Source organism: Hemicordylus capensis, chromosome 2 (genome assembly GCF_027244095.1).
Source record: "Hemicordylus capensis ecotype Gifberg chromosome 2, rHemCap1.1.pri, whole genome shotgun sequence".
NCBI classification, from domain to species: Eukaryota; Metazoa; Chordata; class Lepidosauria; order Squamata; family Cordylidae; genus Hemicordylus; species Hemicordylus capensis.
The window spans coordinates 374,413,300-374,485,388 of NC_069658.1; the positions used below are offsets into that span (position 1 = coordinate 374,413,300).

The 72,089-nt window shown below is 44.1% G+C and overlaps 1 long non-coding RNA gene across 1 annotated transcript; it reads left to right on the forward strand.

Annotated features, from left to right (window-relative positions):
* Window positions 1–8,663: 8,663 nt before the first annotated feature.
* On the forward strand, window positions 8,664–44,986 carry LOC128347657 (uncharacterized). Its single transcript, XR_008317645.1, has 3 exons — window positions 8,664–9,861; window positions 42,917–42,984; window positions 43,367–44,986. It is a non-coding gene; the product is annotated as an uncharacterized LOC128347657 (long non-coding RNA).
* The last annotated feature ends 27,103 nt before the right edge of the window (window positions 44,987–72,089 follow it).

A 72,089-nucleotide genomic window follows, 5' to 3' on the forward strand; every position in this document is an offset into this window, starting at 1 on the left:
TATACTTCCTGTGTTGTGGCACTGCAGCCCCTGCGCTGACAACAAGGTGCTGTTACGGTCCAGGCCTGATTTATATACCAAATATGCTCATTAGCTAGCATACAAAATTAGGCCTGTCCCATAGTGTCACCAAGTGAACAAGTTCTTTTATATAGTGACCATGTAGGATCTGGGCACAAGGAAGAAAGGAGATCAAACCAATCCTAAAAGGATTCAATGGGCTTTACTGAGTATAAAAGAATAACAACATCACTCTAGCAGAGCAGAAAGCAGAACACTCTATCAATATTACTAACAGTATTTAAACAGAACATCCTAGCCAGCACCAATGTTCAACCCGTGTTCCTAACTAATGTATGTCTGTGTATTAAATCTTCCTAGAGCCTAATATAATTCAGATATAGACAGAAAAAGCGGGGGTAGGGAAGGCTGAGGACTGGCATGGTTTGGGGAGATCAGGAATTAGTAGAGGGACGAAGGGAAGGGGGACGAAGGGGAAGGGATGAAGGGATTCGAGGCTTGTAGGGGCAGCATGTTACCAGGATCAGAGGCTTTGAGAGTGGTGGATCTTTCAAATGAAGGAGCGAGGCTTCGGGCTGGAGACAGGAGCTTTTGGATCAAGCATGCAGTTTGCTCAGAGCACGGCTGAGAGTCAGATCACCATGGCTGGGGAAGTCTTGACTTCTCATTGCACAGTAGAAGTCACAGACAGCTCCTGTCCATGGACAGAGTTCCTGCTTGTTGCCCCACGGCTTAGCAGCAAACTCTGGGATTGCTTGTGAGCAGATCTTGCTTGTAGGCACAAGATTGCTAACTCTCTGTCCAGTAGCCTCATTCTTTATAGTTGTATTTTCCTTTGATCTATTCAAATCTCATCTTTTCCTGGGTCCTCAAAAAGGGGTGACAATGCTGTTACCTTCTGGACAATGTCTTTTAATTATTCAGGATATTGGCCAGTCCAGAGAGATCTGAATCCCATCTTCTGTAAACTGTGCACTTAGAAGGGGGGGCATTGCCCAAAGCAAATCTGCATCTCTGAGCTACAAATGGCATCTTCCCTGATTTGCCAGTCTGACCCAAAAAGGTGTTAAAGTGTTAGTAAGGTAAGAATTAAAGTCTATAGGTGTTTTCTTTGTATGCATCTACCTATGTTGAATTTCTATAGAGAGCAATTGAGTCAATCATCGACAAGGATTAACATGGACTTCTTGCAACAGGAGAGGGGAGATCAGCCTCTGGCCTCTTCCACAGACATTATCTGATAGTGAGTCACATTTTAGCATTTGGATTGTTCGGCCCTGGCTTTTGTGCTTCCTTGAGTACCCATTTCACAATACAATGCTGGATTGCCTTTTCCCTCACAGACCAGTTGAGATCTGGGGTGTCAATTCACCCTGAGCCCAGGCATTAATTGAACTCTTAATAAAAATGAAATCAGACACAGGCCTGAATTCCATATACTTCTGGGTTGGTACCTCTGAGTAATATGTTGTGGTGCCCATAACAGTGCCATTCACATTTCCGATGCCTTACTTCGGATTTTATCTTTGTGATTTAGTACTACAATGTTGCAAGTCCATTGCAGAAAAATAGTTGTATTTTCCTGTTGTAGGAGTTTAAGATTCTTCGGATTGCTTTCAATACGATCCTGCCAAGCCAAAGCATTTTACTGCTGTTCTAGAGTGTAATCTGGAAAGCGCCCTGTAGAGGCTTGCAAAAGACAATGGAGACCAATCTATAGACTGAAGCACATGAAGTGATCAGAGAGTAATGCTAATACAGAACACGATCCACCAAGAACCTTTCTTACACACATACACACACAATGTACTGTGCCTACTCATTGCCATGAGGTCTATCCAGGTTGTGTTCCTGATAGACAGCTGGAGATGATTGGATGCAATCTTTCTCAGCCATCTGAATGATACTGTGTAAAATAGGATGCCAGGGACAGTGGATGTAAGAAATTGCTTTTCCTGAAATTTTTAAGGAGTTTGGAAGAATCAAGTACAGACAATACTGTGTTATCAGTTTATATCATCTAGCAGTTATGGCTCCTAAGACTGCATTAAAAAGGGATGCAACATCCAGTCCTAGTCAACTGTGTGGCAAACTTGTTCTGACCTCAGATTAATTCCTGTTATCCCCAAACTGGCAGCAAGTGAGAGAATGAAAATGTTCTATCCTGATTTATATTTGTCCTGCACTGATTTGTATTCAGGAATGAATATGAAATGCCTCTTGGTATTTGTTCCCATGAATATTCAAAGACTTTTTTCCCTATGAGTAAGCCATTTATAATTGGTGCACAAATAAGATGCACAGGAGGTTTCATTTAAAAAAGAAGTTACAGGGAGTGAAACTAGAAGGGTATGAATAAGACAGATTACTTAGATGAGGGCAAAAATTCATGACCATTTTTAAACTCTGGTGTGGCCCTGATTTATTGTACATTGACTACGACTACAACTATGACTACAACTATTTATATACTGCTCTTCAACAAAATTCTCAAAGCAGTTTACATAGAAAAATACATACACAGTTCATTGACTTTAACTGGCCATCGAAGCGTACCGCATTGGGTGCCTTGGGACTTTGCTAAAGGTGTCATTACGCTTAAGGCCAGGCCCTCTCAGAGGTCCAGAGAGGTCCCAGCCCCTTTGAGCTTTTGAGGTCCCTAAACATAATAAAAATGAAACACACTATGACACATGAAATCAAAATAAGGCTAGTGGTGTGCACAAATTGATTTTTTTTTTATTTGTTTTGTACCCGAATCGAATCACCCCTGATTTGTTTTGGGTCCAAAACTGGCCAGCTAGCACAGGGGCAATTTGTTTGTCCACAAATCTCCTGAAACAGGTAGTTGCATGTACAAATGGTTTTGTACCGAAATTGATTTGGACATCCCTAAATAAGACACCAAAAATCAAGACGTGTCTAAATCTGAGACTCCCTTTGAGCTTGAGACCTGGGAGAAATAGCCCTCCTGGCCCCTCAACAGCCTGACCTTGCTTAAGGCAGCTAATAAAAACCTTGAAAACCAGTGCCACATAACTCCCATCATCCCTACACATTTTTTTAATGAAACAATGTCTTGGGTGCTTTGAAAAGAAGGTGGAGGGACAAATATATAAGCATGCTGCAATGGAGCATTGAAAGAAGTTGATCATTGCGTACTGTGGTTGCATGTGGTTCTGAATAGCCTATTTTAACGGAAGACGTACTAAAGACATACTATTCATATGTTATGTTCAAACCATGTACAATCTGTGTACAGCGTATGCATGCACAAGTCTGTATGCACATACAGTTATTCAGATATAATTTTCAGCACATGTACAGTAGAACACAACCTATCTGTAGCCTGCATCTGAGGCCTTTAAAATGAACACACATACAGACATCCATACACACAAAACCATGTACAACAGGATTTCTGAACAGAGCTATAGCTGAAGTGTAAACAAGTGCTGATAAGAGTAATTGAACTAACCTTTGTGGCAGGGGGAGGAAAAGGGGGACCATCCTTGGAGTCTGATAGCATTGTTGGTCCAAGCTTACCAGACCTGGAAGGATAACAATATTGGTCTCCTTGCTACACAGTTAGGCGGTCTGCCACTGAAGAGCTGAAATCAGAGTATCATTCAGTCTGATGCTCAAAGCCAGAGTAGCATTGTTCATACAATGGAAAGATGGGAATGTAAGTTCCCGGCTCTTGACTTGTGAGACAGGACTCAGAACGTTAATTGGCTCCTTGCACATCAGCAGTGTATTCAATAAACTTAAAGTTCATAGTTTACCCACATATCTGTGATGTCCACAAATCGATTTGTTTTTATTTGATTTGTGCCCAAATTGAATCACCCTTGATTTGCTTTGTGTCTGAATCTGTCCCCCTAAATAACCCGTTTTGATTTTGATTTGTTTTGATTGAATTTGGATTGATTCAGATCACTTAGAAAGTTCCCAGGGGAACCAAATTTGGGTGGTGAGTGCCCCATGGGTGCTTCCTACCACCCAGTTTTTAAGGCAGTGGGGTACTTGGTTGATGTTTAATGATTTTCATTAGTTTTTATTGATTTTGTATTTTTCCACCATAGGAAATAATGGGGATTCGGAGTCACCCCATCCTAACCCTAACATGGATCCCCAGCTTTAATTGTTTTTTTAAGCTGAGCTCTAGCCCTTGTAGAAGTGGAGTTATGGAGCAAAATGTGTGGTCACTATTTTTCAAGTGTTTGGATTCTTTAGTGTCTAATAACCTTTCCTCTTAATGAATCCCTATGAGGATTCATTATACACCTTCATTTCTTCTGTTCATTCTGACTGTCATTGGACAGTGCCAGCTGTCAACTGCCATGTGCCAACTACACCCGCACCAATCTGCAAGGCACTGGGGTACTCAGTTTATTTTTTTAGGAATATTAAAGTGCTTAGATTCTCTGGTGTCTAATAACTTTTCCTCATAATGAATCCGTATGAGGATTCATTATATGCCTTCATTTCTTCTGTTCATTTGGACTGTCATAGGACAATGCCAACTGTCAAATGCCATGTGTCAACTACAACCCCCCCCCACACACACACACAGGGGTACTCAGATTATTTTTTAGGAATTTTTGAAGTGTTTACATTCATTGGTGTCTTCATTACACACCTTCATTCCTTCTGTTCATTTTGAGAATTAGTGGCATCCCATGTTCCAACTACCCCACAAGCCACTGGGTACTCAGTTTATATTTTTGGAATTTTTGAGGTGTTTAGACTCTTTGGTGTGTAATTAATCCTCATAGGGATTCATTATGAGGAAAGATTATTAGACACCAAAGAGTCTAAACACTTGAGAAAATTCCTAGAACATAAAGTGAATAATACCCCACTGCCTTGCGGGCAGGAGGGGGGTGTAGTTGGCACATGGCATTGACAGTTGGCACTGTCCAAAAACAGTCAAAATGAACAGAAGAAATGAAGGTGTGTAATGAATCCTCATACATTCATTCATTGAGGAAAGGTTATAGAGCAAATAATCCAAACACTTAAAAGATAGTGGTCACACATTTTTCTCCATAACTCTACTTCTACAAGGGCTAGAGCTTAGCTTTGGGGTGGGGGGAAAGAAAGCTGGGAATCTGGGGAAAATGATAGGAAGAATCCAAATCTCGAAGTAATTTGAATTAAATCTGTTGCAATTCGATTTGGACCTGAATCTAGCCAATGGACCACATGGGCTATTTGTTCCGCCTCCAAATTGCCCGAATCAGCTTGATTTGGGTACAAATCGATGTGTACATCTGAATCGATTTGCCCATCCCTATTAGTCAGTACCATTTTTCATGTGCAAAGTACGTTTAATATTTATTCCTCAGCCTTAATTAGTGTAGATGGAAAAAAAGAAACATGCAAAAAATCAAGCTCTTTGTAGAAGGATAGGGCTTCTAATCTTCTATACTCAATTAATTTTAGTTATTCTAATTTTAAAATATTCCAGAAGTATATCCCAAATTGCATTGCATTTGTCCAAATTATTACATCTGTAAAATTCAATTCTATCTCTTGGCACCAAATGTACCATATCATTACAGCAAGTTTGTTTTTAATTTTCCACTTAAATGCAGCTGTTAGTGTGTGCTTTTATTGAAGTTTATTGTAGGAAAGAATCTGAGGGAAAACTTTCTGAAATCCACCTTTATATGAAAAATAGTTTGTTATATGAATGTATCACATCATATCATCAGACTTGATACTGAATAATTAAAACTTAAATTGAATAAGAAGTAAGAAATCAATCACAACAAAATCCCAATGGAAGTGCAAAACAACACCTCATATTAACGTGTTTGTAATTGATCTCAGATTGCATCTTGTATAGCAAAACCAATGATTGGTCTCCATTGGTTTCCTCCTAAGCTACAGAGTTGAATAAAACTATCCACAAATACATTGGGAAGGTCATGTAATATTTTGCAGGTGCTATCTGGTCATATATTTCAGGCCAATCTGTATTTTTTTACAAAAATAAATGTTATCATGATCTAGCTTGGACTTTGTATAACACATCTAGGATATACCTATACTACTAATGCCCTACTTAAGATCATTTTAGCTTTTCTTTTAGAAAAGAAAAAAATGATTAAAAATAGGGAAAGGCCTAAAACATACAATCAAGTAAATCAAGTAACACCTGCAACACACTAGGGATGTGCTTGAACCATGGTTCAAACACATTTCGGGAGCAGCACAGGAGAAGAAAGCCCTTACCTGCTCTCCGCTGCCCCATGCAGCTTCCTGCCAATAAGCCCCATGTAGCATCAGCACACAATGGCATACATACCTGCACAGGTGACATGTGCATACTGATGCTGTGAGGGGCTTGGGATGTGCACCACTCCAGCATGAAACTGCATGGGGCAGAGGAAAGCAGGTAAGGAACTGCTCACCTCTTTCCTAATGTTCCCCCCCAACCATTCCCAAAATGTGCACATCCCTACAACACACTGCATGATCTGGTGGTATAAGGCCATATGTTCATAAATTATTCTCATTCTTGAAAGTGAATGTGCCCGGATGAGTTGCATTTCTGAAAGCTACTGAGCTTAACTGCATTGCTGAAATCTCTTTGTAACTATAGATACTGTCACACATTTATTCTTGGAAGATCAGTCCAGTCATTTAAATAAAAATGAGTTCTGTACCAAACTACCACTTACACAGAACAGCTTTCTTTGTGTGATGACCTTAGTCACATGTTCCCACTCCCACTCCATAGTTATTACCTTCCCACAAAAATACCACACTGAGATTGAGGCGAGTCTCACGATCAGTGAGACCTGCCTCTAGGGGGTTTGCGGGGAGAGCGGGCTTAGCCGCAGACGAGCAGAGAAGCAGCCCTGGGTGGCTGGATTGGCTGCCCACACGACTGCCAGCTCCGTCACAGAGCCGGTGGGGATTGCGGGGATCAGGGGCCGCATGGCAGGGCATCCTGGAGAGACCTCCAGGGCTAGGAGGATTGTTTCAGTGGCACAGAGCCACGCCACAGCAACAGATGATCAAATAGACGGGGTTAGCAGAGCGCTCACTCCACTAACCTCATCTAAGGGAAGGGAGAATTAAGAGGGTTTGCTGCCAGGAGCCACGCAGCTCCCGTGGCAGCACACGATCCACCAAAAGCTGGCTAGGCTCCCTTAGCCACTTTTGGTGGATCGTGAGAATCTCCTCATTATCTGAGGCCCGGAATATGTGAAAGGATCATGGACACTGAACCCTCTCCAGGAGGGACTGTGATAGCTCAAGTGGTGCCCAGCACCTGGTGCGAGATGTCCGAGTTGAAGAACCATTGGGGAACAGTGACTATAGTGTGATCCAGTTCAGCTTATATGCACGTGGAGCATTGCCAAGAAAAACCAACACAGATGCATTGGACTTCAGAAGAGGAAACTTCTCAAAAATGAGGAGAATGGTAAAGAGGAAGCTGAAAGGGAAAGTCAGGAGCGTCAAATCACTCCAGAACTAAGCATGGAAATTATTTAAAACCACAATAATAGAAGCTCAATTGGAATGTATAGCAAGGAGGAGGAAAGGTACCATCAAGTTCAGGAGGACACCAGAATGGCTAACCAGTAGAGTCAGGGAAGTTCTAAAAGGGAAGACGTCTTCCTTCAGAAAAGTCCTGTACAAATGAAGAGAAAAGAAAGTAACATAAACTCTGGCAAAAGAAAAGCAAGGCGACAATAAGGGATGCAAAAAGAGAATTTGAGCATATAGCTAGCAGTGTCATGGGGAATAACAAGAACCTTTAAATACCAGAAGCAGAAAACCTGCCAGGGAGGCAGTTGGACCCTTAGATGATGATGGCATGAAAGGGATTGTTAAGGAGGATAGGGAGATTGCAGAGAAGCTGAATAAATTCTTTGCATCTATCTTCACAGCAGAGGATACTAACCATATACCCGCTCTGGAACTGAGCTTCTCAGGCTTGGAGGCTGAAGAACTGGGGCAATTTGAGGTAATGAGAGAGGATGTGCTATACTGTCTTGAAAAACTAAAACTTAACAAATCGCCAGGGCCAGATGGCATCCACCCAAGAGTACTGAAGAAACTCAAATGTGAAATTGCTGATTGCTTAGCAAAAAATATGGAACTTTCCCCACCAATCAAGCTCTGTACCAGAGGCCTGGAAAGTAGTTAATGTAACTCCTGTTTTCAAAAAGCGATCCAGGTGGGTCTGGGAAACCACAGGCCAGTTAGCTTAACTTCTGTGCAGGATAAATTGATGGAAAGCACTTAAGGACAACATTATTAAACATACAGAAGAACACACCTTGCTGAAGGAGAACCAGCATGGCTTCTGCAAGGGCAAGTTTGCCTCACTAACATTTTGCAATTCTCTGAGAGTGTCAACACGCATGTGGATCTGGTTGACGTAGTATACTTGGACTTCCAAAAAGCTTTTGACAAAGTTCCCCACCAAAGGATCTTGAGTAAATGTAGCAGTCATGGGATAAAGAGACGGGTTCAACAGTAGATTAGTAACTGGTTGAAGGACAGGAAGAAGAGTGTAGGTGTTAATGGAAAGTTTTCACAATAGAGGGAAGTAAGAAGTGAGGTCCCCCAGGGATCGGCACTGCGACCAGTGCTCTTTAACTTGTTCATAAATTCCCCTCCCCTTCGCCTTGTGCGGGGGGGGAGGGAGTTTGTCTCAGCCACCCTGGACATGAGGCCCTAGAAGTGGCCTGATTGGCCAATTTGCAAAAAGGGGCGTGGTTTCGGCTGCAGCACGGTCGATCCACGCCTCTACTCTTCAGTTCTTTTCAGGATCTGCATGAGGAAGGAGCTCTTTACTTGGGCTCCTTCCACTTAGGCCTGGGGAGGGTTCGCCCAGGAGCGGGTGTGGCAGTTCTCCAGCGGGTTCCTTCAGGTCCCGCTGTGCAGGGCATTAGGTAGACAAGTCTCCAGGCTTTGCAAAATACCAGCGGGGCTCTGTGGCCTGTGGGCCCGATCGCAGCCTTCTCCAGTGTCCTGTTCCGGCATCTGCATCACGACAGGGCTTTGGCCCTTTGGTTTGTTGCAGGCCCGGGAGGGCCGTGGGGTGGGGCATTTTGCAAGTTTTTCTACAGCTTTCTTAGCTCTCCTGATCTTTGGAAGGGGTTTCTGGCTGCTTTTGGGGGCCTTGTTGTGAGGGGTTGTTGCTGGGCTTTCGAGTTGGCTTCTGGGGTTTTTTCCTTGAGCTTTGGTATTCCCTGGGGGTGGCTAAGGTTTTTTCCCTTCGTGCAAACCTCTCCCACATCCATAGGGTTGCTCTGTAGAGCAAGAATTGGGGGTTGGCTTCTCCTTCTAATATTGGTTGAGGGCTTGTGGGTGTTTTCACGATGCCCAGGAAAGCTAAGGAGAAAAAGAGTGGGAAGCCTGTTAGGCAGCCCAAAGGCCCCCCCCCTTCTTCCTTGGATGAGGATGATGAAGAAATGGCCCTTATTAGGGGCTTGATTGGTAGGATGGAGGCCTTGGAGAAGTCTCGCAGCGCTCCTTCTGATAAGGGTGCTGGTCCTTCTGGCGGGGTGGTGGTGTCCCTCCTCCCAAGGTGCCTCGCAGGACCAGGAGGGCTGCCCGGAATCAGCTTTTAAAATCACTCTCTAGTAGGTTGGAGGCGTTGGAAAAGGGAGGGGGCAGCCGGCCCGGCTCCTCCCTCAGGTCCGCAAGATCCATCCATGCCTGATGACCTGGTTCCTGGAAGGCCTGCTCCCGTGGCTCCATTGCCGTCGCCTGAGGACCCGGCTCCTGTGCTGCCTGCTCCGTCGCTTCCACTGCCTGCTGCGCCGGTTGAACCTCCGCCTGTGGACCCTCGAGTACCGGTGGCTCCGGGTGAGCCAGCAGCACCTACACCTCCCAGCGGCACCGGCCAGTGGCCCTATGTACCCTGGCTGATGCCAGCGAGCGGGAGTTGGGGAGTACACTCATATTGGCCTCCTTATACACATCCTTGGGGTTTAGGTCCCCCTGTTAGTATACCGGGGGTTACTGCTGGCCTGCAAGGGGCGGGTGAGCGGGTATGGACGGGCGCTGTGCCCCCGGGTACTCCGGTTGCCCCACCTGCAGGTGTGATCCCTAGCCCGGTTCCAGCGATTTCTGGTACCACCGGTCACTATCCCATGGGGATTCTCCCCGCCGGTTATCATGCCCCATACGGTGGCATGGGGCTGCTGCTTGGTGACCACTTACTGCCTGCTACCAAGGAAAAGATTTTGAAGGGAGAGTATATTGACATTTTTAGTCTCCTTTTTCGCGAGCCAGGAGTAAAACATAAAGAAGGGGAATCCTTTAAGGACCACGAGGCCACTAAGCGTAAGCCAGTTGAGAAGATGTGGAATAACTGGTTGTCAGGATTTACCATTTATATGGGCGTCATAGTTCAGGCGCAGCCTGCCTGTGGCCCGGCGCTTTTAAAATAAATGGATATGATCCATAGGGCAGTGTCCGATTTTGCCGGCTCCTCTTGGATCCGGTATGATGAGAGTTTTGCATGAGGGCTGCCTTGGACCCTTCCCTACCGTGGGACACCCCTTTACAGGAATTGTGGTTAGTTATTATGTCCCCGCCCCGCCCCGTAGAAGGGGATCGGTCAGACAGTGGCCACCTGTTATCTAGGGCAGCGGTCCCATCGACATCGGGCGGGGCTGGCCAGCAGTGGGTTCAACCCCACCTGGTCTGCTGGGAGTACAATACCCACGGTAAGTGTACCCGGTCCCCCTGCCACTTCAAACGCGCATGCGGCGTGTGTGGGGCCAAGCATCCTAGCTCTGCCTGCCCTAGGGCCAAGTTCAGTAGCTCAGGGTCCAAGTTCCGGCCTGGCAGCAACAACAAGAAGGGTGCCCCTCCTCCACCCCCTGTGGGGAAAGGGCCCCAGCCCCATCAAGCTTGATGTACTGGAGCTTTTGCTCCGGGACTATCCGGATCGGGTTGTGGCTGCCTATTTGAACCGGGGTTTCCAGGAAGGTTTTAGGATACCGTCTTCGGCCCGTTGTGGGCTTAGTAGCTCTCATAACTTGAGGTCTGTCATAGGTAAGGAACAGGTGGTTCTCAAGAAAATCAATAAGCAGGGGGCAGCTGGTAGGGTTTTGGGCCCGTTCGAGAGCACTCCCTTCCCGGGTTTGAGGGTCTCGCCCCTGGGGGTGGTCCCTAAGAAGGTACCTGGCGAATTTGGGTTAATTCACCATCTATCTCACCCTCGGGGGTCATCAGTGAATGATGGCATCCCGGATAGTTTGTGCTCAGTACGATACGCATCTTTTGATGATTCTGTCTGGGTGGTTAGGGGCCTGGGACCAGGGGCCCTTATGGCCAAGTGTGATATCAAGTCCGCCTTCCGCTTGCTGCCCGTTCACCCCAGTGATTTTGAGCTGCTGGGCTTCGCCTTTGCCGGGTGATTCTATTTTGACCGTGCCCTGCCCATGGGCTGCTCCATTTCTTGCACAGCTTTTGAGGCTTTCAGTACATTTCTGGAATGGGCAGTGCAGTGGAGGGCGGGGCTTATATCCACCTCGCATTACCTGGTTGATTTTCTTTTTGTAGGGCGGGGCTATTCTGAGGAATGCCAGCATTTGCTTCGCTCCTTTATGGAGCTGGCGGACGAGCTGGGGTTCCCTTTGGCAAGGGACAAAATGGAAGGCCCCATCACGAGGCTCTCCTTTTTGCGGATTGAACTTGACTCAGTTGCTGGTTGCTCAAGGTTACCCCAGGAAAAATTGTTGGCCCTTCTGGACCTAGTTAGGGCAGCTGGCTGAGCCCAAAAAATTACCCTGAGGGATTTACAAGTGTTAGTGGGCCATCTTAATTTTGCATGTAGGGTGGTGGCCCCAAGTCGGGCATTTTTGCGGCGGCTGTGTGATATGATGGCTGGCCTTTGGGCCCCCCATCATGGGGTCAGGATTACTGAGGGCGCTAGAGCTGACCTCTCCCTTTGGGAATCCTTTCTGTTGGGTTTCAATGGGGTAGCCTTTTGGAGGAATGAACTGTTAGTGGAGGCTGACCTACAAGTCCATTCCAATGCAGCAGGTGGAGTGGGTTTTGGGGTCTATTTTAGGGGTCGCTGGTGTGCGGCCCCCTGGCCCGTCGAGTGGGTGAGACAAGGGTTAGGTAGGGATCTTACGTTTCTGGAGCTTTTTCCTATCATAGTTGCAGTGCACATTTGGGCCGACGAGTCTTCTAACTCGTTGGTCTGGTTCTGGTGTGACAACCAGGCAGTAGTGCAGGTCATCAACTCACAAACCTCTCGCTCCCGGAGGGTTATGGGGCTGGTAGGGGCCCTGGTGTTGCAGTGCCTCCGGGCTAACATCTTGTTCCGGTCCCGGCATGTTCCGGGCGTGCGCAACGACATAGCTGATGCTCTGTCTCATTTTCAGTTGCACAGGTTCAGACAGTTAGCTCCCGAGGCGGCACTGCAACCGGATCTCATGCCTGCCTTTCTGTGGCAGCTTGGCAGTTGGAGGCACAACAGGCCATAGCGGCGTCTCTGGCGCCCAGCACCAGAGCCAGTTATGCAGCTAAGCTTCAAGCCTTTTCCTTGTTTTGAGGATCTGAAGCTTTGGAGGAGGTTTGGCCTGTTCCAGTGTGCCAGCTGCAACAGTTCCTCGTTATGTTACGTAGGGCGGGGCGGGCTGTGTCCACGCTTGGCGGCTACTTAGCTGCTCTGGCCTTTACAGCACAGGTAAAAGCGGTTAGTGATTTTTCAGCGGATCCTCGGGTACGGCGCATGCTCGAGGGCTGGTCCAGGGAGAACCCGGGCAGCCTCGACTCTAGACGTCCTTTCACCATAGATTTGGTTGCCGCAGTGCTGCAGCAACTTGAGGCCTGCTGTGCTAACCAGTGGGAGGTAACTCTTTTTCGGGCGGCTCTTTTAGTCACCTTTTTCAGCGCCTTTCGTCCAGGTGAGTTGCTACCATGGAACAGGGGCTCCCCGAGGGACCGTTGTTTGCAATTTTCTGATTTGTCACTCAGTGACGGGGTGGCACAGCTTTTTCTACGCCGTTCTAAGACGGATCAACACGGTAAAGGGCAGTTGGTGCGCTTGGCAGCTGCCTCTGACCCTGGCATTTGCCCGGTGATCGCCTTGCAGCACTACGCGGCCCTCGGGCCTGCCTCAGCGGGGTGCCTGTTTGTCCACGCGGATCAGGCACCTCTTACCCAATACCAGTTCCTGGCAGTGGTAAGAAGGGCATTGGTTGCAGCTGGGGTGCCGCCTGAAGGGCTCACATTACACTCCTTCAGGATTGGGGCAGCTACTACAGCTTCCCGGTTGGGCCTACAAGAGGCCGTGGTATGGCGGATCGGCCGGCGGAAGTCCGTGGCGGTCAGGCGTTATGTGCACTGACAGCGGACTATATTATCTGGATTGATCGAATTTTCTTTTTGGCAGGTGCTGGTGGGGCAGCGGCTCCTGTACGGGTCCTGATCTGTGGCCATTCGTTGGTCTTTTGGGCCTTCAAGCGTACCAGCACCTCCCACTGGGGTTCACAGCTGGGGTTTGGACGAAGAGCCCTGGTGTATTGGTTGGGCATGTGGGGCATGCTGTGGAGTCAGCTGCTCCCGGCCATTAAGGATCACTTAGCTAGATTCCCTGTGCCCACCGTTCTTGTCCTTCACTTGGGTGAGAATGACAGGCAGGCGGACTGGCCTGTCCATGGTGCAGCAAGCCACCTCCGATTTGACCGTACTGCGCAGGTGGATGCCCGGGGTTCGTATCCTCTGGATCAATTGGCTTCAGCGCAGGGTTTGGCGTGCTGCATTTAATGGGTTTAAGTTAGAAAAAGCCCGGCACAAGGTTTCGGCCGCCATAGGTAAGTTAGTTTTGGCGGCTGGTGGGGACATCATTAGGCAACCTGATTTAGCAGCTCGCTTCCACGAGCTATATCGCCCGGATGGTGTTCACCTTTCCGAGGCTGGGTGAGATTTGTATTTATGCAATATTCGGAATCGGCTTGCTGCACTGTTGGATGGCATGGGGCAGGGAGGCCAAGCAAGGGCTGACCTCCCTGGGTGGCAGTAACAGTGCGGGCTAAGGGGTAAGTGGTTGGTTAGAGTATGGTGAGCACCCTTGGATATTGTAAGGTGGAATGGTCAATCGCTCCTTTGTAGCCTGTGCGGCACGGGGAGAAATGGATTGCCAGGAAACCTGCTTAAGGATTTCATCAACCTTTGGGCTGTGCGGTCCGGGGTGGGTGAAGACCTTGAGCTGTCCAGATCCCCTCTTCTCTGGAGGGCGGTTGGCTTTGAAGGATACAGGTGGGGTATACCCGCCTGTTTCCTGAGCCAGGGTGTGTCGCCCATGTCAGGTGATGAATAGGATGGTAGCATCCTAGCTCACGCCTAGGGGCCCGCACTGTTCTATGTTGGTGATTAATCACCTGGTTTACAGTCCGCCTATGCCTATTTGTTTATTAATAAACGTGGCCCGTTTCATCCATTTAACGTCTCTGTGTCTTCTTGGGCCGGGGTCTGGGGACAATGATCTAGAAGTTGGGGTAAGTAGCAAACCGGCCAAATTTGCAGATGACTCTAAACTGTTTAGGGTAGTGAAATCCAAAACAGATCATGAGGAGCTCCAAATGGATCTCTCCAAACTGGGGGAGTGGGTGACGAACTGGTAAATGCAGTTGAAGGTAAGCAACTGTAAAATGATGCATACTGGGGCAAAAAAAAACCCAGCTTTGCATACACACTGATGGGGTCTGAGCTGTCAGTGACTGACCAGGAGAGAGATCTTCGGGCTGTGGTGGACAGCTTGAATGTGTTGACTCAGTGTGTGGCAGTTGTGAAAAAGGCCAATTTGATGCTAGGGATCATTAGGAAGGAGATTGAAAATAAAAACCCCAATATTATAATGACATTATACAAATCTTGTTAGAGGCTGTTGATTTTTACCCACAATAAAATTATCTCAGATTACTGTAAGGAAATGGCATTACTGCAGGAAACAGCAGAGCACTAAGGAATGAGCACACACTCCAGTTACAGAGTAGGTAGCAGAGGATGGTTTGGATATTGAAGCTATTTAGAGAAAAAACATGGACATCCTTGTATGACTAAACACTAAATATTTATTGGTTAAATACACTTAGATAGGAAAGACCTATATCTAATCTAAAGGACTACATAATGGATAGGTAAGGAGAGAGAGAGATATGTTTCCATCTGCTCTCTAGGAGGAAAAGAAGTATTGTGACTCAGCACAGGAAGTGCTGCAGAGTCAGTTCAGGGGTCATAGAGTAGGGACAGATAGGGAGACCCTTACTCACTGTCTCTACTCCCAATGCCCCTAGTGGTCATTAGGACAGTTGGTGCTAAAGGTTGATGCACTGGAAGTTCATCTCCAACACCCTTTCTCATCAACTGTCGCACCTGGTCAAATGTGGTACGGCCAGCCACGTTTGGAGTACTACATACAAGGGATGTGAGCAAAACTTGTTTTCCCAGTCTGGTTTGAATCTGAACCAGATTCGAATTGGACCAGGCATTTTCAGTTGTCCCCCCCCCGTTGAACGGGGGCCCGGTTCATTTTGAATTTGTACCAGTTTGGGCCTGGTTTGGGCGTGCCGAGTGGCATTAAAATCCTTTTTTTAAAAGGTGGACTTACTGCTGCCAAGGGGGTCTCTGGCAGCTCCCCATTTTCCCACCGACTCCCCTTGAGTTTCTGCAGGTTGGTTCGGTCCATTTGTAGGCTGTTTTGGCCCTCTGCACATGCACAGTGGCCATTTTGGGGCCTCTGACTATGCACATGGGCAATTTGCATCGCCACACAATTGCCAGTTAGAATTAAGCCGATTCACACATTCATTCCTACTGCATAAAGTTTGAGTTACCATATCTTAAAGAGGACATTGCAGAACTGGGAAAAGTGCAGAAGAGGCACACGTGCTCTTTGTAAAATAATAGAGGTGAGGTTCAGTTAATTTAACTGGCAGGACTGACTATGGAAAATGTGGTATGTGCAGGCCAGTGGGAAGTATCTTATTCAGAATTTCTTCTAAAATTAAAATAAAAAGGTTCCCACCTTTCCCTGAGCATGTTCTGGTGTAAAAAGTAGTGTATTCAGCTAATGTTCAGTTGCTGTTTGCGTCCTCAAGAACCCATGAGTTAAAAATACTTTGTGTGTCATGGTGTGTTTGTGTTTGTGTGTGTCATGGTGTGTGCTTGAGTTTGTGTGGGGGGATGATGCCTATCTTGCAGTGGTGGGCGGGGGGTGGGGCAAAGACTTTTAGGTCCAGGCTCCAACATCACCTACCCTGTTTCCCCGAAAGTAAGACCTACCCCGAAAGTAAGACCTAGCAGTAATTTCTGATGTACCGCTAATTGCCCTAGTGCATTTTGGGGGGCTAAAATTAATATAAGACACTGTCTTATTTTTGGGGAAACACGGTAGGTGCACCTCTAAGAAGTGGGCAACCAAGATGATTAATGATCAGGGGCTTGGAGAGCCTTCCTTATGAGCACCTACAGCATCTGGGGCTTTTTAGTTTGGAAAGACATGACTACGGGGGGACATGTATGATGTAGAGAAAGTGGACAGAGAGACATTTTTCACCCTTTCTCACAGCACTAGAACCAGGGGTCATCCCATGAAACTGATGACCAGGAAAATTAGGACTGACAAAAGGAAGTACTTTTTCACACACACATAATTAATCTATGGAATTCTCTGCCACGGGATGTGGTGATGAGTTGACCACTAGCTTGGATGGCTTTAAATGAGGTTTAGACAAATTCATGGAGGACAGGTCTATTAGTGGCTACTAGTTTGGTGGCTATAGGCCAACACCAGCCACAGGAGCACGATGTCGCTAAATACCAGTTGCAGGAAGCAACAGCAAGAGAGAGGGCATGACCTTAACTCTTGCCTGTGGGTTTCTCAGAGCCATTTGGTGGGCCACTGTGTGAAAAACGATGCTTGACTAGATAGGCCTAAGGCCTGATCCAGTTTGGACTGTTCTTATGTATGTTCTTCTGCAGCATTTTAGGATGTGATTGCACTAGGGTCCCTCTGTGACCCCTCTTACAAATTTTTTGACCCTGGTTTGCCTATCAATGCCTCTCTACTGATGCATATTCCCTGTCTTCAATGCCCATTCTGCTCAAAACTGAAGGCTAGTCTTTTGCACTGATAGTTTAAAAAATCATTTTTAATGCCGATACCAACATATGCACCTATAATATGGATAATGTGCAGAAAAAGTAACAAGATTTTCATATTTTCAAGATTTTCAAAGTTCTTAGCTGAGTAACAAAATGTAACAAGATTTTCATATTTACATCTGAAAGTTCTTAGAGTCAACTGAGTATCCTGAGTAGCTGTTCATTACAGCCATTAAATATATTTTATCTTGCAATGCATATTTTAACCACCTTAGTACTAAAAGATGGACCAAACTCTTGGGAAGCATATTTCTAAAATATAGAGCTATATTGTGGCATATGGTTTCTTGCAGCACATGTACTTTACTTATCATCAAGGAAAATGGCTGATCCAGCACCCATTATTTTACTCTGCCCAAATGAATCATTCCTTCTCAAGTGGCAACTGAAAACATTTACTTGTCTTTGGCTTGACATATAACTTGTTGCCATCCCGTACATTAAGAGATGTAAGCAAAGTCAACTTCTACCAGACAAAAGGTGACAAATGATCAGGCATGCTTATCTTTCCTCTTTCTGATGTGCTTTCTAAATGAAAGAGGGATTTTGGTTGACTGCCATAGATTTTTCTTCACTGTGTTATTGGAGAGTGGTGGCTTCCAGAAACCAGTTTCGTCAGTTAAACTGAAGAGCTGTCAGCTGTTGTCACAAGCTAGCCATATGTCAGACAACAAAGTGAGCTTTGCAGTACCACACAGCTGTGCCTATCTATATTTCCTCACATTATTCTTCCCATGACATTTTAGGAATGAAGAACGCATGAAAATTGCAATTTGGATCAATATACTTGTCCTTTTAGTTTGATCTCAGTTCTGCTTTCTTTACTACTTCTTTTCATTTTGCAGAAATTAAATTCTGTGGAGGAGTTATATTCCACTTCCAAATGTTAGGAAGACTGGGTATACTGTATCTCAGGCAAAATTCATCTCACAATCCCCAGTTCTGCTACATTCCTGGGATCTACACTAAGCTGAAGCTAGAGTATTGCTCCAGTCCTAGGATTTCAGTTTTACAGGATGTTGGACTGTCAGATAACATGTCTTTCCTTGGTTCTAATGGCCTGTTACAAGGGTCCCTAACCAGTGGTACTCCAGATGTTGCTGAACAGCAACTCCTATCATACCCAGCCACAAAACATTGTAGCTGGGGATGCTGGGAGTTGTAGTTCAGCAACACCTGGAGTACCAAGGAGTACCAACACCTGGACTATTAGAACATATGAGTATGCAACTAAATGGCCCAGGATATACACACTTTCTGGAAAAAGTTAAAATTATGCAGGATGAATGGTTACCTGGCCCCAGTTTGTAATGAGAAAAGAAATGGAAATTAAGGGCCAGTTCATACTGTACATGCAGCAGCGTCTACATCATCATGGCCTACTAGGCTCATGGCTTGGCAAGAATCAACATGCTGGCCAGTTAGATACATGAAAAAGTGTAATTAAAAATTGTGGATGCATGTTGACACCGTGATTGAAATTTCACCACTAATAACTCTGGGCTTGTGAAGCCTGCCTTGCAACAAAAGTTGAAAGTGATCTAGTATGGGCTGCTAACTTTGAGGTCACGTTGGAAAAGGCTTCCCTGAAATGTGTCCTTAAAGTACTGCAATGAGCTTTGTTTGGTGCTGCCCTTGTACGTAGTCCAGAAACTACAGTTGATCCAGAATGCGGCAGCCAGGCTGGTCTCTGGGTCATCTAGGAGAGACCATATTACTCCCGTATTGAAGGAGTTACTCTGGCTGCCAATATGTTTCCGGGAAAAATACAAGGTGTTGGTCATAACCTATAAAGCCCTAAACAGCTTGGGCCCTGGGTTTTTAAAACAATGTCTTCTTCGTTATGAACCCCACCACCCATTGAGATCATCAGGAGAGGTCTGTCTGCATTTGCCACCAGCTCATCTGGTGGCTACTTAGGGACGGGCCTTCTCTGTTGCTGCCCCGAGGCTTTGGAATGCGCTCCCTAGTGAAATAAGAGCCTCCCCATCTCTGACAGCTTTTTAAAAGTCTATAAAGATGCATTTCTTCACCCAGACTTTTAACTGATATTGTTTTGATTGTTTTAATGTTTTTAGAATATTGTTTTAAAATTTTAAATTGTGTTTTAGATTTCTTGCTTTTAAATTTTTGGTTCTTGTTTTTAATTAATGTTTTATTTTTAATCTTGTTGTAAACTGCCCAGAGACGTAAGTTTTGAATAAATAAATAAATAGATAAAAGATCAACATGCACTGAACTTGTGTTATTTAAAAGCTGTTGCTATAATATAATATTATCCTGTTATATTGTTAGAGACAAACTAGACATGATCACGTCATTGGTTTGGGCATGCTTGACTCTCCCCCTCCCAAGTAAGCAGCACAGATGGAGGGCAATCCAGATCAGGACCATAGTGGGGGCAAGGAAGGAGGCTTTACCCTAACCCCTGCTGTGATCCCGATGCAGCTCCCCTCCAGTGAGCACTATGTGCCCCACAAAGCAGCTTCATTGGGCTTCTTCCCCTGCCCCAAGACAAAGAGCATGTAGAGAGGGGGTGGGGGCAAGAGAAATCCAGACAGGAACTGCAGGAGGGGATAAGGTTAAAGTATCTCTACTCTTACCACTGTTCCCACAACTGGGATCAGTTGTGATCAACATAAATCTAATTTGGGGCCTACTGAAGGCTAAATTTGGATTTGATTTCTGAGATAAAAATATAAGCCACTGACTTATTGTCTTCAAAATTTGCCTGTCAGAGAGACTTTTCCATGGTCAGTTTGGGGTGTGGTGCTTCTACTGCATTCCTTAGAAGTATGTTATGCTTCCCTTGAAGCCCTGGAAGTCTGTTCTGGTTACTTTAATCCTTAGTAATTTGTAAGTTGCCCTTGTCATTGTGGTCATAACAGAAAATGGGGTGGGTGGGTGAGGACACTGAATAAAAAGCAAACAATCTGTCTCCACATGCCTTAAACTTTTATATGCCCAAATGCATTTCTGATTATTTATTTTTCAAAAGTTTTTGATCCTTGAAACAAATGGCAGACATCTAACGAAGGCTGAATTCATTGTGGTCTTTGCCTCCTTTAAGAAGAAGAGGGAATATTTTCTGCCTGCACAAAATCTATCCCCAGCATTGGTCCCACAGACTCAGGTATGCATTTTTGCATTTACCTATATCACCCTCATCACTTTAAATATAGCATTTAAAGTATATGAAATACTTCACAATAATAATAATAATCAAGATCAAAACAAAATTAATACTTTCAGCACATTTCCCCCTCTCTAGCATCCTAAATCCTTTCCCTGATCAATGTGCTGTATAATTGTTTCATTTAGCACCACTTTTTGGTTTGCTTCTTTGCATCCTGACTAATTATTTTGCAGTTGTTTTTGTTGAACCATGTTTGCCATATGTTGGAGCAAAGCATTGACTCAAATCCTTTGAATTCTGGCTTCCTCTTTATTTGTTGCTCTTCAGCACATTTAAGATTTGCTACAAAGTAGGAGCATTATTTCCTTTCTTTCTAGTACAAAGCTGTCACCAAAAATACTGGGATAAATACCCACATGTGAATTACAAACTGCACCTGTGCTCTGTAGTCCATCGTTCCCATCAAAGAGGTTTTGGAGTCACAGTGCCTTTACAAAGGCCACAGTGTGGCTGACTCCCTGAAAACATCACCAGATGCTGTTATAAAAGCCAAGGAAAAACCTTGTATCCAAATAAATATTAATGAATGAATATTAATACCAAAAAATATTAAAAATACTAGTAACTATTAAAAGATAGAAAGATCCCAGAGGAGAGCATTTTTCTATAAAACAAATGGAGATCATTCCATCTGTTTCTTGCTTGCTTGTATTTCTTCTGTGCTAATTCAGATTATTTGAAACAGATTACTGTGTTAATGTATTCTACATCCCTGTTCACATTGTGTTCAATGCACATTGTTATGCATGTTGTTTTATTTAGGTTACTACTGCTAACTGAGCAAAAAGGCACCTCTTAAAGTGGTGGATCTCTTATAATAAGCAGGGAGAGAGCAACTGTCCCTATCCAACCACAGCACAGCATCCTTCCAGTGGCTGTTCCTGCTGTCTACCTTATGTTTCTTTGTGAGCCCTTTGGGGACAGAGAAACATATCTGTCTATCTATCTGTCTGTCTGTCTATCTATCTATCCAAACCATTTTGAGAATATTTATTGAAAAGCAGTGCTGTATACAGGTGGCCCTTGTTTCCGTGGGTTTATTTTATGCAGTTTCACTTATTCACAGTTGACAAGCAAATTTCAGCTGTTCATGGTTTTTGCGGGCATGGTTTTTAGCTTTTGCTTAACATGTGCCTTATATATTATTATTATTTCTTGTTTACACAGTCAGACAGGTGTTATTGACTGGTTTGTTTTATCCAGACATCGAGTCCTTCCCAAGGACCTAGGATGACTGGATTTTATTGTCAATGTTGCTGTTGTTATAGATATTGTTGCAGAATATCGGCTGTTCCCAGTAAAGCTGCTTTTTGTAATTGGCTGAGGGTGATTTCTGTGGCCCCTATGGTGTTGAGGTGCTCTTCAAGGTCTTTTGGAACTGCATCCAGGGCGCCAATTATTTTGGTCTTTTTCTGCCACAGCCTTTCAATTTCAATTTGTAGATCTTTGTATTTGGTGATTTTTTCTATTTCTTTTTCTTCTATTCTGCTATCCCCTGGTATTGCTATGTCGATTATTTTAACTTGTTTTTCTTTCTTCTCGACTGCAGTTATATCTGGTGTATTGTGTGGCAGATGTTTGTCTGTTTGTAGTTGGAAGTCCCATAATATTTTTGCATCTTCATTTTCTACCACTTCTTCAATTTTATGGTCTCACCAATCTTTGGCTACAGGTAGCATGTATTTTTTGCAGATGTTCCAGTGTATCATCCCTGCTACCTTGTCATGCCTTTGTTTGTAGTCAAGAAAACAAGAAAAGATGGGGACACGGGCACAAGAACAAACAAATAAAATGAACCCGTGTAGAATGAACAAGGTACAAAAATGCAGAGGCACAGTGGAAAATGAAGAAATACTACATATATAATCTCAAACTGAAGGCATCCAGAAATAAGCAGCAAAAAAACTGATGTAAAGCTGCTGGTGTATAGACATTAGGAACTTCTGATGAAGATGTATGTGAAACAGACTATCATCTAGGGAGTCTGTCAAATTTTTCAAGTTTCAAGTCTTCATTCAAGCTTCAAGATTCCAGGGCAAAGTTTCCAGATTTTCCAAGGTCTGCGCAGAGGGGATTACCTCTCCATGTTGGAGGATGGACTTTCAGCAAACTGGCACCAGCAGCTTTACATCAGTTTGTTAACATTACCAGTGTTTGTACTATTGTTCTTTTGGGAGTGCTTTTTTGCCATTGGGGAGTTTGTATTAGTCTATATTGTTGTTGTTGTTTTTTGCTGCTGATTTCTGGAAGCCTTCAGTTTGAGATTATATGTAGTATTTCTTCATTTTCCACTGTGCCTCTACATTTTTGTAGCTTGTTCATTCTACACGGGTTCATTTTATTTGTTTGTAGTCAGTCTGTGCGATCTTTTTACAACAGCTGATTAGGTGGTCCACGGTTTCATCTGCTTCTTTACAAAGGCAGCACTTGCTGTTTGTGGTTGATTTTTCTACTTTTGCTCTTATTGCATTTGTTCTTAGTACCTGTCCTTATGCAGCCAGTATTCAACCCTCTGTTTCTTTCTTCAAGTTGCCATTCTTAAGCCATTGCCAGGTCTTGGTGATGTCTAATTTTCCACTTATATTGTGCAAATATTGACCATGCAGTGGCTTATTTTTCCATTTTTCTGCTTGGCTCTTGACTTGTTCTTTCTTGTTGGCCTGCTTTGTTTCATTGGTGTTGAATAGTTACTCGTTATTGACCACTTTAAGTGCATCTTCTTCACTGTCCTTGATATATTCTTCAAGGCCTCTTTTCTTCTCCTCTACTGTTTGATGGACTTGCAGCATTCCTCTTCCACCTGAGCTGCGAGGGGGGTATAGCTTATCTACATTATTGCGGGGGTGCAGATTATGATGATGATGATGATGGTGATGATTTAATTATTATTAACTATTACTATTATTATTAACTATAATAACTAACGATCTCTCTAACTGTGATCTCTCTAACTGTGAGAACACAATAATCTACTACTACTTCTACAGGAGGCCCTCATTTTATGTGGGGGTTAGGTTCCTGGCTACTAGCATGGCAAAACCATGGGCAGGGGGAATCCTTGAGCCTATGGGGAACTGGGGTTTATGTTTCTCAGAAATTTTCCATGTCCTCAAAATCATCCAGGGGGCAGGGCAGAAATAAGTGAAGAATAAGTTGTTGCTCCAGTTCCCCTGGCTCTCCAGCTCCTGCAGCAATGACCCCCCAAACCAACTTAGTCCTTGTTCCAGCTCTGAAAAGTCTTATCCCTGGTTGGCAGCAAATAATCACAAATCATGGGAGTCATGTCACTCAACCACAGCACCACTGGAATTAGCAGCAACCCAGGTGAGAAAAGAAAAGAAAAAAACATTTTTTAAAAGGAAGACAGAGGAGTTACATCACTCTGTCTGTGACAAGTCTCTGGCCTTGTTGGCAGAAAAATAAATAAAGCTCAGAAAAGAAAGAAAGAAAAAGTGGGGGATGGGGAGACAAAACACCTTTGTTAGTAGTCAGTCTGTGCGATCTTTTTACAACAGCTGATTAGGTGGTCCACGGTTTCATCTGCTTCTTTACAAAGGCGGCACTTGTTTTCTTGACTACAAACAAAGGCATGACAAGGTAGCAGGGATGATACACTGGAACATCTGCAAAAAATACAAGCTACCTGTAGCCAAAGATTGGCGAGACCATAAAATTGAAGAAGTGGTAGAAAATGAAGATGCAAAAATATTATGGGACTTCCGACTACAAACAGACAAACATCTGCCACACAATACACCAGATATAACTGTAGCCGAGAAGAAAGAAAAACAAATCAAAATAATCGACATAGTAATACCAGGGGATAGCAGAATAGAAGAAAAAGAAATAGAAAAAATCACCAAATACAAAGATCTACATATTGAAACTGAAAGGCTGTGGCAGAAGAAGACCAAAATAATCCCAGTGGTAATTGGCACCCTAGATGCAATTCCAAAAGACCTTGAAGAGCACCTCAACACCATAGGGGCCACAGGAATCACCATCAGCCAAATACAAAAAGCAACTTTACTGGGAACTATATTCTGCAACGATATCTATTACAACAGCAACAACATTGATAATAAAATTCAGCCATCCCAGGTCCTTGGGAAGGACTCGATGTCTGGATAAAACAAACCAGTCAATAATATCTGTCTGACTGTGTAAACAAGAAATAATAATAATAAACAGTTAACCACAATCAGCGAACCCCATGTGCTCCTGCAGAGCATGTCATGAGAATTTGGAATTTCTGGGCAATCCTGGATAGATTACTGTGGCTATCCAGCATTTAACCAGTATTGCTGATCAGGATTGGCTCCATGGGAGCGTGCAGAGTTTGCTGATTGAAATTAATTCTTTAATTACCATTGTTCTCATAGTGAGAACGCAGCCTTGATTTTATTTGGTGTTACTGTGTTTTAAATTGTGGTGTGCCATCCTGAGCAAAGGAAAAGGGTCTTGTACATTCTCTTAATACACAAACAAGCAAATAAATAAAATGTGCTCCTTACCCATGGTCAGGATGTGCTCCTGCCCTACGCAGAAGTAAAGTCTGATTTCAAAAGGGCAGGGACTCTGAGTTCTCTTTGGCCCATGGAAGACATTAAAACATTTTGTTAAAGGCTCCATTAAACAAGTTGTCTTGTATTCAACTTGAGCTGTATTTGACACCTGTTTTATTTCAGGATTTTGGGTACATAACAGTTGATGCTTGATTAAATCTGATAGCTAAGGAACATATTTGGACATTGCTTGATGTTGATACACAATAGTATATCACAATAATGTACCATATGATGTACCATTTATGTAAATTATCATTGTGATGTACATCAATGGTACTTCACAATGAATTTCAAAACTTCCACCTTCAGGATATACTTTTCACTTTGACTTGTCCTCTAAGGCAGGGATTCTCAATGTTGGGTCCCCAGATGTTATTGGACTTCAACTCTCATAATCTCCAACCAAAGGCCAACCTCCCATAATATCCAACCAAGGGCTAGGGATTATGGGACTTGAAGTCCAATAACATCTGGAGACCCAATGTTGAGAATCCCTGCTCTAAGGAACTCCTGCTCACCTGCTGTGGAACCCCTGTGCATTGCAGAGGATTCTGGGACATATTTTTAGATGCACCCTCAGTTCATGCAGGGCACTTTTGGGTTACCATTGCCTTCTGTGAATGGAAAGAGTGCCATGAGCACACCCAACAGTCCTTTCTGCAGTGCATGTCATATGCATTTTTAAATTTGACAACATTGGTTGCACCATCCATGGTACATCAGTGGTACATCAGTGTGACAATTATTAAACAGTAGACAGTTTGTGAGATTTCTAAAGTATCATCTTACTTTATACTAATCGTAGTAACCCACAGTTAAGTCATGGAAACTAACCAACATGTGGCCAGCAGGCACTAACTAGCTTCATGACAGCTTGGGGTTGGGGGGATATGTTGACCACAGTATTTTCCATTAAGGCTAGTTTTGGATGATTCCCCTGCCAGTATACAAGGGTGTAGATTTTTAGAGAGGCTTTTATCTTATCCTCTGGTAGGTTTCTTTGTGTTTAGCTTTTTATCAATAAATTTTAATTTCAATCTTTTAAAACATATTTTAATTGTGGTTTTAGCCTGGTCTTTGAACCTTTGAACCTTATTAATTTTTTAATTCTATTGAATCTATGTTGTAAGCTGATAATGATAATGATAATGATAATGATAATAATAATAATAATAGATCTATTGCCTAATCTCCCTTTGACAGCTATGGATTTCTAGTACAGAACCATGCCAATGTTCCTTTGAAAAGTCTCTTCTTGGCAATGATATATTCAAAATATTCCAACACACTCATTTTGATGACAAGTTCATTTTCTGTACCATGCTCCCCTCATTTCTAACATTTACAGAAAATACTGTCAGTATTGTACATATTGGCATAACACTTGATTCTTAATTATAGTCCCTGTTACTTCACTGCCTCTAAAATATATATTAGGATAGAAAAGAGGAATTTTGCTTTATTGTCAGGCATCTGGTACTTGCAACAGTTAGTTCAGTCCAGGCTAAAAGAATTACTCTGAGGAGTCACTGAATAAGATAACCACCAACTTTGTATTCTAAGCACCTCAGCCCATTTATTAGAATTTGAAATCCAACAAAGGAGCTGTATTCAGAAAAGTCTATCTCAGTGAGCACTGGATTCATCAATGGGATAATGTGAGGAGAGGTTTTTCCTCCTTTAAATTTTAATGAAGGGCATTTCTATTTGTTATTTGAACAGCTAATGAATATTAACCAGTGGCCTATTGCGAGTGACTGACTTCATTTTTATAGAACACCAGCATGAAGGCAGTTAACAGGATTTAAATTAAGTTTAACAAGTGGTGGCTCTTTTTGGTACATATTCACATTTGCTTATGACAGGCAGGCATTTTTAGAATTCCGTGATCTTTGGGCATTGACATTGTGAAAGAAAGTTGAAAGTTAATCTCTACATTTCCACCACCATGAGCTCAAAAAAAAAAAAAAAAGGCAGCTCATTAAAAGGATTTTCATTTTATAAGGGAAGCATCAACAAATGAGAATTAGGTTCTACCTCACTTCTAGGGATGTGCAATTTGATTTGTGTGTGAATTAGTTCATGACAAATTGGAGGGTGAGTCATGGATTCACCTGAGAATCGAATTGTCCCTTAAATAAAGGGGCTGATAAGAGGCCAAACTGAATTGGAGCCGATTTGTTGGGGATCGATTCGTATGATTTGTGTCACAGGCACGATTTTGTCTCCATGTTTTTCAAATGCTGATTGTTTTTATGGCACTGGCTTCTGATTGCTTGTTGTCATTCAGATAAATATATTGTCCAAATATTTTAGCATGGGCAACTGTGCCTCCAGTGGCTGGTGGAAAGGAACAGGAAGTGGGGAGGTCAAAGGAGGGAGTTACAAAATGTATATAAGGGGATGCTTGGAGGCAGAGAGAGCCATTGCTTTTTGTGCCTCAGGAGAGGATCATCAAAGAGAGACTGCAGCAGCACTGAGAGCAGAGTGGTGGTGGTGGTGGTGGTGGTCTGGGCCTGCTAGCCTGTCTGCCCCATGCTTCCAGTGAGTGGAGAGAGAGAGACAGAGGCTTATCTTCTGACACTGTTTTTTAAAAATCCTTTTAATTTGCAGTACCAGCTGATTTATTTTCCCCTATCTGTTTTTTATTATTATTTGTACCACCAACAGCAGTGGCTTTAACTGGGTGCTGCTTGGAATATTATTTTATTATTCATGTTTGTAACCAAACCAAACCCCAGTGGCTCTAATAACTAGAGTGCTGTGTGTTCTATTTCCCCCTGATAATTATTTTAAAATAGTACCAGCAGCCCGATGGCTCAACTGGATGCTGTTTGGAATTTATTTCCTTGTGTGGTTGATTAGCTCTCTCATTGCCAGCCCCCCTTTAATAACTGTGGTGCTGTGATTCCCCACCCCCCAATTTATTTAAATTGTACCAGCAGCATCCAGGCTTTAACTGGGTGCGGACTGTAGGGGAAGAATGGCAATTCAGTCCCCAAATAGCAAAGCAAATCCAGTTTGGTAAGAAAGCAGCAAAGCAAAAGGTCTTGAGACAGTTCTTTAGTGCCGAAGAACTACAAGGATTTATTTAAAGAAAAGGTTACAAACAAATGTGAAAAAGCCTTCAGCTTAATTTCAGCTGTAGCTCATGGCTGAAGAGAGAGGCCAAAACAAAGACATCATCAGAGAGACAAAATGGAGACTAACATTGGGAGAACAAAGAGGGAGAACAAAGAGTCCAGCACTTTTATCCATGACCATAAAACCCTCGAGTGGTCACAATGAGATACTGCAGCTGAGAGCTGACACTGCCAGGGTCCTAGCTCCAACACTCCTTCTCATTGGCTCATGCTGCTGCCTATAAGTCCCAACTTCTCTCTCAAGATTTTGAAACGATTCCTGGGCAATGGCTTAGCACATCTGCTACCATTTGTTCACTTGGATACATCAATTTTACAAGTCCCCTTTCTTGTGCATCCTGCATATAATGATATTTTGTTTCAATGTTTTTTGTTCTAAATTTAGTTTTCTCCATTTGTGAGATCTATATGCAGCTTTGATTATCCTTGAACATCTCAATGGGTTTGGGTTCATCTGTGTTGAAATCTGACATTAGCTTGTGCAGCCACACCACCTCTTGATATGCTTGAGAGACAGATAAATATTCTGTCATGGTAGATGAGAGAGCAACCATTGATTGCTTGCAGCTATGCCAACTGACTGCTCCACCACCATAAAAGAATACATAACCACTGATTGACTTCTGATCTGTCTGATCCTCAGCCCAGTCTGCATCCTTATAACCTACTAATTTGAGTACACTACTAGCAGGCAACTTTAATTTTAGATGGATTGTCACTTTTAGGTATCTACCTGGTCTCTTTACCGCAGCCGAGTCATCTTTGCTGGGTGTGCTTACTTTCCTACTCAAGATTCCCACAGATGCATCTATATCCGGTCTTGTTAATATAGCTACATATAAAAGCTTTCCCATCGCTGTACTGTACTCACTGTTGTCTGGTAGAAGTTCACTCTCCTTCTTCTGTTTTAGGTAACCTGTTTCCATAGGTGTACTCATTTCTTTGGCCTCTGTAATTCCCAAATACTCTAGAAAATCATTTATTTTCTGTTTTTGGTTAAGCAAATAGCTTCCATCTTCTTCTCTCTCTATGTGTATCCCAGGATAGTGTGAAACAGGCCCAAGTTCTTTTAGTCTTATCTAACTATTCAGATGCTTTATTATTTCAAGATTGTCCTCTTTATTCTCATAACAAATTATCAGGTTATATAGGTCCATCTGTTGTCTTTGAGCCTTGAGTACAGGCAAGGGTCAGCCTCTCCTTGGGTAAATCCCTTATTGGTTTAACTTGACATTCCAGGCTTTTGTAGCCTGCTTTAGTACATAAATGCTTTTCTGCAGTTTACATACAACTTTTTCTTTACGAGGTTCCACAAATTCTGGAGGCTGCTCCATATAAATATATTCTTTGATGTTTCCATGAAATGTAGTTTTCACATCTGTGTGATCCACTTGCATTTTCTTTGCTGCAGCAATGCTTAGAAGTGTCCTTACTGAGGTGTGTTTAATGTCTCATCAAAATTTTCCCCATATATTTGCAAGAATCCCTTTGCCACCAGTCTTGCTTTGTAATGCTGGACATCTCCTTCTGCATTTTGCTTCATTTAAAAAATCCACTTGCACCCCATAGTCTTCCCATAGTCTTCAGGTAGCTCTGTGAGTGTCCATGTGTTATTTTTGTCAATGATTCCATTTCTTCTTTCACAGCTTCTTTCCAATTTTGTGCTTCAGTTGCAGGCAAGTTATCCATTTATTTCCATGTGCTTGTTTCTTGAAACCTTTCTGCCTTTGCAATGTAGGAAAGTTTCTTAGGTGAAACTCCTTTATTTTGTCATGTTGAACACTGCACCCTTTCTTCGCCATCAGCATTCTCTTTTGCTGAATTGCTACCAGGTGTAACACTTACAATGGCTCCTTTCTGTTGGTCATATTGCCTTGATTCTTTCTCCAAGGTTGACTTTTCATTTTCACTGAAGTGTGCTATGTTGCATATTTTAATTGTTTCTGTGGCGACCTAAAATCCAATATCCTTTACATCCTATGGAATAGCCAACAAGTATTCCTTCCTCAGATCTACAGTTGAGAGCGGTCATTTTGGCTTTTGGTATATACAGGTGAAACTCAGAAAATTAGAATATCGTGCAAAAGTCCATTAATTTCAGTAATGCAAATTAAAAGGTGAAACTGATATATGAGACAGACGCATTACATGCAAAGTGAGATAAGTCAAGCCTTAATTTGTTATAATTGTGATGATCATGGCATACAGCTCATGAAAACCCCAAATCCACAATCTCAGAAAATTAGAATATTACATGGAACCAAGAAGACAAGGATTGAAGAATAGAACAGTATCGGACCTCTGAAAAGCATAAGCATGCATATGTATTCAGTACTTGGTTTGGGCCCCTTTTGCAGCAATTACTGCCTCAATGCGGCGTGGCATGGATGCTATCAGCCTGTGGCACTGATGAGGTATTATGGAAGACCAGGATGCTTCATTAGCGGCCTTCAGCAATTCTGCATTGTTTGGTCTCATGTCTCTCATCCTTCTCTTGGCAATGCCCCATAGATTCTCTATGGGGTCAGGTCAGGCGAGTTTGCTGGCCAATCAAGCACAGTACACTGTATACTTTTCAGAGGTCCGATATTGTTCTATTCTTCAATCCTTGTCTTCTTGGTTCCATGTAATATTCTAATTTTCTGAGATTGTGGATTTGGGGTTTTCATGAGCTGTACGCCATGATCATCACAATTATAACAAATTAAGGCTTGACTTATCTCGCTTTGCATGTAATGCGTCTGTCTCATATATCAGTTTCACCTTTTAATTTGCATTACTGAAATTAATGGACTTTTGCACGATATTCTAATTTTCCGAGTTTCACCTGTAGGTGTATGCTTTAGATAACACTCTCATATGACTCAAAGCGGGCTTGTTGCCAAGCCATAACTCATGTGGCATTGTTCCTGTGGTCTTTATTGGCAATCTTTTGTCAGTGCAGATGATCTGTGGCTTTCTCCCAAATTTGTTGCTCGCTCTTGCAACATATTCTTTTAGTATTTCTAGTACTTCTCCCTTTTCACTAAACAGGTATGTATATATGTATCTAGAATAGTCACCAATGAAAGTGAGAACATATTTATTCCCTCCTGATGTATTAACTTGCATAGGTCTACAAACATCACTATGAGTCAGATCCAAAGGATGCTGTGTTTCTCTTTCTTTGCATGGAAGAAAAGCAAACCATGTTGCCTGCATGCATACTTTGATTCAGTGCTGCAGGGGGCTGTTTTTAGATCATTTACCAAATCCAACTTTTCAGCCTGACATATCATTTTGGCATCTCTATGGCCTAACCTTCTGTGCCACAAATAAAGACATCCTTTGTGTGTGCATTCCTTCACAGTTTTGGCCTTTTCAGTCACACATTCTACTTCAAACAATCCATTCTCTTGTAAAACTGCTTTCATAAGCAGTTCCTGTTTATGAGTAATGAAACCATGCCTTCCTTTAAATTTCACTTTGTAGCCCCTTTCTGTAGCATATTTTACAGACATCAGATTTGTTTCTAGAGTAGGCACATACAAAGCTTCTTCAGTTGTTAATCCAATGGTTTTTCCTTTCTCCAGTTTGCAGAGCAACTGTACAGATCCTTTCCCTTCTGCATATATCAGTTTTCCATCTGCCAAATATATAGGGATTTTACAACTTGTATCTAGGTTTATAAATCTCTCCCTTTCTATAAACAGGTTGCTTGTAGCCCTTGAGTCAATGCAAATGCCACTTGCATTTCTCAGACTTCACTTCCAAAACTATCTGTTTTTCCAAAGGTATATCCTTTGCTTATTAGCTTTAGTCCCTGATTGCTTGTAAGTTCTTTACTCTGTGTTTTGCATTTGAGTTATTTAAGAACTCATTGGTGAACTTCATCTGTTCTTGGTGACTTGTTAATTTTTAATGTGTCGATTAGTTTTAAAACTTCATCCTTTGCCACCTCTGTTTAATTTAACTTGTGAATACTTTTAATTTGAATTGCTGTTATAGTTCTAGATAAGCTTCAGGGTCCCTGATGGGATCTCCTAATAACTATAACTATTTCTTTTGGTTTCCTTTCAACTAAGATCTGGTCTACACATTAACAATATGAGTTGCTGATCAGTGGAACAAAAAACTAAACTACTTTAGACTGCAGTGATCTGAATGGAATTCACCTGGAGCATAGCCACAATTGAACAGTGTGAAAAGACAAATGCCTCTGGGCCACTGAGGGAGTGGGGTCCACTAGCTGTGTGAAAGCTTGCTATTTGTTCTCCCCCTCATGCCTCTTCAAAGAAAAAGATGTGGGGGAGGGGCTATCATTTTATCCCAGGACGCATACTGACCTTGCTATGCCCCAGAGAGATCCATATTTTAAAGTACTACCATAAACCAAAACACCTAATGCTGCCTCCCACACCCCTGATGGGACCAGCCCCCTTTAAAAGGCAGGGGGGGGAAGCTTTGAAAAGTGAGAGAGGGGGCAAGGAGAAGGAATGCTTTGGCAAGCTTTGCAAAGAAAGTGAGGAGAAGTACTTACAAAACTTGCAAGGATTTGGTGGTAGCAGTTATGGTAGCATCTGCTGACACACCAGTAACACTGGCTGAGGCCTCACATAACCTCATAAAATGACCACCCCTGGCATTGTCTCTAAAATACTAGCCTGCATCTTCCATGGGCCAGCCAGTCCCACCCACCATGTGATTAAGAGCGTGCATGAGCATACCACCCATTCCCCCTCCTGGCATGCCTTTCACTTTCTATCCCCCACCATAAAAGCTCCCCCTTTGCATGTGATCCAACACTACATTAGTATTTAGATCATGTGTGGGGGCCAGACTGGAGAAACCATCCTCCCATGCAATTACAAGAAGGAAAATGGCATGTTGGAAGTGGGAGCAGGGTATGCTCATGTATGGACCTACTTGTGTGGTGGGCAGGGCCATCTCAGATGTTTTGTCTGAACTGGCCCAACAAGAAACTCCCATCCTCTTGGTGCTTTTTTTTTTTAATAAATGGCCACAAGAGCTAGCTGTGTCCGTCCTCTACTAGGTCACCATCCTATCCCATAGCTCATGCAGGCATCTCAAGGTCATTCTATGGGGATAGCCAATCTGAATGAATTTCTATTTCGTATGTCTACAACTGGTGCCTTTCATGGTAATAACACGCAGCCACTAACTCTTTGACTAAGAGTTCAGCTGCTTTACTGGTGAAGACAAGAAATAACTGATAGTTACTTAAAATGACTGCCAATCACCTGTCATTTAGGAAAACCTATGTTTGTCTTCTTTTTAATGTACATAATCTATTATAGCAAATCCATGAACACAGTTGTCAGTTAATTAATCTTATACATTATTACATCCATCGAGAATATCATAATAGGGTGTATATTAAAAATAGATGCATCAAAGTGTCTTTCTTTAAAGATGTTGCTTTCTGTGAATAGTTGGTTACATATGATAGAGATCATTTAATGTTCTTTGTATTAAAATGCATAGGCTTCTAAAACTGCAGGGCAGCCTCAAGTAATTAAATTCAAATAATCCTCATCTGTGCAACTGGGTAATATTTTTATCTAATATACTTAATTTTTTTTTGCTATTGATCTATGCCACAATGCAGACCAGCACAATTACAATAAGAACAAAAACATGATGCACAAAGCTACTTTTATTTTTTTCGGACTGAGAAAAATATGTATCACAAAAGCAGGTACAAAAACAACCATCCCACTATGGTTTTTTTTCCGCCCAACCAAAGTTTGCATTGTCCTATGCATGCTATATAAGTCTATCAATGTCATTACAAAAATATATTCAATATATTTGCAATTCTTGTAAAAGGAAATAGTTCAAAAGCCATATATTCAGCATTCCTCAGTTCAGGGAGAGGATCTTTTCTATTGTAGAACCCCAGTTAGGAAATACTCTCACCAAACACTTTTGCCCAGCACCTGTGCTGCTATGTGTTAGTGCCAGGTTCAATCTGTCCTGTTCTCCAAGCTTTTGAAGGGAGAAAAAATGGAATTCTATTGGCTGTCTCTTTTGCTGTTGTGTTGTCTATTCACATTGGCTAACATGATATGAAGTCTAAAGCCCTCTGTACAGGACTTCAGGAAAGCCATAAGATATATTTGATCCAAACACATTTAAGCCCATCAAAGGCAAAAGTGGGATTTCTGCATTTACCCCGCTTCAGGCTCCATTCAACTGTGCATCATGTTACTCAGTGTTCTTTGCTCAATTTTAATTCTGTCTTTATATTTAACCTCTTTTATTTTTTTAAAAAGGTATGTAAGCTATCATAGAGACTAATTAATGGAAAGATCGGATAGATTTTTTAAAAGAATAAAGTAAATATCCATATAGAACATTTCACAAGAAACGTATTGGCTGGCATCCAGACTAGGGCTGTGCACAAAACTGGTTTGCTCAGTTTGGTTTGAGTCTGAACCGGACTCGAACCGCACTGGGCATGTTCATCTTTGTGCATCTCCAAACACCCCCAAACTCTCCCCGATTCGGATTGAGTTCAAGCTGGTTTAGGGATTCCAATTGTTATATATATATATACATACACTTACCACCTCTGGGGATGCTACATGCACGGCAGCCTCCAAAATGGCCACTGCAACTGCACAGAGACTCAAAATGGGCCAAAAACTGCCCCAAAATTGGTGTTTACAAGACCAGGGGAGGCTGGCAGGGGGAGGAGGGCCACCTCCAGGGATCCCCCAGAGCTGCAGCAGCACTCCCAGAGGCACTGAGTTCATTAAAAATATATTTGAACAGTCAGAACCCCAGAACTGATGGGGTAGAGAGGTTCAGCTTGATCTTGAGCCAAACTGGGGCAGATGCAATTTGATTTCGAGCCCTCAAACCTGGCTTGTTCGATGTCAAGCTGGTTCAACATCAAACTGGCTCACACCTCCCTAATCAAGACAGTACTGGCTGGTGTAGATGCTGCCAGGCGGTGGTGGTGAGAGGCACCTTTAAGCATAAATCTGTTGGCGCTTACCTGCACTCTGGCCTTACCTGCAAGCTGCTCTGAACAGCAGCATGCTGCCCAACACTCCCTGCATAGCTGATATCCTGCTAGCAACCAGGTGACTGAGCCGATTCTCTGCCACAGGGAGTGCTGGCAGTGCACTACTGCTTGGAGCAGCTTGCAGGTGCAGCCAGAACGGAGGTAAGCACCTATGCATTTATGCTTAAAGGTGCCTCTCACTGCCTGCCTGGCAGTCTCCGCACCAGCCACTACTCCATCCAGACTAATGCTGTGCTTCAACAAGCATGTTGCACTCGTACAAGACTCTTGCACTAGCCATATGCACTATGTCAGGAGCTTGTGCTCCATACTATTGTTGTACTAGTGCAACATGAAAGCTTGCAGAAGACACAGAAGGAGATGCCCACGTCCTGTTCCTCAATGTTGCACAAGTGCCACTTTGAACTTTTTGCATGTATGCAACTTTGTTCACTGTGTGAGTGCAGTGTTAGTCTGGAGAATTCATTATTACCAAAATCAAAATTTCCCTTTGTTCAGTTCAACTATGCATGTCTAGCCTCCTAAAGAAGTGCAGTGAGGTGACCACCTCAGGACTGTTTGGAGGTAGCAGATTGGCAGGAGAGCCTCATTCATGCTCCACAACCATCAGCCACATCTGTCTGCTGCCTCCACCTGCTGGCCTCCACCCTCTGGCTTTCTCCCATACTTGGCCTAATGGTGTGTCAGTGGCATGCCAGCCACCACTAACAAGTGCTTCAAGTCCTCTTCCAACTTAGAAGCCTAACCAAGCTGATGGACTTGATCTCGGACTTGGTGTTGGAGTCCCCCAGGCTTGTGGTGCTGGGGGACTTCAGTGTTCACTTTTAGACCAATTTGTCCGGGGTGGCTCAGGAGTTCATATAGGCTGACACACATTGCTGGTCACATGCTTGATTTGGTCTTTCACTCTGATCAGGGTGGTGTTCTGTGGGTGGGGAAACCTGTGATTTCCCCATATTCATGGACGGACCACCATCTTGTTAAGGTCGGACTCACAATCACTTCCCGCTTTCACAGGGGCAAGGGACCTATTAGGATGATCCACCCGGGAAGGTTATTGGATCCCATAGGATTTCAAGAAGCCTTGGAGGGATTTAGTGTTGGCTCTGCTGGCGATCCTGTTGATGCCCTGGTGGAGAATTGGAACAGCAAACTCACTGGGGCAGTAGACATGATTGTTCCTAAGCGTCCTCTCCGACCTGCTTCAAATTTGGCCCCTTGGTATACAGAAGAACTAGGCGAGGTAGACAACTGGAGCACAAGTGGAGAAAGACTCAGCTTGAATTCGACAGATTGCAACATAAAGCTTATTTGAAGACCTATGCTCAGACCATACGTGCGGCAAAGAAGCGATTCCTTTCTGCCCATATTGCATCTGCAAGTTCACATCTGGCGGAGTTGTTCAGGATTGTGAGAGGGCTAGTGAGTGCCCCTCCTCCCTTAAATCAGAATCTGGAACCATCGATTACCCACTGTGATGTTTAATAAATTCTTTGTGGGGGAAAATATCTCATATTCGGGCCGACTTAGACTCCGTCTCCACAATTACCTCAGTGTCAGATGTGGAGGTGTCAAGAGACTCCTCTTGTGTGATTAGGTTGGATCAGTTTGAGTTTGTGACCCCTGAGGATGTGGACAAGCTGATTGGAATGGTGTGGCCTACCACCTGTTCTCTTGACCCTTGCCCGACATGGCTTATATTATCTGGCAGGGGAGTTGTTGTAGAAGGCCTGGCAGAGATTATAAATGCATCTATGAGGGAAGGAAGGATGCCTCCTAGTCTTAAGGAGGCAATTATTAGACCACTTCTGAAGAAGCCTACCCTGGATCGCTCGGACTTGAACAACTACAGGCCTGTCTCCAACCTTCCGTGGCTGGGCAAGGTAATTGAGAGGGTGTTGGCCTCCCAGCTCCAGACAGTCTTGGAGGAAACAGATTATCTTGACCCATTTCAAACTGGCTTTCGGGCTGGCTATGGGGTGGAGACTGCCTTGGTCGGCCTGATGGATGATCTCCAATTGGCAACTGACAGAGGAAGTGTGACTCTGTTGGTCCTTCTGGACCTCTTGGCGGCTTTCGATACAATCGACCATAGTATCGTTCTGGAGCGTCTGAGGGGGTTGGGGGCACTGATTTGCAGTGGATCCACTCCTACCTCTCGGGCAGGTTCCAGATGGTGTCCCTTGGAGACTGCTGTTCTTCAAAATCTGAACTTTTTTATGGTGTTCCCCAGGGCTCCAAATTGTCTCCAATGTTTAACATCTACATGAAACTGCTGGGTGAGATCATCAGGAGATTTGGTGCAGGGTGCTATCAGTATGCTGATGACACCCAAATCTATTTCTCCATGTCAGCATCATTGGGAGAGGGCATAATCTCCCTAAATGCCTGCCTGGAGTTGGTGATGGGCTGGATGAGGGATAACAAACTGAGACTGAATCTGGCTAAGACGGAGGTACTCATTGTGCGGGGTTGGAACTCAAGAGATTATTTTGATCTGCCTTTTCTGGATGGGGTCACACTCTTCTGGAAGGAACAGGTACGCAGTCTAGGGGTGCTTCTGGATCCAAGCCTCTCCCTGGTGTCCCAGGTTGAGGCGGTGGCCAGAAGTGCCTTCTATCAGCTTTGGCTGATACGCCAGCTGCGTCCGTTTCTTGAGGTAAACAACCTCAAAACAGTGGTGCATCTGCTGGTAACCTCCAGACTGGATTACTGTAATGCGCTCTATGTGGAGCTGCCCTTGTACATAGTCCAGAAGCTAGGTCCAGAATGTGGTATGGAATGTAGGTCCAGAATGTGGCAGCCAGGCTGGTCTCTGGGTCATCTTGGAGAGACCATATAACTGCTGCATTGAAGGAGCTACACTGGCTGCCGATATGTTTCCGGGCAAAATACAAGGTGTTGGTTATAACCTATAAAGTCCTAAACAGTTTGGGCCCTGGGTATTTAAGGGAATGCCTTCTTCGTCATGAACCCCACTGCCCACTGAGATCTGCTGGAGAGGTCCGTCTGCAGCTGCCACTGGCTTTTCTGGTGGCCACTCAGGGATGGGCCTTCTCCGCTGCTGCCCGAGGCTTTGGAATGCACTCCCTTGTGAAATAAGAGCCTCCCCATCTCTGACAGCTTTAAAAAAGTCTTTAAAAACACATCTCTTCACCCAGGCTTTTAATTAATGTTGTTTTAATGGTGTTTTAAAATATTATTTTAAAAATTTTAAAATGTTGTAATGTGTCCCCCCCCCCCCGATTTTTGTCTTAATGAATGTTTTACTTTGTTTTTATTCTGTTGTAAGCCGCCCAGAAACGTGTGTTTTGGGTGGTATAAAAATGTTTTAATAATAATAATAATAATAATAATAATAATAATAATAATAATAATATAACTTGTTGCTGTTGTTTTAAAGCAGGGAGAATGAAGAGAGTAGAAGAGGAAATGTGTGAATGAGAGTGGAGTGATGGCCTAGAGTGTCGCTCAGGAGAGCTAGACCACTATTCTACTGTCCACACACTTCATTCTCTTCTGCCATTTTAAAAAGCCAGAGCAGGGGGAGGAGGATATGGAAAAGCAGCAGCGGAGGTAGGTAGTGCACCACTGGGAAAGGGAAGAGGACACACACTCAAGGTGCATGCTGCTGAGGAAAGAGGAGAGGAGCAGAATTTTGTGTGACAAGGTGCTGCCTCACCATGGCTGACTCATGGAGATTTGGGCCAGCCTTGCCAATATGTTAGCAAAAGTCTTTCTTCCACAATCAGGTTGAGTTTCATCTTTTTAATGGAATATACTATTCTTTTTATTATGTCAATTGAGGTAAATTTAGTTAGAAATTATGCAGTATTGACTTGTGCATTGTGTCCTTCATTTGAGGCTCTGCTTTGAGTGTCCTGCCTATCTGAGGTTTGGCAGGTATCCCTTAGAAGCAGGGCCTTTTAAATGGTTTCATTTCTTTGGAACACACTCATTGTGGCAGCCAAATAGGCACCCACACTAGGGATGTGCAAACCAGCTTGATGTCAAGCCAGTTTGACATTGAGCCGGTTCGGTTCGATGGCTCAGGGTCGATCTACCCCCCGGGGTTCGTGGACGTTTTTAGTAAAAAACCCAAGACCTTTACTCCCCTCTGGGGAGTTGCTGGAGGCGGTGTGGGGTGGTGGTCCGTGGAGGACCCCCTCCCCCCACCAGCCTTTGATATGCCCCCCTCAGGCCAGTTCGGCCAGCTCTTTGCCCCTTTGGGCACTCTTCCACCAGTTTTCAGCTTTCGCCCGGTGGCCATTTTGGAGGCACTGAGCACTGAGCCTCTGCATGGCTGGCCAAAGGGAGACATATCGAAGGCCAGCAGGGGGAGGGGGAGTAAAGGTTTATTTTTGAATTAAAAAGGTCTGTGAACCCCCCCAGACCGGACCGAGCCAGGGGGGGGGTTTCGAGGGGGTAATGGACTGAACTGGCCCGATCAGGGTCGACTCTGGTCCGGACTTGAACTGAACCGGGCCAGCTGGTTCCATGCACATCCTAACCCACACTAGCCATTAGAGAAAAACATGGCTTTTCAGGAAAGCATTTGGTGCTGCATAAACCGGATATTAATTTTATTTTGAATTTTGCCATTGTGTATTGATGACTAGAATGCTGCTTTATATGTGATATACTGTAATTATTGGTATCGTGCTGTGCTTTATGTTTTATGGTTAGGTTTAAGGTTATAATGAGCTGCTTTGGGCAGAAAACAGAAAAACAGCGTATCAGAGAGAAAGGTTCTCACTCAGTCTTCCTCTTTCTTTGCACAGCTTTTGGGCGGGGATATAGCTTTCATAACTAAATACATAAAATGTTGTATCTACAAAAATCTCCATTCATTCTTCTCTGCTTCAGGTTTATGCATGAGCTAGTGATAATTGTGAACCAGTTCATTGACTAAGCAGGCAACGGCCTTTAGTGGTGGCGTGTGCACGTCATCCATTCCTCCGTCATGAAAACATACTGTAGGTGGGCTCTGAAGAGTATCTGAGCTTGTGGCTCTGAACGGACATGGGGTGAGCCAGCTGAGAAAACCACCTCACAGGGAGTAGGGCCCAACTCCCTTTCAAAGCTGACCCCTGCAAGCTTTCAAAGTGCTGTGGAGATCAGAGACAAGGGAAGGTTGCCAGCAGCTTCTTCTCCTTGCCTTGTGCTTCTTTGCTTTGCAATGTGTGTGAGGAGAGGTGCTCCTTGCCAAGTTCCCAAAGTTCAGATGAGTACCAAAAAGCTGCTCTGCTGGCAGCACTAGGGAGTGGGGCATCTTGCTGCCCTTGTAGCAATATGTCCCCTGAAGTGACTCCAGGGGGGGAACTAGGGAAGAGGGGGCCTACCTCTCTCTCTGGAGGCCTCTCAGAGTGAGAGAGATAATGAAGAAACAAGGGAGGATTGAAGCTGGGGAGCCCTCAGGAGCTGGGTGGCCCGGGTTCCTTGAACCCATTCGCTCAATTATAGCTACACCCCTGGGTGACACCAATACATCACCTGAGGTGACCGCCTCAACTCGCTTCAGAAAGGACTGCCCCTGCTGCAAGCAATATCATAATGCAGCATTGACTGGTGTGCTTTGGTGTGCAGAAAGCACAGACAGGAATGCTGAAGTAGGAAAAGCTTTGTTTGGAGATATCTTTCAGCTTAATCCATACCCCTGTGAAGATGAAGCATTTTGATAGAAACTAGACCAAGGCCAATCCTTTACACAGTAGTAATGCAATTTATGAGAGAGATTTGGACTGGGGAGCCTGTGTGCAGCAAAAGTCCATTTAAAGTGAAAGAGTGTACAGAAGTGACACTCTTCATACTTTTAAAAGATAGGGCGATAACAAAACTTTAAATGGAACTGGTACGTAAGCATTGTTTTCGCACTCAGACATAGAGGAAAATGCATTTCTACAGCACATCCTTCCTTTGTAGACATCAATTGTGCTTAGCTGAGAAATGATCTTATCACCTAGAGTGCTTTTTAGCATAGCTATGCCTGCTCAATAATTGGCATGCTGTTAAAAAAAATGAGCTCTTCTGTTAAAATTTCCCTTACTGACACCATCTCTCCCCATATACTTTAATTAAACCAGAGAGAGAACTTGTCATTCCAGACACATCCTGCCCAGGATTGTTTATAACCTTAGTGTCAGGATCCAATATTTCAGCAATAACAAAGGAATCTGCTGCTAATCATCTGAAGGTTATGGGACGAACACACCCAGAGAAGCCTTCTTGAAAAATAGGAAGTATGTGAGGAACATACCATTCTCTGTGAAGCTGATTTTTAGCCAGTTCACCCATTTGTAGAAGATGCATCATGCAGATTCTGCTTAATTGACACTGAAGAACAATGTGAAGGTAAACAAATAAACAAACCCGTAGTCCAAAAGCAGGTAATGCTTTTATCAGTGATGTAGTTGTAATTCAGAAGTGCAGGCACTCTCCATGACAGCCTCCATAGCCACACCCGTCCTAACAGCCATGTTGCATGGCCACGCACATCCCAGTGGCCACACTCCTCACTTAGATAGATGCAGTAATTCATGTGGTTCTGTTACAATAAGAAGGATCATGTAGACTCCAGGGTATGCACTAGAATGAATGATAGGGGATGTCCACTGAAATGCACTGGTTCCTTCCAAATGGCCATAGGAATGTATGGAATTTCTGAATAGCCATTGGCCATTTGGAAATTCAATGCATTTGAAGGAACCAGGGCATTTAATTGGACATTCCCTTTCATTTGTTTTAGGATGTCCTGACACTAGTCCAGTATGGGACTTGTATGCTGATGGTGCCAGGTGTAATCCCTGGCAGCATCTCCAGGAAGGGCTGGGAAGGACACCTGCCTGAAATTTACGAGAGCCACTGCCAGTCAGAGTAGACGTTGTGGCCATCTATCGCAAGATCTTTCCCATTTCCATGTACCCGGTAAGGCAATCTCAAAATTTTGAGTGTCTGTCCTTGAGTGTGGGGCTCTGAGATAGGCTGAGGATTCTGCTGGTGTACCAACCACCCTGCTGCACTTCAGTCCCTCTATTAGAGGTGGCTTTGGATTCCCCCAAGCTTAATGTCTTGGGGGATTTCAGTGTCCACACTGAGGTTCCACTAGTAGGAGCAGCTCAGAATTTCATGGCCTCCAAGGCAACCATGGGCCTATCACAGTTGGTATCTGGCCCTTCTCACATGGCAGGACATATTCTGGATCTGGTTTTTGCTGACCGGGGAATAAATGATCTGGAGATGGGGAAATTTGAGATAACTCCCTTGCCATGGACACATCACCATCTGGTGGGGTTTAGTTTGACTGCTCTATCTGTCCTCTGAAGGGGTGGTGAACCAATAAAAAGGTCTACCCCCGGAGGCTTATGGCTCCACTCAGTTTCCAGACAGCCCTCGAGGAGTTTCCATTCGAAAGCCCAGACTTAGTCAAAGCCCTGGTGAATCTCGAGAATGGAGAGACAGCCCAGGCTGTTGACACAGTTGTGCCTAAATGCCCTCTCCAGCTTGGTGGAGCCTGTTCTGCTCCTCCTTGGGCAATTTGGGCGATGGCTGGGACAATGCTGGAGGAAGAGTCATGATGATTCTGATCAAACATGGGCTATAGCCCATTTTAGGGACTACTCTGTGGCGGTGGGGGCAGAGAAGAAATGTGTTTTCTCTGCTTCCATTGCATCTGCTCAGTGCAGACCAGTGGAGCTGTTTTGTGTAGCAAAGAGATTGCTCCACACATTCCACCAGGTAATTGGGGAGGAATCATCTACAGCCCATTGTGATCAGTTTTCATATTACTTTGCAGGTAAAGTTGCTCGCATCCATGCTGATTTGGACTCCAGAGTTTTGGCAGTTTCAGCAGACGTGCCTCAGGTACCATCTGGTTCTATTGTGTTGGATTCTTTTCAGTTAATACAGCTTGAAGATGTGGACAAGATCCTTGGCAGTGTGTGAGCAACATTGTGAGCTCTTGACCCTTGTCCTTCATGACTAATAAAAGCTGCCAGGGAGGGTACAGGCAGATGGTTGGAGGTAATCATTAATGCTTCATTAAGGGAGGGCAGGATGCCATCATGCCTCAAGGAGGTGATCATAAGACCATTATTCTAAAAGCCTTCCCTTGATCCCTCCAACCGTATAGACCCTCTAACCTTCCCTTTTGGGGCAAGGTGATAGAGTGTGTGGTGGCATCCAGCTGCAGAGGGTCTTGGATGATGCGGATTATCTAGACCCTTTTTAATTTGTTTCTGCCTAGGATAATGGACTGAAACTGCCTTGGTCGCTCTAGAGGACAATCTATGCCTGGAGCTAGACAGGGGAGTGCATCCCTATTGATTCTGCTGGACCTCTCAAAGGCAACTGATTCCATCAACAATGGTTTCCTTCTGGACCACCTATCAAGTATAGGAATTGGAGGTGTTCCTTTGGAGTGGCTTTGGTCCTTTCTTCAGGGGAGGGACCAGAAGGTGGTGCTGGAGGACTACTGCTTGGCTCTGTGGCCATTGGTCTGTGGAGTTCTGCAGGGTTAGGTTTTGTCCCCCATGCTGTTTAACATCTACATGAAACCTCTAGGAAAGTTCATCTGGGGACTTGGACTGAGTTGTCAGCAATATGCAGATGACACTCAGCTCTATCTCTCCTTGTCACCTGATCCGAGGGAGGCAGTGGGTGTCCTGAATTAGGGCTTGGAAGCCGTGATGGGTTGGATGTGTGCTAATTAACAGAGATTGAATTCAGACAAAACAGAGGTAATAAAAGAGCCCATTGGGTTGAGGAAATTCTGTTGGTTCTGGATGGAGTTGCACTCCCCTTGGAAGAGCAAGTACACTGCTTGGGGTTATTGCTGGACCCGGCTCTGCTTTTGGAAGGTCACGTTGGAGCAGTATCCAGGGGTGTCTTTGTACAGCTTCGGCTAGTGTGCCAGCTGAGACCCTTTCTCAAGAAGGTAGATCTGGCCACAATTACTCATGCCTTAGTCACGTCATGGCTCGATTACTGTAACACTCTCTACATGGGGCTGCCCTTGAAGAATATTCAGAAATTCAGAATGTTTTTGCAGCTAGTGGCAGCTAGTATTTTATCAGGAGCTGCCCTTTGGGATAACATCACACCCATTTTGAAAGAACTGCACTGGCTGCCAATTTGTTTCGGGATCCAATTCAAGGTGCTAGTTTTGACCTTTAAAGCCCTTAACAGTTTGCATCCTAGATACCTGATGGACTGCCTGCTCCCAAAGGTTGCTGCCCACTTGATAAAGTCTTCTGGGTGGGTGGGGCTCTGCTCCAGGTGACAACAATGAGGGAGACTCAGCTCTCATACATGCGGGACAGGGCCTTCTCAGTTGTTGGCCCCTGACTCTGGAATGCTCTCCCAGTGGCCAATCATTCCTTAGTCTCCATCATAGTTTTTCAAAAGTGTGTGAAATTTTGGGTTTTTGACCAGGCTTTTAAATGATTGTTCCTACTGGGGAATAGGAATATGATTATTCCTATTGGGGATTATTGGCCAAAATACAAGGTCTTGGTTATAAACCATAAAGCCCTAAACAGCTTGGGCTCTGGGTATTTAAGAGAAAGTCTTCTTTGCTATGAACCTCACCACCCACTGAGATCATCATGAGAGGTTTGTCTGCAGTTGCCACTGGCTCGTCTGGTGGCTAATCGAGGATGGGCCTTTGCCATTGCTGCCCCGAGGCTTTGGAACGTGCTCCCTGCTGAAATAAGAGCCTCTTACACCTTTTAAAAAGGCAGTCAAGACACATTTGTTTATCCAGGCTTTTAATTAGTTACTGTTTTAATAGTTTGATGATTTAAATAGTTTTAATGTTGTTTTAAGTTTTAAATTGTTGTAATGTTTTAACCTTTTTACTTCTTGTTTTTCCTGTTTTGTTGTAAACTGCCCAGAGACTTGCATTTTGGGTGATATACAAATACATTAAATAAATAAAAAATAAATAAATAAATAAATATTGCTGCTGCTTTGTATCTTGTATAGTTATATCACGATTGTTTTTTAAAAAATATTTTAATCAGATCTGTATTTTTATATTCTAGCTGATATTTTAATTGTGTAATTTTTGTAGGCTTCTTTAACTTTTGTGTGAACCACCCTGAGACTGTTTTAATGAAAGGCAGTATAGAAATTTAACAATAAATAAATAAGGCAGAAATCGGGAAAAAGCAGACAAACAAGATAGACTTTTATATTGTCAAAGCAAGAAATGAATTTAGGTGTTGTATTAAGCCGAAAGCAAATTGAAGCCAAACTGGGTGTTTTATCTAGTAGCGGAGGCATTTTCACTCCTCAAAAGTGGAGTCCTATTGTCTGGTGGTAAAAGATCTCCCTCTTCAGTTCAAAAGTTCCTTTCCTGTCAGGCACAGCTCATGAACACACCTCCGGGGGGGGGGCTTCTTTAAGGTAAACGGAGCCGGTGCTCCATGCCGCCCAGCAGCCCCCGCGGCGGGGAATCGCCTCTGCCACTCACCTGGCTCCCATGGAGGTGAGCCCCTGCCAGAGGCCAGGTGAGTGGCAGAGGCGATTCCCCGCCGCGGGGGCTGTTGGGCGGCATGGAGCACCGGCTCCATTTACCTTAAAGAAGCCATCCACTGCCCCCCAGAGGCACCTTCACGAGCCGCGTGTGTTTCCTGTGCAGCCAAATGCAGAATTATCTGGAATACTAAACTATAGTAGCAATTGGCAAGGGTATTCACATGCACAGGCTTACCCAGGTTGTGCTAGTCTTTGGCTGTTATAAAGATGATTGACTGATTGATTGAACCTAACCCAGGTTAGGGCAGCCCAGCTTAGGTTATGCTGCACATGTGAAGCACTGGAAGCTAGGTTGCTCCTGGCACAACCCCTGCACTAAGCCAAGCCCCACTTCTTAACCCAGTGTTACCAGGCATTAATCTGTGGTTCACTTAACCTTGGTTGGTGATCATCTGGGCGATTGCCACTGGGTTAAATGGCTTCCCCTGGCTCACCGCCATTTCTGGCAGTGAGCTGGGAGTGGGGAGGAGTGGCCGCACTCATGCTCCCAGGGCACCTGGGATGTGGGTGTCCTCCCACTGCTGGCATTTCCTTTGGTTGTGCCACTGCTTGTGTGGGAATGGGGTGTGCTGGAGTGCATCACGGTGGCCACTCATCTGCCAGGGCAGGCAGGCAAGCTCCTGCATTCCCTGCAGCCCGCCCACCATCCCTGGCATGGTTGTGTGCATGACCTTGGCATGTTCCACTTATATGTTTCTAGCATTTAATTTAAAAAAATAAAAATAGCTACCCATTTGAAAGTATTCAGATTCGTCTGATCTGGAATGCCTAAAGGAATTAAAAATGGGACTAAAAGCGCTCTATTTTGAATGGCCATGTCCATGAGCTGAACCCCAATGGTGCTGGATATATTATTAAATAATTCAGGACTCATGATACCCACTCTCCTCCTTTGGCCATACCCATAACCCCCACCTGCACTAAAACCACAGCTGATGAACATAGCAGGAGCCCAGTCCTCATTGGCCAAGCTGGGGATAGTGTTCTCTATCCTTCGCCTTTCAGTGTCTGACAGGGGCCAGATCCAGGCAGAGAATATGAACTGGGTTCCTCTCTGGTTGCAAGGAATCCCTGAAAAGCTCTTGCTTTAGGTTTCAGTCCTATGCATACTGCCTCAAGAGGAAGTCAGATGAGGTTTGCTTCTGAGTAAATACGTATGAGGATTGGGTTACATTGCTACCTGTCCTAGGGCGAGACAGCAGGGCAGGGCACGGCAGATCGGTCAGATCAGCTATCCAACCAACGTGACACATGACATAACAGCTGGGAGGGGTCGATATGTCAGTTTGGAAATCCCAACATTTTTGTCCATGCACCAGCTTACATCTGTTTTTTCAGAAAAGCAAATTATTTTAGAAGAGTAGCCATTTAGTCTGCTGAAATAACAAAATGACTTGTGGTACTTCAAAGAGTGATTCATTGTAACATAAATGCTCATAGGCAAAAATCTACTTTTTCAGATGCATGGAAGACAGGGAAAGCAGGGCGGGGGTGTTGAGAGAGAGAGAGAGAGAGAGAGAGAGAGAGAGAGAGAGAGCGAGCAATGCAATGCAATGCAATATATAATCCAACCAGCTGAAGCCAAGGAGCACAGTGGAGTGGTTAACAAGTGACTGATATTAATGGGATCCAGGCATGCCCAGCCCTTTCTGGACATCACTCAGTCTGTTTATAAAATCATTATATCACTACATGGGGGAAATTACTTTTTGTAGTGGGAAAATGATGTCTCCCTTTTAATAATAGGAGACAGGCAACTATATTTATCTTGGACTGAGTAACCTTGCATTAGAATATCAATGACAGAAATAACCCCTTGATCATTAAGGGCTCAGGCTTGAAGAATACTGATTTCTCTCCAGCCCTTCCTACTTTAATTATTGTGTGTGATTAGCCCCATTGATCTCAACTGACTTTCTCACATTCTTAAAAGTTAGCCATGAATATGAGAGCCAGCTCAAGCATTCAAAGGACCTCAGCTTTTAGAAGCATACGCTGCTCATCATCAGACTGAATCTCTGCTTCCAATGAAACACCCCAGACAGGAACTCATTGGTATTACCTCTGGGGGGATTAATGTGTATCAGATTATGACCTCTGGAGCATGTGGATTTCACTGTGTCTGCCCTAAGGCACTTCAGTAGAATAACAGATGTATGTTTCTGATTCTGCATTGCTACTATTTTTGAGTACATCATATTGTAAGATGTCTGGACTCTCTTTTGTCCCTGAGACTCATGATGCATTTCACAGTGGGTTGACTTAGCTCTGGAGCATTCTGATGCAGATGCTGACTGCATAGGACACAGTGCGGGGGAGGGGAGCATACTAGAGGAGTAGTTTGAGTGCTGGACTACAACCAAGGAGACCTGATTTTGAGTAACTTCTCAGACATAAAAAGCACAGGGCAACCTTGGGCCAGTCACTATCTTTCAGCCTGACCTACCTCATGAGACTGTTGTGAAGAAAAGGGGTAGAAGAACCATGTATGCTGCCCAGAGCTCCATTAAGGAAGGGCAGGAGAGAGATACAAGTAATACTAATTTTGCCCTCTCTAGAAAATCACTGGCTCTTTCTTGCCATGCCAGTTTTCTGTTTCTCCCTGCCCTGCTTACTCTTCTTTCATCCAGCCATGCCAGTGTGACCAGGCATATGAGACAGAGGTCAAGCAGCAAATAAAAAGGGTGGCTGAAGCAAGAGGGAAAAGAGGTCTGAGTCAGCAAGCAGGAAACAGGGTCCACAGCCAAAGCAACCTTCATGGAAGAGCAATACTGTGACTGCCTTGCTTTGATCCTTATATTTTACTTTATTACAATGAGCTGGCATGGACAATATGTTCAAACTAGCCTCACCCACAGTAAGGAACATAGGCTTGCATACTGCACATCACACCACCAATCAAAGTGCAGAGCACACATGCCGGCTCCGGGCATCTCCAAAATCCATTGACACTGCTAGCAAACTTGCAGAGGCTCCATCACTACTATCAATTGTGATATCACTGCAGCAACAATTCTTCCATTATTCCCAAAGGGAGAATAATTGCTGCAGCAATGACACAATTGTTCATAGTGGCAGAGCCCCTCTGTGAACTTGCTAGCAGTTTCGGTGGGGTTTGGTGATGCTCAGAGCCAGTGTGCTCACCCCACACTTGGATTGGCAGGGCACTGCACATTATATGAGACAGTATACACACTGTCCTCTTCTTCCCCTCCTGGTGCACCATCCTACAGACTCATAGTTGTGTGTGAAGGCTGTTTGGATGAACTGCCCACACACAATGACTAATCATTACAGCACAAGTCTGTAGGGCAGCAGCACACTGGGAGGGAGGGAGAGAGGGAGGTGCACACTTACATCCCTTTCCCTGGACACATGGATGGGGCTGGTTTGTACATATCATGCAAACTAGGAAAGTATGATTTGAAACCTGATAATTACAGAGACACTGCTGAAAAATGTGGGCATGGAATCTCCACAATGTTTCTGGGAAGAAAAGATTTATTTATCAGATAGATAGATAGATAGATAGATAGATAGATAGATAGATAGATAGATAGATAGATGTCTGGAGATAGGATCATAGAATTGAGAGGGAGGGGCTTGCAGGCCATCCCATTCTACTCACCAGTTCAATACAGTAAACCCAGTCCTAAAGCTTCCCCATGGGATGGCTTTGCATCCTCTGCATAAAAATCACCAGTGTCAGAAAGTTTCTCCTCACCAGACAGGTAATTGGTTCCATTGACTAACTGCTTTTACCATTAAGGAGTTTCTCCTAATATTAAACCAGAATCTTGTAACTTAAGCCCATTAAATCTATCTTGCCCTCTGGGGTAACAGGAAGTCATCTCCAGTCTAAACATACACAGTTCCTTCAGCCTCTCCTCACGGGGCTTATTTTCCAGACCCCTCACCATTTTCATTGCCCCCTTTTGGACCCATTAAAATCTGTTTACATCCTTCTGAAAGTGTGTTACTTGTGCAGTGGCATTTAAGAAAGATTTTGTAACTTCCAAGAATTAGGTCCATTTTTAAACACTATCTTCCAAATTATGCTGGGCCTGTAGAATCCCTTTGAAGACGCTCAAGATGCAAGAAACCGAAGCCAAGAGAAAAAGACTGTTCTCATTCTCTCCCCCACCCCCCTTTCTTTTAGAAAACAGCAGTACTTAATTCCTGACAGGCCAGGGGGAAGAAAGTATTGTCAAAGCAAGGGCGATATAGATCTGAAAGCCAAGAATGTACTTATATACATGAAAGAACTGTGCAGACACATTATCGTACAAAAGACAATGCTCAGATTGGACTAGGAGATAAGTCACATTTTTCAACATTCTACAGACAAGAATTCTTGAAGAAGAACACTTTTTGATATATAAAGGACCCCACCCCCACTTTTGAGCTTTTCTTTTCTTTTTTGTAAAATTGTATATGGGAAAATTCTATATAGGAAAGTTGCTATAGAGTATGTCAGAACTGTTTATATTTTTAAGAAAACAGAAGGGGAAGCTCAAAAGAAAGCAACCATGTTATACAATAAGATTCAAAATTCTAAAACATTAAACCGTACAGTTGAACTCTGCATTCAACTGCACAGTTGAACAAGGTTGACACTACAGTCCAAATATGGGAAGTGGGGACCTCTTCTTCTGTCTTTTGGATGATTAATTCATGAGAATAAATAATTCTTTTTGATAGCGTGGGCAGGTATTTTATCAAAATCTACTAACTTCCTTTCCCTTCACCCTTCTCAAAATGCATCTGTGATTAATGCATACAGCAGTGCACCTAGGTAATTTTGGTGCCCAGACCACTCCCACCATGACGACCTCCCCCCCCCCGCCATGAGGCCCCCCTGAAATCTACTTTCTGGGACCTCCTGCTGCCACCCCACTCCTGCCCCACTGCGCTGAACCTCCGATTTTGGAGGGGGCGGGATGAGCCAATCAGGCGGTGTTGCAACATCTATTTCAACTGTGCAGGCAGGCTGGAGTGCCTTGCAGTCTCAGGAGCTACTGGGCCAGATGGACAGGGTCACCGTCACCACGGTGGGGGGCAGCTCACCTCACCTCCCGGCCACTACCTCTCGGCTGCACACATGGCAGCTAAAATTAAGAGGGGGGAAATCGGAGGTTTGGCACATTGGGGCAGTGGTGGGGCAGGCATGGGGGGGTGGCAGGATGCCCCCCCTGTCCATTTGCAGTCCCCCAGACCTTGGAGGCCACAGATTGGGGCCTCCAAGGTCTGTAGGTAAGAACGCCTCTGCTTATAGTGAGCAGCCATAGCTCAGTGGTACCACACCAGGTTTGCATGCAGAAGTACCCAGCATTTCCACATAGGTCTAGGAAAAATCCGTGCCTGAAACTGTGGAGTGCTGCTGCCAGTCAGTGTAGACAATACTGAGCTAAATGGACCAAGGGTCTGACTTGGTATAAAGTAGCGTCCTGTGTTCCAATGCTAGGAACACAGGAAAAGAGTCTGCCGCCATGTGCACAGGCAGGGGGTGAGACGAGTAGGCCTCTGGGCCTGTCCGTCTGGCCCAGCGGCCCTTGAAAACTGCAAGCTACACCTGTGGAATTTGAATAGATCATCGCATGGGCTTGCGATGACCTATTTGAACTGTGCAGCTGCACCTCACAGTTTTCAAGGGCTTCTGGGCTGGAAGGAAAGGCCCAGTGGCCGCTCCACTCACTGCTGCCTCCACCACGGGGAGTGGGGGAGGGGAGGCTTGCTCGACTCACCCCCTGGCCACGCATATGGCGGCTAAAATTACAGAAAAGCTGCGGTTCGGCACAGTGGGGAAGTGGCAGAGCAGGGCACAGGGTGGTGGCCCCACAATCTGGGGCCCCAAAGACCGGAGGTAAGAGTGTCTCTGAATGCACATCATTGTATCGCAAAGTGTACTTCATCTCTGTACCAGAATATTTCTTCTTCCCACTTCAGTTGAAAATTTCTGGAAATGTATGGAGTGTGGGTAACTTTTGAATATTTTTAAAATGAAGTCATAACTTTAGTCATTCATCCTTCTTTCTTCAAATGTTTTCAAAAACAGTGATTTGAACCAAGGATACATACTCTTTAGCTTTTTAAACCTCATTTATTTCAATTGAAGGTCAGCTTCCACTAGAATCTGTGGGAATAAAATTGTTCTATTTAGACCGGGTGTGCTTAAACTCACTTCATGTATGTCTTGTGTTTAAAAATAATTTAAGTCAGGAATATGTGAATATTCTGATGTGTGACAAGTAAACATACTAAAAGTGGGCAAGGAAGTCAGGCAAGGTGGGAAGGAGGACTGGTGAATACTACCAACAATTGATCAGTGGGACTGGACAGTGCTTGGCAGTAAAAATCCCAGTGACTCATTAAGCAGCTCAGTACCCCAGAGCCCGCACCATCTCTTGCCTGAGGTTCAACCACTTAAGAGACCACAGCATGCACCACATTTGAGAGTTAATTCTCACAACAATTTAGAGTAGGCCCGCAAGCCTACTGTGGTGGTTCAAGGATGAAATTCAATATTCCCTTAGTAGGCATGTGTGGAATTGGTTCTATTTGAACACAGTTCTATTTGAACTGGGTCAGCTTGACTGGTTTGAACTCAAACTGAACCAGCTCACCCTAAAAGGGGTGCCAATTTCAGTTAGAATTAAACCAAGCCTATTTCGAATGGAACTGGTCCAGAACTGGTTCAGAGTTTTGAGGGGTATGCTTGTAAAGGGAAATCCGGTGAGCATTTGCCTGAACAAGCAAAGGAGAAACCTGCATTTTATAACGGCGGGGGAGGGGGGCAAGAGGGCACCTTACCATTAGTACCGGCAGCAATGGTGGCTCCTCTAAATTCCAGACCTAGTCTGGAGTTCCCTCCAGCATGGCTTGGTTTCAACCTCCGCACATATGTGGAGGCCAGAACTGGGCAGTGTTTCTGGGAATGCAGGACCTGGTCTGAAGTTTAGAGGAGATGCTGCTGCTGCCACCAGCAGTGGTAAGGTGTCCTCTCGCTCTCAACTTCACCCAGCTGCTATCAGAAATATGTTAAATGCTTGGTTCTCAATCATCATCATCATCATCATCATCATCATCATCATCATCTATTTATTTACACAGTCAGACAGGTGTTATTGACAGGTTTGTTTTATCCAGACATCGAGAATTTCCTGAGGACCTGGGATGGCTGAATTTTATTGTCAATTGTTATAGATATCATCGCAGAATATAGGCTGTTACCAGTAAAGTTGCTTTTTGTAACTGGCTGATGGTGATTTCTGTGGCACATATGGTGTTGAGGTGCTCTTCAAGTTGTTTTGGGATTGCAACTAAATAATCATGATGGTGATGCATAAAAATGGAAAAACAAGCCCCTGCATGGTCAATATTTGCACAATATAACTAGAAAATCAAACATCAACAAGACCTGGCAATGGCTTAAGAATGGCAACTTGAAGAAAGAAACAGAGGGTTTAATACTGACTGCACAAGAACAGGCACTAAGAACAAATGCAATAAGAGCAAAAGTAGGAAAATCAACAACAAACAGCAAGTGCCGCCTTTTTATTTTTATTATTATTTTTACATTTATATCCTGCTCTTCCTCCAAGGAGCCCAGAGCGGTGTACTACATACTTGAGTTTCTCTTTCACAACAACCCTGTGAAGTAGGTTAGGCTGAGAGAGAAGTGACTGGCCCAAAGTCACCTAGCTAGTTTCATGGCTGAATGGGGATTTGAACTCGGGTCTCCCCGGCCCTAGTCCAGCACTCTAACCACACACCACGCTGGCCTTTGTAAAGAAGCAGATGAAACAGTGGACCACCTAATCAGCTGTTGTAAAAGGGTCACACAGACTGACTACAAACAAAGGCATGACAAGGTAGCAGGGATGATACACTGGAACATCTGCAAAAAATACAAGCTACCTGTAGCCAAAAATTGGTGGGACCATAAAATTGAAAAGGATGTAGAAAATGAAGATGCAAAAATATTATGGGACTTCCGACTACAAACAGACAAACATCTGCCACACAATACACCAGATATAACTGTAGTCAAAAAGAAAGAAAAACAAGTTAAAATAATCGACATAGCAATACCAAGTGATAGCAGAATAGAAGAAAAAGAAATAGAAAAAAATCACAAAATACAAAGATCTACAAATTGAAATTGAAAGGCTGTCGAAGAAGACCAAAATAATCCCAGTGGTAATTGGCGCCCAAGGTGCAATTCCAAAAGATCTTGAAGAGCACCTCAACATCATAGGGGCCACAGAAATCACCATCAGCCAATTACAAAAAGCAACTTTACTAGGAACAGCCTATATTCTGCGACGATATCTATAATAATAACAGGAACAATAATGATAATAAAATTCAGCCATTCCAGGTCCTTGGGAAGGACTCGATGTCTGGATAAAACAAACCAGTGAATAACACTTTCTGACTGTGTAAACAAAAATAATAATAATAAAAATTCAGCCATACCAGTTCCTTGGGAAGGACTCAATGTCTGGATAAAACAAACCAGTCAATAACACCTGTCTGACTGTGTAAACAAGAAATAACAACAACAACAACAACAACAATAATAATAATAATATAAAAATATTTCTTAGCTGCCCCATAACAAATTGTTCTCTGGACAGCTCACAACAGAGTATTAAAACATACAATAAAAACACATAATGCGTTAAATCATAACGGTCAAAAAAGTGACAAGAAAATAAAAAAATACAATTAAAAGTCGCCTAAAAACTCATTTTAAAATTAGTTCACTAGACTGTGATGCTGTTCACATGTGCAGCCCTACCCAAGATGTGGAGTGCCAGGATCAGGCTCGATCCAGCATTGCCCTGCCAGGTAGCCCCCCTCCCAGCTATTACCAAGGTTTTGGGCATGAGTGTGCCCTTCTACCCTGGTACCTAGTTATATGTCTGCTCGGGCTGCCTGCAGCCATAGAGTTGGATGCCTAGATTGCCTGGCTTGTGGGGAAATTCTCCAATGCACCACTCTCCTCACATGGTGCACTGAAGGATTTCTGGAGTCAGAACTGTATTTTCCTGGCCTCCAGATGGCAGTTCATTGGGTGCGCATGATATGCAAGCTGTAGGGCTTGTAGAAGAGAGATCATCTGAGGAGAAAGTAAGAGTGCCCTTGCCTTTCACCCAGCCCTCTCCGCCCCACTGTCTTGGGTTGTGTGAATGACCTTTGTCTGTACAGTCACTACACATGTGTAAAGCATGCATGTGTAGGTGTGGAGGAAAGCTATCCCTCCATGCTACCACAGGTGACCTATGTGTGGAGGAACAGCTATCTTACTGTGCTACCACTTGTGAAGGAACAGCTTTCCCACCATACTATCATGAGTGACAGATCCCACCTCTACCACCATGTGTGGAGGAACAGCCCTCTAGTTCTCCTAACCTTTTTACCACTGCCACCAAGTTCGGACTTTTGGTATGCCTGGGTCCACTACAACAGCCCTTCACATTTATCAAAAATTTCACAAAACCAAAAACAAACATCAGTAGTGTGGAAAGGCTTACAGGCATGGGGAGGGGGAGAGACATTCAACAAGCTTCTAATTTTTTAATGAGAAAATTTACTTTAGAACAATTGGTTCAATTAAAACATTTCTTTTACAGAAAAAGTACAAACTCAAAACAGCTACTTACAGAGCATGTCAGGGAAAATAAAAAGCTGGAGAAACACAATTACTACCTGGCTCTAAACAGGCCCCTACTCAGAGTCCTCTTGTACATTCTTACTTTTCAGCTTTGGCATTGCTGGGCAGACTCTTTTTGTTCTAATTTTGGCACAGGTCTGGGACTCAATGCAGCCTGGCTCTTCCTTTTCTTCCAGTGATTTCAGCACGAAGCCTTCTTTTCATCTTCCTGGCTGCTCACTCTCTGAAGACTTCCAAACTCTCTCTTCCTTCTGCTGCCAGGACTCTCTTGACTTCTCTCTTTCCAGGACTCTGACTCTAAGATTCAGGACTCTATCTAAGACTCTCTCCCAAGACTTTGTTGACTTCACTACTAGGATTCTCCCAATATATACAGTTTCTCTGGCCCATCAGTTTCTCAGCCCAGCCAATCAGAACAAAAAATTACCTCAGTTTTAAAAAAATCTCCCCCCCACCACCAAAAAATAAAAAAAATAAAAAATCAACTGTCAAAATGCTAAACCAAAAGTGAAACTATGGAAAAACAAGAATGAACTTTTGACCCCACACAGAGACCAGCCAACATATATACATATTTACAACGGAGAAGAGGTTTGTGCCTCATTCCTTCACAGCAGGTAGGCAGGGTCTGTACACTGCACACCTACAGAATGCAGTCAGAAAACCAGGGTTTTTAATTTAAAACAGACTTTCATTTTTAATCACCCTTTTAGTCTGTACACCATTAGGAGATGGAGACAAACACAGGGGAGGAACAAGATTCTTCCTAAGCTCTTCTTCTCCCCTACCACAATCCCACTCCAGTGCACTGATAGCTTCCTTATACATCTGAGACCATTGGTTCATCTAGTAAAGCATTGCCTTATCTGATTGGCAGCTGTTTTCCAGGGTCTCAGACATAGGGAGGCATCTCCCAAATCCACTTCCTGAAGTCTCCTTATGAGATCACCCGGCATTGTGTGTGTGTGTGTGTGTGTGTGTGTCTCCAATCAACTTTGCAACGCCTGGACCAATATGAACCAAATTGGGTACAGTTGTAGGGACACATAGGGACACCTCAAATGACATAATTTGTGATGATGTCATCCATCCTGATCCAATATGGTGGACATGGCAGCCGCATGAACATCTTAGGCATAAGTGGGCTAACTTGTGGACAGTCTAACTGATTTGAACCAAATTTGCTACTGCTTAATGGACACGTTGGGATGCCCCAATGGTGTCGTTTGTGATGATGTCACCCTCCCCAATCCAAGATGGTGGATGCATAAACTTTTGAGGCACAAGTGCACTAACTTGAGGACTGTCTAACTGATATGAACCAAATTTGGAACAACTGTAGTGAGTGACACACAGGGACACCTCAATGGTGCAGATTGTAATTATTACTATCCAAGATGGCAGACACATGAATATTTGAGGTGCAAGAGATGTAACTTGTGGACCTTGATTTGCACCAAATTTAGTCCAGATGTAGAAACAGTGAAAGGAAAGTAAGCTGATTAGTTCTTACTAGAACAACTTGTTTAAAGTGGAGACAGGTAAAGGTAAAGTGTGCCGTCAGGTCGATCTCAACTCCTGGCACCTACAAAGCCCTGTGGTTTTATTTTGGTAGAATACAGGAGGGGTTTACCATTGCCTCCTCCCATGCAGTATGAGATGATGCCTTTCGGCATCTTTCTTTATCACTGCTGCTTGATATAGGTGTTTCCCATAGTCTGGGAAACATACCAGCAGGGATTCAAACTGGCAACCTTCTGCTTGTTAGTCAAGTGCATTTCCCCACTGTGCCACTTAGGGATGTGCCAAACATTTTTAGCTCAAAACAAAATGCCCTTAAAATAAAGGGCCTGTTTCGAGCTTAAAACAACAACCCCATTTTGAGTTGAAACATTTTGAGTATTCTAAGCACAATTTTAGAGGGCTCTTTTTCCTGGCAGAGTTGATCTACCAATTGAGGCTGGTGGGTAGACCAGACCTCCGCTTCAGACAGCATATTTGCCCACCTTGGATGACTGTTTAGTCTGATGCATGAGGTGGGTAGATCAAGCCTCCACCCTGGACTTAACATGTTGGCCCGCCTCAGAGGACTGGTTGACTAGGTGGACTAGTCCTCTGAGGCGAGTTGACATGCTAAGTCCAGAGTGGCCTGGTCTACCCACCAACCCCAATTGGTTGACCAGCTCTCCCTGGAAAATCAAAATGGCGCTCAAAATACTCGAAACATGTTTCGAGTTTATTTCATCAAAACAGCTGGCTTGTCCGCTGTTTTGCTGAAACGTTTTTCAGCATTTTGCATTTCATTTTGAGTTTGAAACAACACACAAAATCCATTTTGTGCATATCCCTAGAGACAAGGGACAGAGTCAGGTACCCTCTGGATGCAAAACATGTAATCTGAGCTACCCTCAGTGCAAGATTGTTGCCATGTTGACCTAATGCATCCATGCCAGTGCAGGGGGGTTACCAAGTCAATCCCATCCCTGCCCAGTGAGTGGAACATGTCTTATTAAAACATTTCACTTTGGTTGGGAAGAGCTCAGTAACTCTGCTCTCCCTATCAAGATTAGGATCTTCTTTAGGTGCAGAAGCAGCCATCTCATTCTGAGCAGTTGTGCTAAAGGGGAATCTGATAGCACACTCATCTTTTCTTCTCTGTTAGATTTTGTAAAGCAATGCAATAAGAGAGTATAGTGTTATCATTTGGCAAGGTAATTGGATTCTGCTGCAAACTTTTTAAAACTGTCCAGTTTATGTAAAGGCACATATTAGCATGACACTCTGTGAGCAAAATATATTCATAGTTTGTGAACATATTTGAATTTTTAGCATAACATGGTAGCTGTAATTGTGGAGGTCTGAGCAACTTCTGTCAACAGATTAGCATCTAGAAGTACAGTAGGCAGGATTTACTTAGTCTGAAATATCATCAGTATTTGCACAGCTTCAGCATTTTGAAACTGTAACACACTAATAATCAGTGCTGCTGCTATGAATAGCTACTTATTTAAATCTATTTCAGCAGTCAGGTTTCAAGGTCACACCAAAGTGGTAATTGAGCCTTTCCCACTGCCATAGCATAGACACTCCCTCTCAGTGCCTAATATGTAATCTAATCTATTTGGGGACATCGGTCCTCTTGCAGTTTTGTGGGCCTTCCCCTTTACATAGTCAGCAAGAGAATACCATCTCAGGCCTGGTTTAGCAGGCCAGTGCTCCTCTGTTTTATAACTGCTTTCCTCACAAAGTAACCTTAATAAGTAATCAGAGTTTTATAACTGCTTTCCCTTACAAAGTAATCTAAAATTGGTATAACTAGGATTTTATTCAGAACAACAATTCCATTTTCTCTCCTCCTCCTTTCCCTCTCTTTTCTTTCTGTTTCCACCCATCCCCACCAACACCACCCTCCACAGGATCCTCACTGGGACAAACTTCCAAACAGCAAAACACAGAAGATTAATAGCTAGAATACAACATCCTCTTCATGTGGTAGAGAAGTCAGACTGTGCCCCTCACCTCCAGCTTACCTCCAGAATATAATGTGTGAGATTGGTGCTCCATCTGGGAAGCTTTTGTATGTATCCATCCAATCTTTCGCTTTTTTGAGACGGGAAAATGCTTCCACATGGAGCACACTCCTCACATCTTAAATTAAGCATGTGGCCAAGGAGAGGGGCATGCACCATCAGCTGATCTTTCTACAGTATTCTGTAGAATATAGAGTATACAGTATTCTGATGTTGTACAGTGTAACACTGGCCCCTTAGTTGCATGTAAGTATATCCTCTGGCATAGGCTTTATGCTGTTTCATAGCCATGCTGAGTTTTGCTTTTATGGGGCAAGCCAAATTGTATGGCACATGCTCTGATTACAGTTCAGGGCTGAGATAACACTGAACCATCCTCACAGGTGCCCAGTGTTAGGGTTATTTGTCTCTCTGACTCTCTATACAGAAGTGACAGCTGTATAAATTCACATTAGCTTCCTATCCCGACTTATTTCTGTGCATGCTGCATGCACACTCACTTGATGTCTGCTGCAATAAGCTTATAGGATCACAAGGTCAGACTGTAGTGATCCATAGGAGAAAAGATATTATTGAACTTGGGGCAATGGAAGAAACTGATGAGAGGGGGAGATAGCTGAAAAAGCTGTTCCAGTCATTAAGAAATGCATAGAGGAGGTTTTTCAGATAATCTCCTTGACTCACTGGCATACTGCTGGTTCCTGATTGGAGGACTCATCTCTGCTTCAATCATTCATATATATATATATATATATATATATGCCAGGAAAGTGCATGTGCACAAATGTGTGTCTCTCTGTGTGTGAAAGTGTCTGCATGTGTGTGGAGTGTGTGATATTGTTTGCACAGGAGTGAGAGAAAAGCATGTGCTAAGATGTTTTGTTTTTCACCATGTCGTTCTGCAACAAAGATCCAGCAAGCAGCAGGGAAGCATATATTCAGCAGGGGGGCCCATCTTCACTTTTTGTCCCAGAGACCCTGCCAACATTGTTTTGCTTCTGCTGCCATAGACTACTAGTAAAGAAAACAGAGATGGCTTTTAAAACAGTTGGCCAGAAACCATTAACTATTGCATTACTCATGCTGCAAAGGGACCAGTCAAACAGAGGACTGCTTGGGAACATTTAATGTAAGCTGGGCCTAGGAGTAGAGCACAAATCCAACAGTCTTCTCATATTTGCACACCTTTAACAATGAAAAGCTTCAGACATAACAGCTTGCCCACATATTCTGAAGAGCAGGAGGGTAACCCTAAGGTAGTGTTACCATATCGTTCCACCCTTGAAGACTTGTCAATAAAATCAGATAATGAGTGAAAACTGAAAATGGACCCACAGGATATTTTACCAAAATTACAGAAAGGTCATTCACACAACAATTTGCCTGGTACTGGGGAGGGGTGGGCGGAAGGCAGGATCATACCTATTTCCCCCCCCACATGGTCCATCATCCACCAGGCACCACTGCTCGTGCACCCACATGATTGGTGCTGCAGTAAGTGGTGCACCAATCTAGAGGCAGGGGGAGCAACACCTGGCCTCAAGGTATCCTGCAATGCACTGAGTGAGCAGCAGCGAGGTGCATTGTACAAATTCCAGAGGTTAGGTCATGTTGGGATTTTGCCTTGGATATTGTCAAAGTTCTTTGTGTGGGGCATGCTTGTCTGTGTTTGAATGTGTCTACGTACTGGCTTGGGGCTGGAGTCACAGTTTGTCTGCTCTTCACTTGTTGACTTAAATTCAAACTGAGAAGTTCTCCCTCTCTCTGCATAAGACTATTAGTCTGTTTACTGTTTACTCTACCTATGTTTTAGTTCCTGTTGCTCAGTTAAAGTTACTTCCTGTACAATTATTTGTATAGGAAACATAATTTCTCTGCAACAGGTTGCTCCTTCCCCCCTGTCTCTATTATCCAAATGGCTGCTGGTAGCCCAGGTGGAGCTGCTGGCAGCCCAGTCACACACATGACTGGGTGCTAGGGTAGGAGGACATACACATGCCCTCCTAACTTGTGTGTAGCCCGGGTGTAGAAGCTGGGCCTAGAGCCTGAGCTACCCAGCTGAGGAACACTGGGATCTGGACCAATCCCAGCAGTTCTCACAAGCACTTCTCAGGGGCACACCTAGGTAATTTTGAAGCCTGGTCCTGAAGGGTCTGGGCTTCGGAGTGCCCCACCCCTCCGCTTCAAGTCTTGGGGGGGGGGGCAAGTTAATTTTTTAAAACTTTTAACCATCTGTCTCTGTACAGCGGGGACAGCCACTTGAGGCAAGACCAGGGCAGAGGAGGCGAAGGCAAGAGCTCACTCCTTGAGCCTGCCTGCCTCCCAAATGATGGATCAGGCTGTTTTTGGCCTCTGCACACACAGAGAGCCCCTAAATGGGGCGGAAATGGCCCAATCTGTAATTTAGGAGGCAGACGAACACATGGAGGGAACTCTTGCTGCCACCCCCACCTCCCCACCTCAGTCTCCCCTCAAGTGGCCATCTCCACCGTACAGCAGCAGATGGTTAAACGTTAAAGAGAGAGAGAGAAAGAGAGAGATTTAAATGATACGGCAGGTGCAGGGCAGCAGCGGGGCTCTGAGGATTCTCCCCCCAGAACATTTGGAGCCCTCCCCACAAGACAGGAGGTCACAGACCTAATCCCCAAGGTCCATGGCTAAATCTGCCTCTGGCAGTTCTACCGAGGTAGGGCTGTGCTACGCCTGGAGGAGCTGGTCTTGAGAATGCCTTCAAAGTATACTGCCTGATCTCAGCAGTCAGCAGGAGGTGTGATTATTCTGCTAGGTCTTCCCTAGCCACTACTATCTACAAGTCAACTTCACAGGATGCCTTGTAGACCTGCCCAGTGAGGACAGCACTGTCTCAGACTGTTCTGAGGTGTTCACCAACTGAATAGGTTCAGGAATCACACTGCAGAAGTTTGCAGCTGATTTAAGGGATTCAGATTCAGACACTGGATCTGAGAACACTGGACTAATTATGGGGCAAATAAACCCTAATGCACCACTTCCCCCATTCTGTGCCCTTTAGAAGCTCAAGCTCCCAGGGTAGTGTTGTGGGAGGAGTTCCTAAAACCTCTTGATTCCTTGTCTGTGGCAGCAGATGGCTATGGCCATTCCATCCATCTGGACCATACTGTATATGAGAGTGCCCAGTTTGCAATAACAGGGACATGGGCAACCATTTGGCTTTCATAGAAAAGGCTTTGATCTACACAGAATCTCTCAGATCATGCCAAGTGTCATCCTCCAGTGCCATGGAGGATGGTTCTATTTCATGGATTTTGCTTTCAGCAGCTGTGTTTCAACAAGTCCAATCAGATGTAAACACATCTTCAAAGCATCATTTCTGCTGGAGTCCTTTTTGCTCAAGGTTCCTGATTTTTATTCCAAGGCACTTGGATACATTTAAATCGTCTTTAGTAGGTGTTAAGTGTCAAAAGCAGAATTGTTACAGAGCCCCCAGGCTGGCAAGAGGCCTATGGCAGAACTTCACTCTAATAGCATTCCAGCCATGGCTATTCCTGTTTCAGTCGGTTTAGCACACAGTTCATTAGCGCTGTGGAGCCATGACTTGGAAAGGGAGGCAATTAGGTTCCAGCCACATAAGCTGGGTGGAGCTTACAAGGAAAATGTACAGAACAACACAACTATAGCCTTCTAGTAGGAACGCACTTTTAATCATGAAAAACTCTTCCTGCAACAGCTTACCCACATCTTTAGCCAAGCAGGTGATGCCACAGCATCCCTGCCTCTCACATCTGGTTAGGAATTATATGTCCTCAGATATTTCTTTAAAAACAACAACAACCGTCTATATGATTTGAGATCCCTTCGATTTCTCAGCAGGTCAAAAAATGTTGACTTTTCTCTCCTTGTGACAGGATTAATAATCCAGGAGAAGATTGTCTATATCTATATGAAATGAGAACGATGGGGCATAAAAATCCCATTAGTACCAAAGATGTACAAGCTGATTCTATGATTCTATTAGGGATGTGCAAAAAATTTCGGGCACAGATCGATCTGTGCCGGAAATGAGAAATTTCGGGTGATTCAGGGCTGAACCGAATCACCCTCGATGTCCCCCGATATTTTTCGGGGCCGAGCCGAATCACCCGCATTTTTCGGCCCCGAAATTCGGGTGATTCGGCTCATGACCAATTTTGGGGGATTTTTTGAAGTTTTAGTGACTTTGAAAAAGTGAAAGTGGGGTCATGAGAGTTCTTTAATTGAAAAAAAAATCTCATTTGCTATCATTGAATGAGAATTCACACCTCAGAAGTTTTTCTGAAGGGATGTTATTCCCTTATTTTCTGAGGTGTGAATTCTCATTCAATGATAGCAAATGAGATTTTTTTCAGTTAAAGAACTCTCATGACCCCACTTTCACTTTTCCACACTCTCATTTACTATGAATATCAATCTAGCACACTGCACCTTATGAAGAAAAACCTCAGAAATTCACCAAAATCCAGCCCTCTGCCCAATCACTCTGAAATTGGGGATGGGTGGTAATTAATCCACCCATTAGGCACTATCTACCAGCCCATTAGTAATCCACCCATTAGGCACTATCTACCAGCCCACCCCACTCTTTTGGGGCAGATCCACTTTCTGCCCCCAATCTGCCCCAAGACACCAAAACTTCAAAAATTCCCAAAAAATCAGCCCTCTGCCCAATCCCCCTGAAATTGGGGTGGTAGCCTCCACCCATTAGGCACTACCATCCCACCCTACCCTTTTGGGGCAGATACACTTTCTGCCCCCAAACTGCCCCAAAGACACAAAAACTTCAAAAATTCCCAAAAAATCAGCCCTTTGCTCAATCCCCCTGAAATTGGGGTGGTAGCCTGCACCCATTAGGCACTACCACCTCACCCACTCTTTTTGCCCAGATCCCATGCTATGCCCCCAAACTGCCCCAAAGTCACTAAAAATTCAGAATTTTCCCAAAAATCAGCCCTTTGCCCAATCCCCCTGAAATTGGGGTGGTAGCTTCCACCCATTGGGCACTACCACCCAACCCCAAAATTTTGCCCCTGGGCCCTTTCCCCCTGAATCGATTCGGATTCGGATTCAGATTAAATCCGAATCCAAACCGAATCAAGGGTGATTCGGGTGGCCCATATTCGGGCACAAAACAGAACAGGGGTGATTCGGTTCGGGTCCCGAACCGAATCACTGAAAATCCGAATTGCACACCCCTAGATTCTATGCATATTTACAGTGAAGTAAAACACACTAAGCTCAATGAAGTTTACTCTCAAGTAAGTGTCTATAGCATTGCAACCTTAGGTGCCATTTCTTGCAAAATTATAATCTATTTAAATAGTTGTTGGGTTTTTTTTAAAAAAATAGACAAATACATGGAGGTTGGGTCCACTCTTCTTAGCTATGATAAGATACATCTCTCACCATCTAGAGATGTATATATCAGGTGATAGATAGATAGATAGATAGATAGATAGATAGATAGATAGATAGATAGATAGATAGATAGATCCTACAGCTGTTATATACCTCTGAGTATCATCAGTTTCATGCTCTGCTTGTGAGCTTCCAAAGGCATGTAGCTGGCTACTGTTGAAAACAGACTGCTGAACTAAATGGGTCTCTGATCTGATCCAGAAGGTGTCCCTCTGTGTTCTTATGTGTTGTGCTCTCTGCACTGGCTACTGTAATCTCTGGGAACATGCTTGAGGGTGCTGTAAATGAGAGGTTGCTGCTCTGTGTGTTTCCCAGATGGCACTGACACTCTGCTCATGCCAAAAGCACAGAACTGAAATCCCTGTTGTTGGAAAGAATCCTGCAAAGGAAAAGTAAATATTAGGAAATATCGCAACTGTAGCAACACTATGAATTTTGCTGCTAAGGTTATCCAGTCACACTGGACTGAGAGAGTAAAACTGTTACCTAGACAGGGAAAAACAAATGAGGGCAATTTGGCTTATGCCTCGAAGCATTAATTGTTCACCACCTGGAGTGTCCCAAGGAATCATCTTTCCTTCCCGGAGCAGTGTCACTAACCTGCCTTGTTGCATTAGCATTGAGAATTACAGTTCTTCATGTCTTCATGTTTTCGCTTCTGCTATGCCAGATGGATATAAGCATGTGAACAGCATTGGCAAATCTCATGGTATTTTCATGCTTGTAATAAATCAGTTTGAGATTTTCCAGCCATCTAATTCGTAACATAACAAAGAATTTCCAATTAAAAGTAGATTGAGAGTATATATGGGAATGCAGAAATAAAAGGATTGTGAATTGTGTCAGGAAAAGATTAGTGCATATGAGATTTAGAGCTGGGGGGATTTTTTTTTTTAAGTTTTAATTCAAGAGGCATAATATTAAAAGAATATTCTTGCTGGAGGAATTGGGTAGGCTGTTGCATTGTATTTTATTACAAAGGAGTCCTCTATTCCCTCAAATTAATAATCAGTTCACTTGCTTCAGAAGAGCAGAAAACATACAAATAAGAGCTAGTGGAACTAGGTAAAGAGAGATCCCCAGGATTAAACAAGGCAAAATTAATAACTGGCTAGGGGATGTGGAGAGCCACATTAGTGAGTAAATCTATAAGTGAATAAATCTACGTAGACAGCAACTCTCTTTCTGGAATGGAGCAGTCCCTATTGCTGCACCTCTCATGAACCATTGCTGAAGGAGGGAGGAAGCAAAGCCCAGACAAAACAGTCTTTTTCCTAACCCACATAAAGCCAACTGTGAATGCCTGGTGCCCAAGGACACCACTGGTTTAGGCCTTAGGGCAAAGCTCAGGGGTACCCTTTGGCTTTGCATTTTGGTAGCAAAACAGGCAGGCATGAGAGGATTTCTGGGAATTACTTTAGATCCATTTTGAATTTGAAATGTGTGGGAGGGGATTATATATGTGAGTACTGTAAGATATCCCCAGTAGAGATGGGGCCCTCTGGGAAGAGCATCTGTATGCCTGCATGCAAAAGGTAGGGATGTGCACAAAACTGCTTTGTTCAGTTCAGTTTGAATCCAACCTGGATTCAAAACAGACCAGGCATGTTTCATTTTGGCATCCCCTCGAGCCTGACCTGGTTCAGTTCGAATTCGAGCTGGTTCAGGCTCAGTTCTAGGGTAGCTGGGGTCATTAAAACTGAATTTTAATAGTAATGGCTTACTGCTGCTGAGGGCTGTGGCAGCCTGGGTGGGGTGACACAAATGGCTGGGTCACACAAATGGTCATTGCGCATGTGTGGCAGCCCAAAAAATGGCTGCCGCGCATGTGCAGAGGGTCAATGTAGCCCCAAAATGGGCCGAACCAGCCCAGAGAGACTTGAAGGGAGGCCAGCAGGGGGAGGGGGAGCTGCCAGAGACACACTTGCAACTGCCACAGCACCCCCCAAGGCCTTTGTAGTCCTCAGCAGCAGTAAGTCATTACTTTTAAAACTCCATTTTACCACCCCCTACCACCCTCAAACCAGGCCCGAAGCAGCTCGGCTGAATCAGTTCGATCTCAAACCAAATTGGGCTGGGCTCAAGGTCAAGGTTTTGAGCCAAACCAGTTTGAGCTTAAGCTGGCTCAATTTCAAGCTGGCTCACACACCCCTAGTAGAAGGTCCCAGGTTCCCTCCCTGGCATCTCCAAAATAGGGCTGAGAGAGACTCCTGCCGGAAACCTTGGAGAAGTCACTGTTAGTCTGTGTAGACTACACTGTGCTAGATGGACCAATGATCCAACTTGGTATAATACAGTTTTCTATGTTCCTGTGAAAGAGAAAGGTGACTTTAAAGGGACAAGTGGCACACATCAGGCATCTTATTTTGGAGTATTGTTAGAAGGCACGAGTCAGCACTAGCCCTACACAGTTTGCTGCATGAAGATGAGCACCAAGTTGTGCTCCTTCCCTTCCTTTTCCTTTTTCTTTCTGGGCTGATTCAAGTGAATGCTACCCAGCACACACAATAAGGTCGGGAATGCACAAATAGTGTGCCTGACACCACAAGAGGACATCCTGATGTGCTTTTGGGGCATTCTTTTTCACTCAATGCATAATCAACTTGTGGAATTCTCTGCCACAAGATGTCGTGATAGGCAACAACCTGGATGAGAGAGGTTTAAGAGGGGTTTGGATTGGTTCATGGAGGAGAGGTCTATCAACAGCTACTAGTCGGAGGGCTATAGGCCACCTCCAGCCTCAAAGGCAGGATGCCTCTGAGTACCAGTTGCAGGGGAGTAACAGCAGAAAAGAGGGCATGCCCTCAACTCTTGCCTGTAGGCATCTGGTGGGCCACGGTGTGAAACAGGATGCTGGACTAGATGGGCCTTGGGTCTGATCCAGCAGGGCTGTTCTTATGTTCTTATGTTTAATCGCTTGAGGGCGATTAAGGTTGATCTATATTGCCTCTTACATGCACTCCAAAACCTGTTTTAAAGGGGTGTTGGAGTGCATGTAGAAGTGTGATTCAAATGAATGCCCCTCTCACAACACTAAAGGATGCCTTGAGAGCATGTTGGGATGTCCTCTTATGACATCAGGGTGGGTGTGCTCCTGGTGCATCCCTTACTTTATTGCATGTGCTGGGCGGTATTTGCTGGAACTAGTTCTCTCTTAAACTGCATCCCTATTTCCTTCCTTCTTTCAAATACCTCTCCTTTCTTTTATTTTCTATTTAATTGCTAAAAGCGCCTCCTCTTCTGTTATATCTCTTTAGGGACACAAATGTTATATTTTTAATACTTACACATGTAAGGGTAACTCACCCTTGCACGTGAGTTAGTAAGCAAGTGTGATGAATGCCTCCATATCTTTTTCCTGGATGGAGTGACACGCTCCATCATATTTCATGGAAGAACCAGCCGTGACCCTTATCATCAATAATTTAAATCATTATATTTTTAGCACCATTTCAGATGCCATTTGAATTTTCAGTTATCAGCATCTTTTGGGTTATCTGGGGCTATGCCCCTTCATCAGGGGGAACCAGAAAGCTTAAAGAAAGGAATGAAGTGGATGAGGAAGATAGTGGAGTATAACCTACCAATAAAGAAATTGGTTGACATGATGAGGAAAAGTACTCAGCATAATCTGATTAAAATTGAAAAAGCATGCTTTTTGTGTACTCTTTTAATTTCAATGGGACAACTCTGAGTAATTCTTCTGTAGGATAATAGGATGTTGGAGGCGTGTAATCATCCAAAATGGCCACCATGCCGAGGGGGAAGGCCCAAACGAGCTGAAGAGCCAGCCGAACGGGCTGGTTCGGGATGCATTGAGGCTGGCGGGGGGAGGGGGAACCTCCGCGAACCACATACCCCCCGCCATCTCCAACAACTCCCCCAGAGGGGCAAGTGACATTTAATTTAAAAAAATTATTTTAAAAGTCTGCTCACCCTGAACAGAATGGGGCGGGGGGGGGGGGTTCGGTTTGACCTCAGTCTATCGAACTGAACTGGCTCAACTTTGAACCTGTTCAACGTCGAGCCAGTTCGCACATCCCTAGTGTCATAGTCTGGAAAACACCTAGTGTCATCGTCAGGAAAACACCCATAGTCTGGAAAACACCCCTAGCTCACTGTCTGGAAAACACCCAGGAGGGAACTTAGAACCTTCTGTATGCAAGTATGTAGATTCTGTTCCCAGACTGGTCCCATTACCTATGGGGAAGACCTTACAGTGCACACACATGTAGTCTCCCATCCTTATGCAAGCCAGGGTAGACCATGCTTAGCAAAGGGGACAATGCTTGCTACCACAAGTCCAGCTTAGTCAGTTGTTGATCCTTGGTTGATTATCAAGGTAGGAGATTAGAGCACATTGTAACCTATTTACTTTATTAGATCCTTCAGGAGCCTTTGATTCTGTCAATTGTGAGGGTTTGTTGATACAGCTGAGAAATTTGAGTGGGTTATTGAAACAACATTTAAACCATTCCATGATTTCCTGACAATGAGACTCAAGATGGCTGATGGTAGTCTATCACTGCCAATGGAGCTTTGTTAACTACTTCTGAGATTAATTCAATCTCCCCACATGGTCGCTGTATATATGAGGATATTGAGGTTAGGAATGCACATGGAACCGTTATTGTGGTTCGGTTCAAATTTGAGTCAAATTCGAACTGTACAATTAGTCTGCGAACCAATCCATTCAAACCAACTGCCAGTTTGCTTTGATTGGTTGAGCCAGGTTGATCTGGATCAAAATGGTTCGACTCGGTTTGAGGGCTATGCTTGTAAAGGGGAACCTGGTGAGGATTCCCCTTTACAAGCAAAGGGTAGGCAAAAATATAAAAAGGCGCTAAAGAGCCTTACCAGTATGGTATCAGCCATATTGCCATTCCTAGAAGGCCCTGGCACTCCACAACAGCCACCTTCATGGTATGGTTCTGATATTGACTGGGCTACATGCATGCATGCATGGTGTATGCATGTGCAGAGGCCAGTCAATGTCAGAGCCATGCTGTGTGGGCAGGCTGTTGGGGAGCACGTGGGGGGGGGGGCTTCTAGGAGTGATGATATGGCAACTACCAAGACTTTTTAGAAGACTTTTTAAGGATTCCCCCACCCCTTTGCTTGTAAAGCGGAATCCTGACCGGATTCCCCCTTGAACCACCAAACTGGTTCGACTTAGCCCACCTAGGACTGGGCTCAGTTTGGTTCAATCGTAGACTGAACTAACTCTGGTTCGGTCCATGATTGGACCATAAAACTGGCTCATGCATACCCCTAATTGAGATGAGAGCCCTATTTATGTTCAATGCAGTACAATCTGTGTACAATGTACTGTATGTAATATAGTTCTGTACACTTGTACATTTGCTCACTGTATCATGCATTTGAAGGGTCCTATACTCAGGTTCACTTTTAAAATGAGCTCATGTACAGTCATTCACACGAAAACATGTACATTTCTGCAAACACTTGTATGAATATACAAAGTAATGCCTGTTTAGGGCTGCGGTTATCCAAAATTCTGAATTCAATGCCATTGTTGTTATAATGCCAAATAACTCAATGGCCCCATTTGCACATAACATGAAACTGCAGTTAAATGGGGCAGAGGTTGGAACTCCATTATATCTGAATGTGTACAACTGCGGTTTCACAGAAAAAGCAACCTGAGGTTCACCTCGCCATACTCCAATTTGAACCTGTGGTTTGTAGTGAGTTTGAACTGTGACATGAGGTGGCAGCGTTACGGTTGAATGCAGACAGTGCCATAACCACAGTTTCGTTCACTTTCTGGAACTGTAATCATAGAGACAGTGGCACACACCTGCCCAGGATCATGCCCACTCCTTCAGCTGAAGGGAGAAGCGAACAGCTCAATCCTCATGGTGGGTGGAGACCACGAATACAAAGAGATTTTCCAGAAATCTGCCACTGAAGAAGACTCAACAGAGGTGAAACATGCTTGTCAAGAACACGGGACTCATTAGAAATCACTACATGAGACTTGAATATTCTCAGGAATATTCACTCATATTTCTCCCGCTTCACCAGCAATATATTTTCAATATGAAGGATTGTATCCAATCTTTCAAGATGGATTTGGTGACTATTTTAATGAGCGTTTTCTATCAATTATATTGAAACATACAGATCTATTTTTGTGCCAGTGTTATTATAATGCACGCAATTGCACAGTTTTTTAATCACGTTTTTTTTAAAGATTCTATTAAAATCAGTACATGATCTTTGGATTCTCTGTTAATTCTTGTATACATTGTTGAATCCATATAGGATTTTGTTTTTTCTTCTTATCTGCAAAGTTACACAGGGGCATGCCCTCTTCTCATGCTTTGTTCTCAGAAAATGAAGTGATAAAGATGTATGTTCATAAGCACATGCACCCGAGATGGCAATGTAAGCAGAGGTACCCCATTAGAGTGCTGGGACAGCAACATATTGCGGGGTGGTGATACCTGGGGTAGTGTTTGTAAGGCAACCACAACCAGGAATTCTTGAATGGCCACAGTTTATTTTTTGTACAATGATGTTGGGGATGGATGCTGTTTCTGAGCAGACCATAGGGATGTGCACAAAACCGGTTCTACTGGGCCAGTACTTTGGGCCTGATCAAACCAGACCCGGTTTGAGTGCAAACCAAGCTGGTTCAACCAGCTCAGAGCTATACTGGTAAAGGGGAATCCAGTACAGTTGTTGGGGGCTGTCCTAAGTCTAGAGGGGGTAAATTTGATACTCACAAGTACAAGTTGAGGCTGTGGCAGCAGTGGCCATGGGGGAGGATGGTGGGGGCAGCTGCAGGCCACCCACCAGCATCCCCCTGAGTAGCCCAGGCTGGTGGCAGCCCAATTTGGGCCTTCTCTGGCCCAGTTTGGGCCTCTGTGCACACATTTTAGAGACCTCTGTGCATGCGCAGAAGCCATTTTATTTGTTTGTTTGATACCACCAAAAACTTACATCTCTGGGCAGTTCACATTAAAATACACATTAAAACAGAATTAAAATGTTAGTACATTAAAATTTTAAAATTTAACACAGTGTTAAAACTATTAAAAATTGTGGATCTAATTAAAAGCTGGGGTGAACAAGCCTTCTTAAAAGAGATGGGGAGCCTCCTATTTCAGCAGGCGGAGCATTCCAAAGCCTTGGGGGAGCAGTGGAAAAGGCCTGTCCCTGAGTAGCCACCAGATGGGTTGGTGGCAACTGCAGATGAACCTCTTCTGATGATCTCAGTGGGTTGTGGGGCTCATGGCAGAGAAGATGTTCCTTTAAATTCCCAAAGCCTAAGCTGTTTAAGGTTTTATAGGCTATCACCAGCACCTTGTATTTTGCTCGGCAGCCAGTGAAGCTCTTTCAAAACAGGAGTTATATGGTCTCTCCAGGATGACCCAGAGACCAACATGGCTGCCATGACTATGTATTTGCATTGCCGCACTGTTTGTTCTGAACCAGCTCAGTTCAAACTAGGCCCAGTTCGAACTTGGACTGGATGAGGCTGGTACAGCTCTACTCTGAACCATCGAGCTGAGCTGGCTCACACATCCCTAGTGGACCACTCATTCATGGGAAAGACCATGGGAAAACCCCTTCAGAACTCATGAGAAGAACCATAAGTGGCGACAGGGATGTCAAGTCAAATCATTAATAATGTGCTCTGGCATCCCTTTCTCCCATGAACTGCTCTCTCACTAATGTGTCAGGCCATGGAAATACGCGTGGGAGCTGGATGGCAGATGCTGCCCAGCCAGGTTGCTCTATATAAGCAAGCTGTAGGGATG